This window comes from Perognathus longimembris, chromosome 7, assembly GCF_023159225.1.
Source record: "Perognathus longimembris pacificus isolate PPM17 chromosome 7, ASM2315922v1, whole genome shotgun sequence".
NCBI lineage: Eukaryota > Metazoa > Chordata > Mammalia > Rodentia > Heteromyidae > Perognathus > Perognathus longimembris.
Window position 1 is genome coordinate 57,740,007 of NC_063167.1, and position 72,089 is coordinate 57,812,095.

At 35.3% G+C, this 72,089-nt stretch overlaps 1 protein-coding gene across 1 annotated transcript; it reads left to right on the forward strand.

Annotated features, from left to right (window-relative positions):
• The first annotated feature begins 29,225 nt into the window (after positions 1–29,225).
• Positions 29,226–30,508, forward strand: LOC125354342 (guanine nucleotide-binding protein G(I)/G(S)/G(T) subunit beta-1-like). The gene is given in 2 exon segments (XM_048349947.1): positions 29,226–29,674; positions 29,677–30,508. Coding segments are annotated over 2 exon segments (999 nt in total). The 5' UTR covers positions 29,226–29,346; the 3' UTR covers positions 30,348–30,508.
• Positions 30,509–72,089: the final 41,581 nt, after the last annotated feature.

Here is a 72,089-nt window from a genome sequence, read left to right on the forward strand (position 1 = left end):
CCTAGAAAAGTCTATGAAACTTTTATCTACATTTAATTATCAGAAAACTGGAAGGAGGGCTGGGGATATGGCCTAGTGGCAAGAGTGCTTGTCTGGTATACATGAGGCCCTGGGTTCAATTCCCCAGCACCACATATATAGAAAATGGACAGAAGTGGCACTGTGGCTCAAGTGGCAGAGTGCTAGCCGTGAGCTGGAAGAAGCCAGGGACAGTGCTCAGGCCCTGAGTCCAAGCCGCAGTACTGGACAAAAAAAAAAAAAAAAAGAAAGAAAACTGGAAGGAGTACTGTAGCTCAAAGTGATAGAGTGCTAGCTAGTCTTAGTGAAAATGCTCAGGGATAGCAATAGGCCCTGAGTTCAAGCTCTACAATGAACGAAAGAAAGAAAAGAAAAGAAAAGAAAAAAAGTCTCCATTGGTAGAATCACAGAATTAGTCCAAATTGTCTGTTTTTAGTGCCAAGTCAGCTTTGTTTTTAAAATATGCTCAGTTTAGGGTTAGTAAAATAAAGCAGCTAGATTAGAAATTCAGTTCAAGTAGTAATGTCAGAAAAATGTTTGAAGGAACCAAAAAAAGAACAACAAAAAAAAGCTGATTAAGTAGTTAAGACCCAGAGAGACCCGGGTGATAATAAGGCAGAGGAAGATTATTATTAGTACTAATCACTAAGACTATTAGTACTAATCAATGAAATTTGAAACACCCCTGCATGTCTAGAAAGGGCTAGGTTTTATATTTCCTGAATTAATACCCTGAACAATAAGCCCCACTATCCAAGCATTTGTTTTGTACATAAGAATAGTGTGCTAGTGAAATAATGAAGGTTTCCAGGTTTCGCGATTTAATACTTATAATCTTGAAATCTCTTGCTTCCCTTTTTGTATAATAGTAGTATAGCTAAATCTGAGTCAGAATTATGAGAATTTAATGTGATTTTGCAACTAAATAATGTTAGTTTGTCTTAGCTATTATCCTTATAACTCCTCAAAGATAAACAAGAAAGACAGAAAAAAAGTGAACAAGTAAGTTGACAAAGTAAAAGATTAAGTTAGTTGTCAAATTTTGAAATAAAGAATAAAAAGGGAAAGAGCAAAGAATAGAAGCCTGAATCTCTTCCTTTCAGATCTCAGATACACTGCAAATAGAGGGTTCCCTGTGAAGGACACTTCCAGTATTAATACCCTGAACACCTGACAAACGATGCTCATATTAATATAACAAGTTATCCTTTTACACTGAACAACCTACATTAATTCCATGAAATTCTACTTATTCATTCATTTGCAAATTTTCTGTTTGTAAAGTATATAAGGAACAACTTTAAATGTCAGAAGAAAAAATGAATCTGTCTTATGATGAAGGGGGCATTCTCTGATTGGTCCATGTGCCTGTGGTAACCCTTCAGAACCTAGTGTAGGGTGAGCAAATGTAGAAAACTGCTTGCTTGAAGAGAATACTGACTACTCACATATCATGAATTCACCAGTTTAACTTGCTGCCTCTACTTCACAGCCTTGACTTCACAGGATTGGATGTAAAATGCAAGGTTGATAGGAACTTTTTTTCAACTTCTACATTGGAAAGGGAATTATTAACAGAAGTGACTAATAAACATGAAAGGAAAGACTATCTCTTAAGCAACCCTGATGAATGTTTGTTGGAATTTAGCTTAAAGCTCAATATGTAATTTAGTTTTCCCAGCTAGGCTATGATATATACTACACAGACGTACATACAAGGAGAAAAAAGTCGACTTATAATTACATGCACATGTTTGGTAATTGGGCCCTTTGGGGCTTTCTTCCTAATTATAAGAGGGCATACAAAGAAGAAATATCACTAAAAGCAAGTATGTGTAGACTGAATATGAGTTTAAATGGGTTCTACGGCTATATAAAAGCTGTAAATGTTCATAGAAAAAGAATGCTATTAGTTGCCAAACATCTCCTACACTTTAAAAAAGTCATGCCACAGCAATGTCAGTGAAGATTATTAGTTGTATTATTTATTATTAATTTTAAAAAGAAAACATTCAAGTAACTTGTGATGAAATATAGTCTACATATATGTTACATTTTGTATCTTTTTCAGAAATGCAAGGAAACTGTGAAGTTTATGACATTTGAAATAAAGAAAAAATTTATGACAAATGCAAGATATGTAAGTTTAAAGAAAAAAATCTGAAGGTTGCACAAATACAAGCTTGAAAATCTTCAGGAAATATATTCATTTGTAATATGTAATTATGAGTTTTTAAAATAAAGGCAGAAGTAGATTTTGATCCCTGACATTGGGGAATATGTCATTGCTCTGATAATGATTTGAGTGAAATTTCCAGTTACTTCTCTTCTGTTTTTCCCAGGATTTTAAGTTGATAGTAAAGGTATAAAAGAGTGTACCCACAATAGAGTAAATCATGAAACTTTTACAAGGTTGCATTTCATTTTATTTCACATCAAGTGGTACCCTTTTGACATGTCTATAAAAGTCTGAATGTTTATAGTAGATGTGTATATAATATCACATTACACCTCATAACCAATATAAACTGGAAAGAACTCTAAAGCTCAATAGGAACAAAATTGCCTTTATCTCTTAAAACTGTCATTTTAATTTTCTATACTAGATAGTATTAGAAATGCAAGATGACTTAAGTTCCTGGTGGTTGTTAGACCACAACCTTGTAATGTTTTTATTTTAGTGCCTAATCAAAATGCTTTGCTTTTAGTATTCTTATCTTGATTTATGTGAATTGGTATATATGGTACTTTCCTTAGTATACCCCAAGGAACAGTATATTTTATAGCATTCTAAATGCAAATCCTGTTCCCAGATTTATGTCATGGACAATTCAACCACACCAATAAAAAAATAACTTAAAATGAAACACAGGATAATGAAATGACAATTGTAGGCTCACACGACCTCAGTGGCCAGTCTTGATGCATTGTGACTTCCACAACGGAGCCTCATTGTCTGAGCAGAGCACAAGGCTCAGTCTGTACTTTCAGATTTACTTTCTGGAGTTTGGATTATATGCCCAGTTAATATAAAGGAAAATTTTCCTGGTGCAAAATCTAATCAAATGTAATATGTCTATAACTACAATTTCTATGACTATTATAATTTAAGTTCCTAATATTGAGTTCACTTCATAAAGAGAAAATTGACTTTCACTTGAGTAGCATTTTCAGTCAGAAATGGGAAACATGCATTTAAATATACAAGTTTCAATTCATTATTCTCTTTATTTCAATACCCATTATGGCCCAATTCAACCTTCACATACAGATATTCAACTCCCTATGAAAGCAGGTTGATATACAAATATCAGGCTCAGCATAAGTAGGAAAATGATTTCTAGGAAGAAGAAGTAATAAACTGTACAGTAAAATTGAAAAAGTTTTCTGAAGTAAGACTAAATACACTAAATCCTTAGTTTCTATTACTTTCAACTGGAATGTATAAACATTCCAGTATGGTTTGCTCTACACATGAAAATGCTCTGTTTACATTTAGCTTGGGGCTAGTTGATTTTGAGACAATTTTACTTTGGAAAATAAATTACATTCTATAGAAATCTTTAAAATTCAAAGAATTATTACTTCAAACCAATTTATATTGTGCAATATCAAAATTAACATTTGAAAATTTCCCTTATAGATTTTTATTATTTAAAATCTCAATAAATAGTTTTTACATAAAAGTGCTATGAAGACAAAAAATTGTTGGCCTTCAGGCCAACCTATAAATGCTGATTTAATTTTAATGTTTCAACTATTTTAGGGAAAGCTTGAACACTTAATACTCTGTCAGTATATAAATGATGAATCCCAACCGTCTATGAAACCATGTTTGTCAGCTTGATTGAAACTATGCACTTGGTTGAAGGTTAGTAGAAAAGAAGCCTCGGTAATGAAGAAGCCCTCAATAAAAGTGACATTAATGCAATAGTAAATAACATGGGAAGGACAATAGGTGAATATTCCTTGGATTCTTTGAAAATGTCTGTGAAAATTTAATCAAGAATGGAAGATTATCAGTACTGCTCAGTGAAAAGTATAATAGGGGAAAGTCACACAAAATCATCGCAATATAAAAACTGTTCACTACATTGTAAAACACAGTTAGGGATACAGAACTCTCAAAAGTGAGTATATTCTGTAGAACCCAGATAGGACTGTGTGTGATAATTCTTTCCATTTCTAGAACAGGAAAAAAATATTTGTAGCAGATGAGAAAACCCAATCACAAAGGCATTTCTGGACTTTGAAAAAGTTTTCTCTTTTAATAGCCCCTATACTTACAATTTTTGTATGGCTGAAATGAACCACTTGAATAATCTTGATAAAGTTAAGTAAGAGTCTTTAGAATTTCAGAGTTGTCCCCTCCTCCTCCTCCTCCTCCTCCTCCTCCTCCTCCTCCTCCTCCTCCTCCTCCTCCTCCTCCTCCTCCTCCTCCTCCTCCTCCTCCTCCCCCTCCTCCTCCCCCTCCTCCTCCCCCTCCTCCTCCTCCTCCTCCTCCTCCTTCTCCTCCCCTCCCCTCCCCCTCCCCCTCCTCCTCCCTCTTCCTCCTTCTGTGTTGATTGTGGATCTTGAACTCGTGGCCTGAGTACTATCATTGAGCTTTTGTGCTCAAGGCTAGCACACTATCATTTAGAGCTACAACTCAATTTCTGGCTTTTTGGTCATTAACTGAAAATAAGAATCTCATGGACTTTCCTTCCTAGGATGTATGTGACTTGAGATCCTGAGATAGTGTTCTCCTGAGAACCTCAGAATACTAACAAGCAACTAGCAATGGGCCGAAGAAAAGTTTGAGAGAGTTATTATGAACCATAAAGGAAAATCTATTCCCAATTCATTTATTTCTGTTTCTGTATAGTATATTTTCCAATTTAGTGGATATAAACTGTAATCCCTAACTCCCATTTTCTTCATGGAGAGCAGGGAATGTTTATCTTTTCCTCCTTTAACCTGTTATATTAAAATAAACTATTGCTATGACTTAAAAAAAGGATACAAACTGTAACTAGTTTACCATCATTCACAATTTACAGAACATAAGACTTCATTAAATATTGTTAAATTGATTTACATATGAAAAGATGTTATGCTTGAATTTGTTTTTATCTCAGACTTTAAAAATACAGTCATATTTGTTCATAATGATATGTAAACATGGATGTTCATTGAATACAATCAAGTAAAATGCAGTACTCAGATTTCATGTGTTAGACATTATGTACAATTAGCAACTTGGCAATTTGTGTCTTGAAGATAGAAAACAAAAAAGTGAAAGTAGGGCTGGGGATATGGCCTAGTGGCAAGAGAGCTTGCCTCCTATACATGAGGCCCTGGGTTCGATTCCCCAGCACCACATATACAGAAAATGGCCAGAAGTGGTGCTGTGGCTCAAGTGGCAGAGTGCTAGCTTTGAGCAAAAGGAAGCCAGGGACAGTGCTCAGGCCCTGAGTCCAAGGCCCAGGACTGGCCAAAAAAAAAAAAAAAAAAAAAGTGAAAGTAAGAGCACATGGCTTATTTAAGCAAGGATAACTGGTAAAAGAAAAATGAAGGACTTTATCATTCACATTTAAATTGTATGTCTTCCAGACTTTTCCTGAGGTCTGCAGGTTGCTATTGTTTCTTAGAATTTAGAACATGTCAGGATTATTGCCACTGCCACTGTTACTCAAGGTATTCCAGCTGGTACTATGAGAATTATTCTTATAACTAATCTGAAGTACTTCTGGAAACAGGCCAAAATGTATCTAATGAAGCTCAAGGCACTGCATATGGAAAACAACTGAAGACCCTGAGGACATTTTCCTAGAAAGAGAAAATTGAGAAAAATACCAAATGCATTCTTTATGGATAATCTAGAGAAATCAAAATGAGACCCATTTTATTCTAAACAGGAAAATTTTGAGGATGTTTAGAATCTAGAGAGTTTAGTGTGAGACCAAGGAGAGATACAAATGTCAAAATGTAAAATTAAATAAGTAAATAAATAAAGAGCTAGAGGCTGAGTTAGTTTCATTCATCTATATTATTTATATTAGAGGGAAATATACTTATAAAAATGAGTATACTTCAAAATTATGACATAGTTATTCTACTGAAATATATAAATATGTTAATGAAATGATGCTTTTATATTAGACAGCTAGGAACATATTAATAGATTTTCTTCAACAATTGAAATGCTCCCTGGTGGAAGTAATGGTGGCTACTGAACACTTACTCTGTGATTTCCTAAGATCAGTAACTCTACCTTTCCTCTTTCTCTAAATATTTTCATTTCACCTATGTCTTATCACTGGGATGGCTGGAATCTATAAACAGCTAGTACCTACAAATAGATGTACTTGTCAAGGCATCAGTGTAAATGTGAGTTGAAAAACTTTATTGAGGTACCCTAAAATGTATGTGTGTGTGTGTGTGCATGAGTGTGTGTGTGTGTGTGTGTGTGCGCACGCACGTGTGCTACTCCTGGGTTTTAGCTCAGGGCCTGTTCCTGAGCACTTTTGCTCAAGGCTAGCATTCTACCACCTGAGCCAAAGCTCTACTTGCAGCATTTTGATGGTTAATTGGACATGAGTCTCATTGAATTCCCTGCTTGGGATGGCCAAAAACCATAATTTTTGGATCTCAGCCTCTTGCTTAGCGAGGTTTATAGGCATGAGCCACTGGTGCCCATTGATAACATATAATTTCTATATATAGCTCTTAAATATCTCAACATGCAAAGTAAGACTATTTTAAGATGTATAAGTTTTATATTTTAAATAAATAGTATATTTTATTTATTTGATATTTACAATGCACAATAACAAATTCAATTTGAAGTTCTGTGTGATACACAATTGACCTAACTTTGAATTTAAGGCACCTACACTATAAAACATATTGCTTTAGCTTTCGTTTATTATGAAAAGGTTTCATTCATACTTCAGTCATAAATAAAAGCCTAGTCGGATGAGTAACTTATTTTGGCAGGTTTTTATTTTAAGCAATTGTAGTATATCACTCCATACCTCCTTTGTTTTTAAAATTCTGTTGAGACATCTGCTGTTATTCTGATATTGTTTCTGTTGGTGGTGACTTGGTATATCTTTCATGCAGCATTCAAGAATTTTTCTTCTTGTCTATAAGTTAATGTTTTAACTATAATATGTATGATATGCTAAAGTTATATATGACCATTGAGACAGCACTGCAGAAGATACTTGAAGTCATCCTCTACACAGAAGAAAAATGAAAGGACATATATCGCAAGATAAACAGAAAGCCCACAGATTGGGAGAAGATCTTTACCGGCTGTTCAACGGACAAAGGCCTCATATCTAAAATATATTCGGAACTAAAAAAAATTACCTTCCTCCAAAACAAAACCGCAAAGAAGCAATAACCCCCTCATCAACTAGGCTAGAGACTTAAAAAGAGACTTCTCTGATGAGGAAATGAGAATGGCCAAGAGACATATGAAACAGTGCTCTACATCACTGGCCATAAAAGAAATGCAAATCAAAACAACATTGAGATTCCATCTCACCCCAGTAAGAATGTCCTATATCAAGAAAACTAACAATAAAAAATGTTGGAGGGGATGTGGCCAAAAGGGAACCCTACTCCATTGTTGGTGGGAATGTAAACTGGTTCAGCCACTCTGGCAAGCGATATGGAGATTCCTCAGAAGGCTAAACATAGAACTCCCCTATGACCCAGCAGCCACACTTTTGGGTATCTATCCAAAAGACCACAAACATAATCACACTAAATCCACCAGCACAACAATATTCATCGCAGCACAATTTGTCATAGCTAGAATCTGGAACCACTAAAGCCACCAGCACAACCATGTTCATCACAGGTAAATTTGTCATTGCTAAAATATGGAACCAACCCAGATGCCCCTCAGTAGAAGAATGGATCACAAAAATGTGGTACATATACACAATGGAATTTTATGCCTCTATCAGAAAAAATGGCATTGCCCCATTTGTAAGGAAATGGAAGGAACTGGAAAAAGTTATACTAAGTGAAGTGAGCCAGACCCAAAGGAACATGGACTCTGTGGTCTCCCTTATAGGGAATAATTAGCACAGGTTTAGGCAAGTCACAGCAGAGGATCACAGGAGCCCAATAGCTCTACCCTTACGAACACTTAAAATAATACTAAGTGAAATTAACTCCATGTTATGGAAACGATTGTCGTAACTACTTTCGACGTGCCATATGTAACTGTAGCCTCTATTATTGATGATCTTCTTGTATCATCTTCCTGTGGTTGTACCTACACTTTCTCTGTATCTTATCTGAGTATATTGGAAACCGGGTATACAGGTATTAGAACTAGGAAATTGGAAGGGAATACCAAAATTGAGAGACACAGGGTAAAAAAAAGACAAACAACTACAAAAGCAATACTTGCAAAACTGTTTGGTGTATATGAACTGAACAACTCATGAGTGGGGGGAGAGAAAGGGGGACGGGGGAGGGGGGAATGAGGGACGAGGTAACAAACAGTACAAGAAATGTATCCAATGTCTAATGTATGAAACTGTAACCTCTCTGTAATTCAGTTTGATAATAAAAAAAATATGTATATATAAAATAATTAACTATTATAAATTAACTATTATAAATAAATATTATAAATAAATTAACCAGAAAAAAAGAAAATGGGGGCTGGGGATATGGCCTAGTGGCAAGAGAGCTTGCCTCGTATACATGAGGCCCTGGGTTCGATTCCCCAGCACCACATATACAGAAAACAGCCAGAAGTGGTGCTGTGGCTCAAGAGGCAGAGTGTTAGCCTTGAGCAAAAGGAAGCCAGGGACAGTGCTCAGGCCCTGAGTCCAAGGCCCAGGACTGGCCAAAAAAAAAAAAAAAAAAAAAATGAATATGCCCACAAAATATTGGGAAAAAATAAACTTTACTAGTAGAGTAGAGGCAAAGGAGAGTAGAAAATTATGTCCTTTTCCATTGTCTTTCTTTCCTCTGGTTTTACCCCTGATTTCACGTAACTGATTTTTGTACCCTGAATATTGTATGTATGTGCATTGGAAATAGAGAAGGGAAAGGGAACATGAAAATTGAGAGACAAAGGATAAAAAGACAAACCAATGCAATAGCAATACTTACACAATTATGTGGTATAAACCAACTGCACATCTCATGGGAGGTAGGGAAATGGGGACAGGGGAAGATTGGGGAAAATGAGGCAGGAGGTAACAAGTTGGATAAGAAATGTCCACACTGCCCTACTATGAAACTGTAATCCCTCTGTACATCAGTTTGACAATAAATAAATTAATTAATTAAAAAGAAGAGTAGGAAAGAATCAAATATGACACAAGCAACAAAATGATCAAATGTATGTCATATATTTCAAATTAAAAAATGTTTATAGTCTTTTCTTATCCTACAAAGGATACAGAATAGGAGTCTGAATTTGAAATCAGTCAAACAACAACATCACCATCATTAACAACAAAAACAACAAAGAAAAATACACCCAAGATTGGAAGTGTCGCTCAAAGTAGTGAAGATGTAGGTATGAGGAAAAGAGGTTGAGGGAGAATACAATACTCCACCATCTGTTTGTTGCCTTAAGGAAAACATCTGATTAACAAAATTCAGATATTGGCTTGGAGTTAATAGGGGGAAATTTTTTTCAAAGCAAATGGACCACAAAGGGAGGCAAGGGTAACTATATTTGCACATGATAAAGGCAACTCCAAATGAAATTAATAAGACAAGACAAAGAAAGTCTTAATATTAGTAGAGAATGAAATATATCAATAAGAAATTATAATTAATATCATATATACCAAATGTTTATATAATCAGCCTCATTATCCAAACACTACTGAACTTAAACATGCAGGTAGAACTTCCATACAATTATAATGACAGACATCAATATTTCACTTTTATCAATAGCTAAATTGTCCATAAAAATAGCAACCAATATCCTAATAATTAAATCACAATCATCAAATGGATTTGACAGACAACTACAAAGTTATTTCCCCAGAAGTTATACAACAGATAATCTTTTTTTTTTTTTTTTTTTTTTTTTTTTTTTTTTGTCAGTTGTGGGGCTTGAACTCTGTGCCTGGGAGCTGTCCCTGAGCTCTTCAGCTCAAGACTAGCACTCTACCTCTTGAACCACAGCACCACTTCCAGTTTTCTGGTGAATAATGGAGATAAGAGTCTCACAGACTTTCCTGCTTGGGCTGGATTTGAACTGCAATCCTCAACTCTCAGCCTCTTGATTAGCTACACTTACCGGTGTGAACCATCAGTACCTGGCACAACATACAATCTTTGCAGCACTCAATGTAATTTTCTCCACATGGACCATACTTTTTAAGTAACTATTAAATATTAAATAGTTGTACAAAGGAGTTGCTATTCAACAAAGCAGTTTAGTGACTTGATCAATGTCTTTCAACATTCTCACCCATCCCTCTCAAACCACCTCTTTCCTCACACTTTCAACATTTTCATCCCTCTTCGTCCCATCCTTCTCTTATTTTTCTTAATTTGTGCTAAGTACAATGAATTTATTTTTTTATTTCTTTTTTTTTTTTTTTTTGGACAGTTCTGGGGCTTGGACTCAGGGCCTGAGCACTGTCCCTGGCTTCTTTTTGCTCAAGGCTAGCACTCTGCCACTTGAGCCACAGTGCCATTTCTGGCCATTTTCTGTATATGTGGTGCTGAGGAATCGAACCCAGGGCCTCATGTATACGAGGCAAGCACTCTTGTCACTAGGCCATATTCCCAGCCCTATTTTTTTTATTTCTTTTAAAATATATAATTGTTATCCTAAAGATGATATGCAGAAGGGTTCAGTCACATAGGTCAGGTAGTGAGTTCATTTCTACTGAACAATGTCACCTCTTCACTTGCTCCCTTCAAGTTTTTCCCTTCCACCTCTACCCACAATTTGTGTTGCTCATTTTTGACATAGAATGTATTATCACTACTGTATCACTTTACCCTTTGCCCCACCCTTTCTGTGCCCTCCCCTTAACCTGCCCCAAACAGATAAACTTATAAAGAAGACAAAGGATAAAAAAACAAAAAAAGAAATGAAGAAAAAATCTTGTTTTTATTTCTTGGAGTTCTTTCAATAAATATTATTTTATTATTTCATGTGATCATATGCACATAGCTATGGAGCCTTTGTGATCCTCTCCTAGGAATATCCTACTTTAACAAAAAATTAAACTTGTACATGATAAATAGGACGCTAAACATTCACACAGAAAAACCAAAAGAGAATATTCTTAATAAGGGATCACAAGGGCTCCAGCTCTGTGCATATGATCATATAAAATGATGCTTTCTGAAATGAACTGCAAGTTCAAGAGGCTTTTTATTGTAGTTTTTTATTCTATTTATTTTTGTGTTTTGCCTCTTTGCTTGCTGTTTTTATTTATTTCTGTACCTTTTGTCGTGTATGTGAGTTTATTTGATTTGGAGAGGGAAAGGGGAAGCACAGAACTAGTGGGACAAAAGGTGAATTAAGGAACCCGTGATACTCAGTAGACACTATGTTAAAAATGAATTATACAACTTGGGGGAGGAGCATCAAGAAGAAAAACTCAGGGAGAAAAAGAGAAAAGTTGATATTGTTTAAAAAGAAATCTAGCCCTCAGTAGACGAATGGATCAGGAAAATGTGGTACATTATACACAATGGAATTTTATGCCTCTATCAGTAAAAATGGCATTGCCCCATTCATAAGGAAATGGAAGGACTTGGAAAAAATTATAGGAAGTGAAGTGAGCCAGACCCAAAGAAACATGGACTCTATGGTCTCCCACATAGGGAATAATTAGCACAGGTTTAGGCTAGTCACAGCAGAGGATCACAGAGCCCAATAGCTATAACGTTATGAACACATAAGATGATGCTAAGTGAAATGAACTCCATGTTATGGAAATGACTGTTATATCACTGTAGTAATTACTTTCAACATGCCTTGTGAAACTGTAGCACCTATTATTGATGATCCTCTTGTATCCCCTTCCTGTGGTTGTACCTGCACTATCTCTTTATAATATCTAAATACATTGGAAATCGTGTATACTGGTATTAGAATTAGGAAACTGAAAGGGAATACCAAAATTGAGAGACACATGGTAAAAAGACAAATGACTACAAAAGCAATACTTGCAAAACTGTTTGGTGTAAATCAACTGAACAACTCATGGGGGGAAAGGGAAAGGGAGAGGAGGGAGGGGAGAATGAGGGAGAAGGTCACAAACAGTATAAGAAATGTATACAATGGCTAACATATGAAAATGTATCCTCTCTACATCAGAGTGACAATAAAAATTAAAAAAAATAAATCTACCTAATACATGATTAGGTAATTTTAACCCCTCTGTACATCACCTTTACAGTATATATTTTTAAAGAGAATATAAGACCTCAGTCTCACTGTGTGAATACCTGTATATATCAAATCCTAGTGGATATTTTGTCTTTTACCATCCAGAATATTTATTTTATGAAGGACATCATACAGCCTATGTTTCTTTGGATCTGACTTAGTTAATATTTTTTCAAGTCTTTCCATTATCTTGAATGGTACAATGTCATTCTCTATAATGGAGGAGTAGAATTCCATTGTGTATATTATATACCACAGTTTTTGATACATTCATTCATGGAGGGGTACCACGGTCGTTCCATATCCTGGCTATGGTAAACAACACTGTAATGCATAGCCTCAAACAATGAGCTGCAATTGGATCAAAACTATCAACACATGCAACATTGTAACTACTAAGAGGAACGTGGGGAAACTCTACAAGGCCTAGACAATCATTTGCTGATTAAGAAATGGATTGCTCAAGAAACAAAGCAAGAATTAGCAAATAGAAATTCATCAAATTAAAAATCATGAACATCAGAAATAACAATTAGCAGATTCAAAAGACATTCCATAGAATGTAAGAAAATTTTCACCAGCCCTTAAATAGTAAAATGATTGATATCTCAAATATATAACCAACTCAACAAACAAAACAGCCTATAAACAAAACTTTAATTAACAATTGGCAAACAATTGAACAGACAGTTCTCAGAACAAATATACATGGCTGAGAGATCATGAAGAAATGGTCATAAGCTTTAACCATGAAGGAAATAGAAATAAATTTATATACTAGATTCAGTCTTAGTCAGAACATTAATCATAAGGAGAACAAATATTGACAAATGCTAACAAAGATATGGTAGGAATGGAAGCTTGTTCATTTTGTTGGTGAGACTACAAATTAGTTTTCCACTATGTACAAATATTGCTTAAAATAATTTAATTTCATCCTTTAGGAACATGATTTCTGGCTCTATCACTCTTGGACACATATCCAAGGGAGAATATATTTATACACAATTAACATAACAGCATACACCCACGTTTATCAATTTTTTGTTCACAGTTGACAAACCGTACCATGAACTGACATGCCTCTCAATTTAAGAATGAATAAATTTTTGTGCATATATACCATGAAATATTATTCAACACTAAAGAAAGATTAACTTATTTCATTTGAAGGAAAATATTGAGAACTGGAGATCCCCATTTTGAGCAGTTAAGTGAAGACTTAAAAATCAGGTATAATATATTTTTGCTCATTTGTGGAAAATATACCAAAATATACAGAATATATTAAAATATTACATAATTTTCAAAAGGTTACTGAGTTAGGGGACTCAGTAGAATCACGGAGAGAAAAAAGAAGAGACACTGGAATGTGAAGAGTATTGAAATATCACACACACACACACACACACAGACACACACACACACACACACACACACACACACACACACCACACACACCAGTATAATAACCCAATAAACACAGGTTAAGACATGAGGATGACTTGGATGTTGTTGGCTCACTTCTGTAATCCTAACTACTCAGAATGCTGAGATCTGAGTATCATAGTTCATAGTCAGCCAGGGCAAGAAAGGTCAAGAGACTCGTATCTCCAATAAACTACTCAGAAAGGGCCAAAAGTGGTGCTGTTGCCCAAGTAGTATAGCGCAACCCTTGAGCAAAGAGAAGCTTAGGGACAGAGCCCAGTACCTGAGTTCAAGCCCTAGGAAAGGAAACAAAAGTAATGAGGATGAAAAAGGAAAACATTAGAAAGGAGGGGATGGAAAATATTCGAACTGTATGCATCTATTAAATCATTGCAATGGAATCCGCTAGTGTTATTATGTATTATGCATGGTAATTAAAAATTTTATTTAGGGTCTGTATTGTGATCTTGATTATTTTCCCTGTACAGTACATCTTTTAGGATTTTCTGTAAAGCTGGTTTCTTGGAGATATATTGTTTCAGGTTTTCCTTACTGTGGAAGACTTTTATTTGACCTTTGGTTATGAATGAGAGTTTAGCTGGGTACAGTATTCTTGGTTGGTAGTTATTTTTATTTAGGGTTTGGCATACCTCATTCCAGGATCTCCTTGCTTTCATGGTCTTTGCTGAGAAGTCTGGGGTATTTTTGATTGCTTTTCCTTTATATGTGATTGTTTTTTTTCTCCCTAACAGCTTTAAGGATTCTTTCATTGGACTCTATTGATCCTGTTTTGATCACAAAGTGTTGTTGGGATGTCCTGTTCTGGTCTGGTCAGTTTGGAGTTCTAAAATGCTTCTTGTATCTGTATAGGCCTATCCTTCTGGATATTTGGGAAGTTCTTGGGTAGTATTCTGTTAAATAGGTTGCCTATTCCATTAACTACTTTTTCCAGTTTTTCCTCAATACCTATTAGCCTTAAATTGGGCCTCCTGATTGTGTCTTGGAGCTCCTGGAGTGATCTGATTTGTCGACTGGATTGGCTTTATATTGATTTTTGATCCTTCTCCATAGATTTTAGGGAATCTTCAGCTCCTGAGATTCAATCCTCTGCTTTGGTTAGTCGGGACTGTAGGCTAGCTACTTGATTTCGAATCTCTTTTCCTTCTGACTGGTCTTTCCTGAGCCCAATAGCTATACCCTTATGAACACATAAGATGATGCTAAGTGAAATGAACTCCAGTTTATGGAAATGATTATTATATTACTGTTGTAACTACTTTCAACGTGCTATGTGTAACTGTAGGTTCTATTATTGATGATCTTCTTGTATTCCTCTTCCTGTGGTTGTACCTGCACTATCTCTGTATCTTATCTGAGTACATTGGAAACCATGTATACTGGTATTAGAACTAGGAAACTGAAAGGGAATACAAAAATTGAGACACAAAGGGTAAAAAACACAAACAACTACAAAAGCAATACTTACAAAACTGTTTGGTGTAAATGAACCGAACAACTCTTTGGGGGGAAGGGAAAGGGGGAAGGGGGAGCGGGGAATGAGGGAAGAGGTAACAAACAGTAAAAGAAATGCATCCAATCCCTAACATATGAAACTGTAACCTCTCTGTATATCAGTTTCAAAATAAAAGAAAAGAATTTTAAAGATTAAAAATATATATGGAATATAATTTCCTGAAACAAAACTTTTAATGATATAAACTATATATATATGATGTTATAAATGCATGTATAAATGATAACAATTAATAATTATTGACTCTTCAGCAAATGCCAGCTACCCTACTGATTCATGTAAATACTTTTAATTAACACTAAGTATCTTAGTATTATTTCAAATTTTGAAAAAAAAAAACTTATGAAGTAGGTATTATGATTACTTTTATATTAAAAGAAGTAAAACATGGACCACAAGGCAATATACATTTTTCACCTTACAGTTATTAAATAGTTACTGTTTACTAAAGTCAATATTTGAAATTGTAAATGAGGCAATATTTTCTATCATTTATATTCTACCCATATTAAACTATAATAGGTAAGGTGCTGTTAAATTGCTCTTCTATATTCTTTTTTAAAAAAATTTATTGTCAAACTCATGTACTGAGAGGTTACAGTTTCATACATTAGGCATTGGATATATTTCTTGTACTGTTTGTTGCCTTGTCCCTCATGCCCCCCTCCCTCCCCCCTTTCCCTCCCCCCCAGGTGTTCAGTTCACTTACACCAAACAGTTTTGCAAGTATTGCTTTTGTAGTCATTTGTCTTTTTACCCTGTGTCTCTCGATTTTGGTATTCCCTTTCAGTTTCCTAGTTCTAATACCAGTACACATGGTTTCCAATGTACTCAGATAAGATACAGAGATAGTGCAGGTACAACCACAGGAAGGGGATACAAGAGGCTCATCAATAATAGAAGGTACCATTTCACCTCACATGTTGAAAGTAATTACAACAGTGATATAACAGTCGTTTCCATAACTTAAAGCTACTTGAAAATTCAAAGAATATTATCTAGAACACACATAGATGTTTTATTTATTGTAGCAGTTCTGTGCAGTAAGAAACAGAATGACAATCATAGCATATTGTACCAAATTTAATAACAAACTACGATTACATGGAGAGCTATTACATACACTAACACTGAATGAACATTCTGATTAAGTTCTTTTATCCTCTCCCCCAAGGAATCTTCACTAACAGTATGATTTTGTAAATTATTCTTGCTTTTATCTATGAAGAGTTAACATGTCTCTGTAAGCCATTTTTGCTGTAAAATACATGCCCTACCAATTTTCCCTGTCGTCTTTGCACAGAATGTCCACTGAAACACCAGTATGCCTAAAGGACAGAATGATACCAAGTGAAATTTTGATATTTATGTTTAATCCACAACTTCTGCAAAGATAAGGTTTTAAACCATTCTGGTGATTCAATGACAATAATTATATCAGGAATACTATGTGGCCAATCCAGGTGACAGAATTTTCAAGAATACAATATTATAGAAACAAATTGAGTTTTCAGGAAATGAAAGCGATAAGCATAGTTTGTTTAAGGGAAGCAAGAATAGGAATTATGGAAAGAGGATCGTGGTTTTCGCCTATATTACCAAATAATAGAATTATAGTTCTATGGCTTTTAAATGAGATTTTTAATGTGAAAGCTTGTCTCATGAAGAAACATTTAAAATATTAATGTTTGAGGATGATGTCATTTTAAAATAAGACCATGCCTTTCAAAAGAGGCAAAAAGCAATCTCAGTCAAATGAGACATTAGAATGCCAGAACTTGTATGTCAACTATCAAAAGTGGAAAACAGAACCATGTCTGCAGCTTACCCTATATTTTACCACTATTTTATATTGGGACTATTGTGGTATGATAGCTTATTTTTTCAAAAATATTTGTTATTGTTATTTATTATTGTAATTATCTTCACCATCATTGTTCTCATCATCATTACTATTATTTGTGTCTTGCTTTCTAGGCTCTGCACATGCCAGGCAAACATTCTACCACTGAGTACCAGTACCATGACATATTTATTATGATCCAAAGTTAAGGGAAAGTTTTGTTTCCGTATGTTTTCTTAGCCAAGGATGGATTAAATGTTAGAGGACTAAATTGACAACATTCATATTATAAATGACTCACTTGTTTTACAGATGATAGAAAATAGTATGCAGAATTGTGAAGACATGCTGTCTCTCATATCTGTAGTCCCTGGTAATTCTACCAGTGTTAAGCCAGGTCGACCTTTAGTGGGATGCCTCCTATATCTTTAGAGTCCTAAACTGGTTGATTTTAAGATGTGCAAATTGTTGCATAACTCTAGCCCAACCAAACTCAGTCTCTTTGCTCTTAGTAGAGGAAATCAGAGAGAGAGTGAGTAGATTGGCTATGAAATGAGTTTTCTCTTGCTGAGAAGCCAGGGTTGGTTCACATGTATGGAGAACCAGAGGGCAGTGTCTGAAAGACAAATGTAACATCAACTGAAAGAAATCAAATCACTACCACAGCCCTATGACCAAAAGAACCTGGATTATGCCTGACCTACATGAGCAAGTATCCACAGTCCTCCCAGGAATCTCTAGAATGAGCTGAGTTTGCAGATTAATACAGTCTAAGTAATGAATTCAAATTTAACAGATAACCAAATGTCACTTATAAAAGTAAGACAGTTTCAGTTTCAAGCTACCTTTACAATTTTTCAAAACTCAAATATCTGTATAATTTAGAAGTGCATTTTAATGCCTGAAAAACTGAAGTGTTAGGGAAACACAGAACTTTTATAACTTCAAAATGAATCTTGTTGTAAATCTCCTAAAATTAAATTAAAAGTTCAGTTTTAAAATATTTTATGAAATGAATACATGTATTCAATGAACAGCTTTAAACAGATATATTTAATAAGGATAGATACTTTCTAATGCAATCGAATCATTTTTTTCAAGACTTAATACATATAAAATGTTTTAAAATGCATTGTAAAATGTATCACTGCCAACTTTTACATTGATTTTTTTTTTTTTTTTTTGGCCAGTCCTGGGCCTTGGACTCAGGGCCTGAGCACTGTCCCTGGCTTCTTCCCGCTCAAGGCTAGCACTCTGCCACTTGAGCCACAGCGCCGCTTCTGGCCGTTTTCTGTATATGTGGTGCTGGGGAATCGAACCTAGGGCCTCGTGTATCCGAGGCAGGCACTCTTGCCACTAGGCTATATCCCCAGCCCTTTTACATTGATTTTATTTAATTATCAAGAATATACTAACTGTGTATTTCTTGATATGTCTTTATTCCAAGCCCCATTTTATTAGAATAAGAGCTTAAAATTCTATTAATTAATGAGGGGACTTTGATGATGCATATTTTTATTCTCTTGTAGCATTTTATTAAGATTATTTTAGATACTATCTCAAACTTATAATCTTTCAACATTAAGAATTCAATGTCTCTGGCTGGCCCCTGGTAGCTCACACCTGTAATATTAGCTACTCAGGAGACTAAGATCTGAGGATCATGGTTTGAAGCCAATGTGAGCAGAAAAAGCCATGAATTTTATTGGAGAGATCCAATAAAATACTAAAAAAAAAAAAAAAAAAAAAGCCAAAAGTGGCACTATGGCTCAAATGGTGGAACAGTAGCCTTAAGCACAAAGAGGCACAGAGACAGCGCCCAGGCCGAGTTCAAACGCCAGACTGAAAAATTAAAAAAAAAAAAAAAAAGAAAAGAATTGGATGTCTCCTATCTAAATATGTACTAGGGCTTTTACATTAAAGATAAAATATATAGATTTCATTTTATTCAATAATAATACATCAAAAATAACAAATTATAATTTTGTTAGACAAAATTATGAATAAATACAAATAGAAAATTTGTATTTAGCTCACATATGCTATGTAAGAATACATATTCATGCACAGTGTATTATTTATGTAAGTTTAAAAGTTTCCTCTTATACGTGGAAATGTTTTATTACATAGATGTTCTGCTGAGACATTGTTATTGTAATGTAATATTATCAGCATGGAATTGGGAGCCTGATTGGATAGTGTTGACTCAGAGCACACCTAATTTTGGCTGTGTAGCATTTGGGAACTCTCACACCAGTTAGGTATTAGTTACATTTAAAGTAAGGGGAATAAAGTCCATAAACATTTGCCCTAACAGCTTTGAGTATTTTTTCCTTGCACTCTGCTGAAGCTGTTTTGATCACAATGTGTCGGTGGGACATCCTATTCTGGTCTGGTCGATTTGGAATTTTATGCCTCTATCAGAAAGAATGATATTGCCCCATTTGTAAGGAAATGGAAGGACTTGGAAAAAATTATACTAAGTGAAGTGAGCATGACCCAAAGAAACATGGACTCTATGGTCTCCCTTATTGGGAATAATTAGTACAGGTTTAGGCAATTCATAACAGAGCATCAAAAAGCCCAATAGCTATACCCTTATGAACACATAAGATGATGCTAAGAGAAATGAACTCCATGTTGTGGAAACAATTGTTATATCACAGTTGTAACTACTTTCAACGTACTATGTTTATCTGTAGCTTTTATTATTGATGGTGTTCTTGTATCACCTTCCTGTGGCTGAACTTACACTATCGCTGTAATCTTATCTGAGTATATTGGAAATAGTGTTTATGGGTATTGGAAGTAGGAAATTCCAAGGGAATACCAAATTTGAGAGACACAGGGTAAAAAAAAGAGAAACAACTACAAAAGCAATACATGCAGAACTGTTTGGTGTAAGTGAACTGAACACCTCCGGGGTCGGGGGGAAGAGAAAAGGGGGGAGGGAAGGGGGTATGAGGGACAAGGTAACAAAGAGTACAAGAAATGTATCCAATGCCTAACATATGAAACTGTAACCTCTATGTACATCAGTTTTATAATAAAAACTTAAAAAATAAAAAAAAATAAAGTAAGGGGAAAATCCAGGCCTTAGTTAGGGTGCTTTTGAGAAGTGTAATAATTAATATATACAAAGTTAGAATGATAAGTATCAAAAAACCAAGCACTATATTGGATATTTTAATAAGAAAATAATTCAGCTTCCATGACTTAAGCTATATGCTTAGCCATCCTTCCATTCTATAGAAAGAGGATCTTAGTGTTCTCAGTTCCCAAGGCTGATCTTGGATGTCTTTATTAACCATGAATCATTTTGCTAAAAATTAGGTCTAACTATGTATTACCTATCTATCATTTATCAATGTATTTGTAAATATAAGCATATATGCTCATTCTGTACATACATATATTTCAGTTTGGGGGGCTGAACACTGGCTCATCCAACAATCCAAGCACTAATTTGTACCACTGAACAATGCCTGATTGTTTTATTGAATGATTGACTATTTTTGCTTTTCCCGGGGTTTGAACTCAGAGCCCAGCCTCTGTCTCTGAGTCTCTCTGTGCTCAAGACAAGCGCTATACCCCTTGACCCACAGTGCGAGTTCTGGCTTTTTCCTGAGTAATTTATTGGAGATAAAAGTCTCAAGTACTTTCCTGCCCAGGCTGGCTATAAACTGAGATCTGCAGATCTCAGATCTCAGTAGCTAGAATTATAGTTGTGTGTTGCCAGCACCTGGCATAGTCCCTCATTTGTTTACATAACTGTCAGTATCATCCCAGGCCTTTATCCTCCCTCCCCCATAAATCAATTAGACCTACCTTTGATAACAATGTCTTTCTTAAATAGTTCTTTTTCTCTTTATGATTTCCTTTCATGAGAGTACGCTATCGATATGTTTAAATTAACCTCGATTGCAAACTTGGAATGAAACCAATTTGATCATATGAGATATTTTAAATGTATTATTGAATAACTTCTATAAAAATCCTATAAAAATTATGGTCATGTTTGTTACCAAAACTGTCCTCTAGTTTGTTTTTTCCCTCAGTTTTCAAGTTGTGTCCTGGCTTACTTTTGATATCAGTGTGGAACTGAGTTTAATGAATGAATTTGGAAGCTTTCTTTACCTTTTTATTTTAACAAGTAATTTGAGTATCAGTCTTGTTGAATTCAGCAGTGAATTCCTCTAGTCTTAGGTGCTTTGTTTTTTGTGTTCTTGTTGAGAAATGTTTTATTATTGCTTCAATATCATTGTTGAGTATAGATTACTTAAATTGCTTGTATTTTCTTGGTTCATTTTTTGATTGGTTATATGTACCTAAGAATTTGTCTTTTTATTTCTACATTTTCTAAAGAAATTCTAAAAGCAAAGATTCAGTGATTTCAACTTACTATAAAAGATCATTGGTTGGGTGGTTTAAACAAGAAACATTCATTTGTCACAATTGAAGCCTGGGAAAGGGCAACCTAGTTTTTGATGAAAGTCTATTTCCTGAATTGTAGACAGCCAAATACCTGCTGAGAGAGAAAGAGGTAGACAGAGACAAAGGCAGAGATAGAGATAATCTCTCCTGTTATGTATTATTAATTCACTAATCCCATTCATGAGTAGCCTTATGAGTAATTTATCTCTTAAATTTCTAAACCCAAATATCAACTAGCATGTTTTATAAGAAATATGTTTTTCTTCTACTTTCCAAGGTTTAATTTCAGTCTATAGAAAATAAGTCAACAGTTCAATTTCCATGAGGATAAGCAAATGAAAATACACTATACAGAAACAAAATATATACAAAATGCATGCATATAACTGATTTTATCAAAGATGTCATTATAATTGAGGGACTATAGCAAGAGATAGTGATGGACTAGCTAGTGACTACTGCCATGACAGTCAGGCATACAGAATAAAATAAAACTTTATATTCATTCTAGTAGTAAATAGCCAAAATATAAACAAGGAAAGTTTTACAATGTAAAAATGCAGAGCATATTTACTTCTTCAAAGCAAATAAAAATTCTCAAACAAAACACAAAATAACAAATCAAAGAAGAAATTTTATGAATTTGGGTGTATTAAAGTGAAAACACACAAGACACCAAAATAATTCATAGCCCTTTGACAGATGAGATCTTCTCTAATTATAGGCAAGAATCTTTGTTAGTAGAGCTACCTCACTGGAATTCACCTAATTTCTGCACAGCCTGACATAGAAAACACATGACCAAGTGGAAACACCACAAAAAACGGGTTTGCTTCTCTTCAAAAGTGGAAAATAGAGAATGAAGAGCCCAAGGTCTATGACCTCAGAAATCAGTCAACACCTATTTAAATCAATACACTAACTTATCCATCACAATTTTAAAGAGACACTAATATAAGGTTTTGATGACCCAACTATAGAGTTAACTATGTCAACAGAAACTTGATGCATAAACTGCATTTCTAACAAAATATTACTTGGTCCTGATCCTAGTTATTAAGTATGAACTATTAAATAACTTGTCAATTAAAATGTTAGCTTTATACTACTAAATCAAATCACTAAAGACAATATTATAGAGTAAAACAAGTACAGCTAAGATAGTAATAATTTTTCAGAATCAAATTTGCTGGCTTTTCAAAGAAAATTTTTTCAGCAAGACTAAAATCCAAAGTTATCAATAATTTTAATCTAATTGTAAAGATATATCCAAACAAGTATAAAAACATATGTTATGGTTAATTTTTCCTTTAAAAATATTTCTCTTAATTTTCATGACATGTAAGACATCAATATCAAGGGAGTTACAAAACAAAATATTGCACTTGGAAGCATACAAGATATTTTAAAACTTTGGTATAAAGATGAGTTAAATGCTCAATGTTCAATAAAACAGACATAGGGACAGAAATTTTACAGCCTGATGGTCACTTTTCTATTTATATAATTTTTTATTTAATAAGAAATTAAAATTATTTCTCTTGAACTGTAGTGGAAAGATGAGAGGTGATGGAAAGAAATGTCTACAGAGTCTCAGATTCTTATGATTATCAATTCAGATTCTTTTGATTGTTAGAAAATGCTAGGTAGCAAGCATTCTTCAATAAAATAAAACTTCAATTAACATTAATAATTCAATGACATAAGCAAGACAAACAACAGAGGTATAGCTCAGTGCTTTCCTAATAGGATTGAAATTGAAAGTCTGGATTCAATCCTTAGAAGTATAAACTGGAGAGAAAGAAAGGAAGAACAAAGGAAGAAATGGAGGAAGGGAGGAAGGAAAGGAGGAAGTTAAAAAGGGAGAGAGAAAGGAAAGAAAAGAAACAGAAGGAGTAAGGGAATAATGTTTTATTTTTTTTAAATTATATTTAAGTAGTTTTACAAAGGAGTTGTTCGACAAATCAGTTTAGAAATGCAATGCATCTTGATCAATGTCACCCCTTTCGTCATTTTCACCCACCCCTCACAACCCATACCTTTCCTCACTTTTCTTAATTTTGTAGCATATACACCAAATTATTGACGGCATGCTACCTGCTTCTTCTCTTCATTCATCTTCTCCTCTCCCTTTGACCCCATCAAAGAAAAGTTTCAAAGTCTATTTAAATACACTCACCTAATAAAGGAAATATAAACAGCACTAAGATTAAGAGGAGAGATTTATTGGAAAAGAAATAAGTGAAATATACTTAAAATTGGATTATTATCAGAAATTATTATCAGAAATAATATTATCTATATTCAAGTTTGTGCTCCCCTGACAATTGAATATAATGGAAATAAACAGACTTTGAAGTTAGAGAAATGTGACCTCTGCCTATCTCTCATAATTTACTCTGCAAATTGACTTGGTCTTTCATGTTTGCAGTTTGGTACATTCACTTATAAAATTCACTCTATAAGCTGAACTCTAGTTTCTAGACTGTAAACATGAGCTACTAAATAGGCTGAAATATATGAATGTATGCATATGTGCATATACATATGTATATATACACATATATATCAAATTGGAATTATATACTAGAATATAAAATTCATATCACTTAAATAATGAAGCTACAATCTTTCTAGCTTAATCATCTCTTACCACATTTTTGAATAGGATGCTTCTCAATGTAGATGACAGCAGAAAACAAGCCTGAAACCCAACAGCTGTTTCTTGGTTGTATATATTTGCAGCTTAGGGGAGGAAGACAGAGAAAGCCACCTTAGAACCTTGAGAGGGGTTTTTGCACTTGGAAACTACCAGGGACTGATGGAGGTAGGTTTTCTTGAATCACATCACGTAGATCCTAGGTTCATGTGTGATAATGTGATTGACCAATTTGTATGACATGATAGGCTGGCAAGTAAATGAAAATGAAACCAGCTAATGTAGGATAAGAAGGAACTATACCTGCTCCTATTGGTAAGGAGATTGGCTATGCAATACTATTTGTGGGGTGAAGCAAGCAGAGAGTTAGCAATTAGAGCACAAAGTTCTTCTGAATTTTACCTTGGATGAAAAGAAAACATGACACTATGCTTTTATTTTAGCCCATGATAAAACTGGTTGCAAAAAGAATCATAAATTGGTGCTGGGAATATGGCCTAGAGCAAAAGTGCTTTCCTCCTTTACATGAAGTCCTGGGTTCAATTCCCCAGCACCACATATACAGAAAACAGCCAGAAGTGGCGCTGTGGCTCAAGTGGCAGAATGCTAGCCTTGAGCAAAAAGAAGCCAGGGACAGTGCTCAGGCCTTGAGTCTAGGCCCCTGGACTGGCAAGAAAACAAACAACAAACAAACAAAACATAGAATCATAAACTGAATAACCTACTAAAACATTCTGTAATGTGTAAAACTATTTAATATGAATTCTACATCTCAACTTGCCTTTCTACTTAAGGTAAAGAAAATGATACTTCTTTGAATATAAAGAGTTTTGTATAATAATTGGTATGTTTAATTTTCTAAGTGATGTATTAAATTTTCTAATTAGTTTTGTAATGAATCCTTCATTAGATCATATGTATTGTAAACTTTTATTATTTTACCCCATTACTTCAAAAATGTCATTTAGTTGTAGATCCCAACAGTTTTCCTAGGGATTTCTTTTCCTTAAGGGATTCCTAACTCATTAAATATCTGTATGTAACTTATTATCACTGTCAATAATTTACCTTTATTTTACTGTTTCAAAGACTTCAAACGTTTTTTGTTTTGTTTTGTTTTTTGCCAGTCCTGGGTCTTGGACTCAGGGCCTGAGCACTGTCCCTGGCTTCTTTTTGCTCAAGGCTAGCACTCTGCCACTTGAGCCAAAGTGCCACTTCTGGCCATTTTGTATATATGCAGTGCTGGGGAATCGAACCCTGGGATTCATGTATACGAGGTAAGCACTCTTGCCACTAGGCCATATTCCCAGCCCTCAAACGATTTTTTAATGGGAGCATTATGAAATTTATAAATTCTGCTCTGCTCTTCAATTATATTCCTAAATAAACTGCATCATACCATTCTTGTACTAAAATTGTTATTATTTTTCTTATGATCCAACAACATGTACTTATTTCCTGTTGCACTGACTTAAAATTAATAAATTTGTCCTACCATCATGTTCATCATTGGCTAGATACTGCATATGCCTACATCATTCCTATACATAGAATATTGTTTAATTACATGGAACTTTATGAGAAAACCCTGAGATACCTTCAACTTAAATTTACAATTTTACACATTTGTTACTATGTCTTTATAAGTATATGGTCCATTCTAGAAAGCACAATATAAATAACATTCTTAATGATTCTCTTTTCCTCAATACCAAGATTTTCTTTTTCATAATTTCCATCTTTTTACTTTTCTGTATGGATTCCACAACTATATGATAAACTTAGTCTGCCATTTTATTCATCAGTAAATCATTTGTGAACCAGGTGTTCTATTAAATGCCTGCACCTCCACCTCTCAGAAGGCAGAGGCAGAAGGACTGCAAGTTCAAGGCCAGCCTAGACTGCATAGGAAGACCTATCTCAAAACAGTAACAAAAAGTAAATTATTTCCAAATCTGTTCAATTAAGTCATTAGAATTTCTTCAACAACTAGTTTTCTGCTTTTTAAATTAATTTTTGATATTGAGAAAGAAGTAGTATTTGTTTAAAAGAATTGTCAAGAATTTTCTTTTAAAATTAACAAAATAATGCATTCATACAAAATAAAACTGTCAAATACATTAAAATTATTTAAAATTCAAGAAGGGCATGTTCTTTCCTGTCTATATACAAACTATTCAAAGCCATGTGTGATTATGTTCACATATTTAAAAAGCCAGTTTAGTTTCATCTACTTTCATATTCCCAAATGTTCCTGATTAAACCAAATGTTTAAGTCACTTGTAATATTTATACACTTGTGTAACTTCAAGAAAACCATTTAATGAGGGAAAGTTGCTTTTGTATTCCTTTGAGACTCTTTCTCCAAAGATCTGTCATCCCCCAAAAGATTCATATTTTACTGATCCTCAAACTACAGTTTCGATTATTTATGTAGAATTAAAAAAAAAAAAAAAAAAAGCAGGGCTGGGAATATGGCCTAGTGGCAAGAATGCTTGCCTCGTATACATGAAGCCCTGGGTTGGATTCCCCAGCATCATATATACAGAAAACGGCCAGAAGTGGCGCTGTGGCTCAAGTGGCAGAGTGCTAGCCTTGAGCAAAAATAAGCCAGGGACAGTGCTCAGGCCCTGAGTCCAAGCCCCAGGACTGGCCAAAAAAAAAAAAAAGAAGAAGAAGCCAGGGACAGTGCTCAGGCCCTGATTCCAAGCCCAGGACTGGCAAAAAAAAAAAAAAAAAAAAAAAAGACTTATTTGAAAAAAAAAAAATAATTTCAGGAATTTTGAAAAAATGGTAAAATTTAAAATGAGTGAAGTTTATGCTTCATTATTTCATAAATCTCTGTGCATACTAACACTTTAATATTCTTACGTGTATGAGCAGGTAAATTCATTTAGTTAAAAACTAGGTCATGTCCAGAAACTAGTAGTTCACATCTGTAATCCTAACTACTCAAAAGATCTGAGGATTTTAGTTCAAAGCCATCCAGAGCAGAAAAGTTTGTGAGACTCTTATCTCCATGGTCACATGGTAGAGCAATACCCTTGAACAAAAGTGGTCAGGGATAGTACCCTAGTCCTGAGTCCCAGCCCAGGACAGGCAAAAAAAGGCAAAGCAAAGCAAAACAAAACATTAGGGCTTTTTTTTTTTTTTTGGTGTATTTTTAAAATAAGTTTTACATATACCCTTTGATATATTGATTCACTAAGTTTTCTTTTCTCTAATCACATTTTTTTTCTGTTCACACTCCAATAAGTCCAGTTCCGTCTAGTTTTCTTTCATAATCTCTGTGAATTCTGTTGTCTTGATTAAACCCTCTGCAATATGAAGTACAATCTTTGTACAAACCAACAAGTGCTAAGGTGATAGCATCTCTGTTTCATGTGCCAGTACCATGATGATCCTGACCACCTGACTTCCACCATCAAGGACACTTCAATGGACAATAATTGTCCCTTCTTAAGGGTCATTCTTGTGTAACTCTAAAGAGATTAAATTGAAGCATACCCAAGAAGTTTTTGTTGTTATATATTGCTTTAGTATTGATAATACCAATCTTTAGACTTTGGTGGAATATAAGAACTTTCTGTCTTCTGTGTTTTTATTTGTTCTCTTAAATAAAGATTCTCTTAGACACAAATGACATAACCACAAGAATGAGTATATTTAAGTGAATTACTTCTCATTTTCTTATTAAGAATAGCTAAGGAATACAAATTATTAAAATGTAAATGCATGAATTGTACAAGTCTAATGTATAATTACTGTATTCAGCTTTGCCCAGGACATATTTTAGTTATCAGAAATGTCATGATTATTCAGTCACCTGAAGGAAATTAGTATAATTTTACATCACAGCTATTCTTGTGACTATGAAATATAAAGAACAAGATGTTTGAGATACAAATAAATGAAATAAACATTCATGTTTTCACACTTATTCTGTCTTGACCATACTATTCTGTTTTATGTTAAATTCATAAACACAATTATTCAAGAATGAACAAATAAGAAAGAAAAGAAAAAAAACACAGGCAGAATTTGTAAGGAAACATGAGATCTTTATTTACTCTTAATCCAGCAATACAATATAATGTAAACTTTCAGGCTAGTTTGTGTTAAGATGGTGTTCCAAGTATTAATGGGCTCAGACCAATTAAAACACCTTTTATTCATGTAAAAGGATATAAGCCAACTATAACATAATGTAAAAAAAAAATCTAATTTGCCACATATTTGTACCTGAGGAATACTGGCAACCCTCAGCCATTTTTCTTTCTGATTACATGGTAGAATGGGAGCTATGGCTTCTGCATGAAGAAATATTGTAATGTACACTACTTGCAAGGGAAAAAAGTAAAAATTGAAATGATCAGCATAAGTTCTACTAATAAAGTTTAAACATTAGAAGTTGAACCATTATACATCAGGAACTTTCTGTTTCAAAAATAAACACATTCAGGGGCTGGGAATGTGGTTTAGTGGTAGAGTGCTTGCCTAGCATGCATGAAGCCCTGGGTTCGATTCCTGAGCACCACATAAACAGAAAAAGCCAGAAGTGGCACTGTGGCACAAGAGGTAGAGTGATAGCAAAAAGAAGCCAGGGACACTGCTCAGGCCTTGAGTTCAATCCCCTAGAACTGGCCAAAAATAAAAATAAACACATTCAATAAAAGATTGGGCAGGCGTGGGGTTTCCCGAGGCTGCGGGCAGGGGCAGCCGCGCCCATCCCAATGGCTGGAGGCCTCTGAGGGCGGGGGTGGGGGGGGTGGGGGGGTGGGGGGGGTGGGGGGGTGGGAGACGACGGCGGCGGCGGGCGGCGAGGGCAGCGGGCCAGGACTGGAGCAGCCGCCGCGCGTACCTGACCAGCCTCGCCGGCTCTGCCCTGGGGCCGCGATCGCTAGGACCAGGCGGCAGCGGCGTGGGCCAGTCAGGCTCAGCATAGGTGTGACAAACTCACATGTGCTGGGGACAAGACCAGAAGCAACTCTGAATTAAGATCGTTGGTTCTGAGGAGCCTCTAGAGCAGAGACCTGAAGATGAGTGAGCTCGCTCAGCTGCGGCAGGAGGCCAAGCAACTGAAGAACCAGATTAGAGATGCTCCAAAAGCGTGTGCAGATGCAACTCTCTCGCAGATCACAAACAACATTGACCCAGTGGGAAGAATCCAGATGCGTACCAGGAGGATACTGCGCGGGCACCTGGCCAAGATCTATGCCATGTTTTGGGGCACAGACTCCAGACTTCTTGTCAGCGCCTCCCAGGATGGAAAACTCATCATTTGGGACAGTTACACCACAATCAAGGTCCACGCCATCACTCTGCGCTCCTCCTGGGTCATGACCTATGCCCCTTCTGGGAACTATTTGGCTGCGGAGGCCTGGACAACATTTGCTCCATTTACAACCTGAAAACACGCGAAGGGAATGTCCGTGTGAGTTGTGAGCTGGCAGGACATACAGGTTACCTGTCCTGCTGCCTATTCCTGGATGACAATCAGATCGTCACCAGTTGTGGAGATGCCACATGTGCTCTGTGGGACATAGAGACCACGTTTACTGGACATACTGGAGACGTCATGAGCCTGTCTCTCGCTCCTGACACCAGACTGTTTGTCTCTGGTGCTTGTGACACTTCCTCCAAGCTCTGGCATGTCAGAGAAGGAATGTGCAGACAGACCTTCACAGGCCACGAGTCTGACATCAATGCCATCTGTTTCTTTCCAAATGGCAATGCATTTGCCACTGCCTCAGATGATGCCACATGCAGGCTGTTTGACCTCGGTGCAGACCAAGAGCTCATGACCTATTCCCACGACAACATCATGTGTGGGATAACCTCTGTCTCCTTCTCCAAGAGTGGATGCCTTCTCCTCGCTGGGTACGACGACTTTAACTGCAATGTCTGGGACGCACTCAAAGCCGACAGAGCAGGTGTCTTGGCTGGACACGACAACCGCGTCAGCTGCCTGAGGGTGACTGATGATGGCATGGCTGTGGCAACAGGGTCTTGGGACAGCTTTCTCAAGATCTGGAACTAACGCTACTAGCAGGTGAACGCCAGGGTGACTGGAAGACCATTCCACCCTCGAAGCGAGACAGCGATAGCATATCCTATCCGACCATCCTAACGCGGCACCCACACCTCCCCTCAGAACCTCAAAGGGCAAGATCTCTTCTCCTTTCACTTACTGCTGAAACCAAGAGAAGGATCTCCACGCTGTAAATTAAAACAATTTGTGCATTCCTTCCGGGGCCATTGTCTTTGTTTTCTTTTTTTTGTCTTGGATGAATTTTAAAAGGAAATACTACAATAAAAATGTTAACCAGAAGGTAAACTGGAGTGTAATTGTGAGACAGACACGCCTTTTCAATAGTTCATTTGGACTTTAGATCAGTGATCTTGTTTTGTGGCTTTTTTTATCCTGTAGTTTGTTTTAAGTATCAAGATATGTTTGTAGCAGGATTTTGGAAGCACTCACATTTTCTTTTTACCTATATTCCTTTCTGTTCAATAAGTAAACAGACCAGAGCCTGGGCTGGGTCTTTGACATTGTCAGTGATGCAGTTTAGACCCTGGCTTCTCATTTCTGTCTCCCATCACAGATGACAGTGGCACACACACGGCATAGTGGAAGAGATGAGCTCAGATACAGAACAACCAAGCACTGGCCGTGGTGGTCAGCGGTGCTTGGCCAGAGTCCTTTCCCCTCTCTGACCTGTCCCCCACTGTCCATTTTGGCTTCTGCTCTCACCTTGGGTTTCCTGTGAAGTTGGAGGGAAGTTTGTAATCCCCTAACACTACCCCACCCCTGCTGTCAGGAGCCCGTCCTCCAGAGAGGTGCCTGTCCTGTACTTGGATAATCAGTCGGTTATTTGAGTATGAAACAATGTACAAATCAATGTCTTGAAAATAATGATCTCAGACTTTCTAAGTTAAATTTAAAAAAAAATGATTGTTTTCCATATTGGGTGGGTTTACTCTTAGAATCGCATGCTGTAGAAAGGCTCAAAAGTGCACATAGGACTCAATCCTTAGATGTTCCTTTTCTTTTAAGAAATAACCTCTTAAAGTTGTAACTGTGGCGGCTCTGTCCACTTACTTACTGTTGCTACCCTGCACATACCAAAAGCACCAAGTGCTCTACATGCTTGGCTAGGGGATAAGTCACTGTTTCCTTTACTTTTACAAAAACAAACAGCCCTGTTGTGAATGACTGCTGTTGGAGTCTGAGAGAGAAGAGGAGATGGGAAGCCCCTTCCCCCTCTGCTTGATGCCCTGCCTCTGTGGAGCAGCCTTTTGCATCTGAGGCAGACCATTGTTACACAGTACAGATCTTCCTGGTTTTCATGGGAGCCAGGGTTCCACAGCAGCGGTGGACAGCAGTGTTCTGTGGGCCCTTCCCTCCCCACCCCTTGCCCCCTGCAGCCCCTCATAGCAGCAGTAGTGGCTTCGCCATTCTGTTTTCTGCAACATCCTGTACAAAACTGTGCTGTGACCGTGGAGGTAGGCCTGGACCTGGCAAAGAGAATACAGCAAAGCCCCTTCCCATCATCAACTGTAGAGCTCTGCACCCCTCACCCTTCCACTTTTTGTATTTAATTTAAAAGTCGGTGTACTGCAAGGAGGCTGGATGCAATATTAAACTGTACTTTTATTTAAAATGTAATAAAGCAGTTTGACATGAAAACAAAAAGATTAGGCAGAGCTCAATAGAGAATTAGTGATTTTGCAAGTTGGTCAATACAAAACATCTACAGAAATGTACAAGGAAGTAAAAGGAGCTAGGGAAAGACTGCAAGCATAATAAACAGCAAAATTTTAATTTTTGTGTAATTATAATCTCAGAAATTAGAGAATGAAGAGTCATGAATACACTAAATATGTACATAGTCAGAATTGAATATACTAAAACACAATGCACTTACCGTATTTTATGTAATGTAACATATGTAAAGAAAACATATGAAAAGGTGCCAGTGTTAAATGAAAAGAAAAAAGTGCCAATTTATATTAGCATTAATTTATGTAATTGTAAAAACTGAGCAGTTTCTTTAAAATATTTCTGTGTATGTTCATACTAGGCCTTATATTACATTAAAATAGTTCATGACTGTTTAGCCAGTTAGAATTCAAATTTAAATTGCTTTACAAGGATCATCTCCACTATTTATGAATTAACTGTTTGAGATTCTGAATTGCACTGAATCATCAGTTCCTTCTATAACTCTCTGACATTGTCTACTTTTAAATTTTTTGAGACTATCAATTCAAAAATGATTGAACACTTGTCTAATTGCATTTTTCCCTATATGATCTTAATGATTTTGAATTATAACTCAACAAATTTAGCATTGATGAATGATAATGCTGATAAAATTAGATTGCAAACAAAACAAATTTGTTTTTTCAATTGCTACAGTCATGACTTCTCTGTGAAAAAGCATAGTGGAGGACCATGAAACAAATCAAAAGCTTGAATCTATAGATTGTATGGCAAATGGGATGGAAATTTTATCCATATTAATGTTAGTGATTCAGTATCTAGTGAGGGATGAGGAAGTGGAGGAGAAAGAGAGAGAAAGAGCGAGAGAGAAAGAGAGAGAGAGAAAGAGAGAGAGAGGGAAGGAGAGAACTGATTCTGGGGTGTGAACTCATGTTGTCAGCTTTGTTACTCATGGCTGGTGTTCTACTACTTGCACTGCACCTCCAGTTCTGGATTATTATTGGGGGAAAGAACAGTTCTCGGATTTCAACTAAGGACTTCTTGCTTGCTATGTCAATAATTCATCACTGAGCCACTTTTTGTCTCTGGGATGTTTCTCTACAAGGATCCACAGATCTCAGCTTTCTCAGTAGATAAGATTATAGGCAGGAGCCATTGTTTCATGGCTTAGTAGCAGCATTTTATAATCAACTACAAAAAATGATAGTTATTCTGCTTGGTATTGGAAAAGAACTTCTATAAAACAGCAATTCACCCTATTCTTAAACTATAGTGCATTAGAGAAAAGAAGCTATTAAACAACTAAACATTAAAATAATAATTAAAATGGACTTATTCTTAACTAATATAACAAAAAAAGACATTTTGTGTCATTTTAACTCATAAAGTTTGGGTAGAACTCTGTCATTTCACCAATGATGTTTACTGTAGACATCATACAAATCTGATAGAATATATCAAGTATACATGTAAAAGGAGAAAAATGATAATCTGAATCATAAATCTCAATAGATTTCAGATTTGGTAATAATAAGCTTAACATGATAACTTCTAAAGACAAATTTTGTGTAATATATCTGCTTTGTGATATTTTAAAGTCAAAATCTAATTGTTTCTGCCACAGTAAATGCAAATTACATATTTACTCAGCATGTCCTAACCTGGTTCTTTGCTACATACATGGATTTTTCAAATTTTAATTTGAAATCAAAGTGTTTACACAGTTCTTTTTAAAGGAAGCTTACCACAAAAGTCTTATGCTTGGCATTGCTTTTAAATCTATTTTTCTTTTCTATGATGAATTTTTTGGAAGTTTTCATGTCATGTAAATAGAGTCATTATAATTAACATAAATTATAGAAATGTAAGAAGATACATTCTGGCATTGGAACTACACTTTAGAAAATAAGTCTAACATAATAAATTGCAACCATTAGAAGAAGGAAGACGGCGGAGGAGTGGCTGAGCCCTTGCAGCGCTCCCTCCGATATGATAGCTTTCTCACCTCATAGAAACTCTTTCTCCGAGAAAGACAGCCAAAGTAATTTCTAACAGTACAGGGATTCTGAACAGGAAGGAAAAATCGACTTTGCTGGTCTGAAAACACATAATTCAGCTCCGAGCGGCGTCCCGCCGCCGCGCCGCGCCAGCGCCGGCTCCGGCACAGTGCCGGGCACAGCCCCCCCCGCCCCCGCACTCCGCACAGCTAAAGTGTTAAATACTCCAGACGGCAGCCGAGCACGGAGGACCTCACATCGCAGAGACAGCGTGAGTACCCCCAAAATTTATCATCACTTGTGCCCACAGTCCAGCTTCTGGAAGGCATCCCTGTCCCCACCGCCAGAGCAAAGCGCCATCTTTGACACTGGCATAGGGTCAGACCAGACTGGAACTGAAGCGGGCCTGGGGAAAGTGAGGTCAAAAAAGCCATCTTTGAACAGGGCAGGAGGGGCGGAATCAGTGAGAACCAGCCCAGCCCAGAAGAACGCCCCCTGCCCCCCTGCCCTGGCGGGAGGCGAGTCCGGGGCTTAGCCAGAGATGCCCCGCCCTGCCCGCCGGAACTTCTAAACTTAAAGCAAAAGCTGCGAGCAGCTACCAGGGGCACGGAAACAACAGACGGAGGAACAAACAGTTCCAGGGACAGCTAAACGGTCCCATCACAGAGGAAGCTAATTCCCAGCCCAAAACGGAGCTGTATTCCATAGCTACCTATGCCACAGAGGCCGCCTCCCTCAGGCAAGCAACGCTCAGCGGAGCAAAACAGCCCAGAGGCGCCCCACCCTGCTGTGGTCACAGCGTAGTCAAGACCAGGCATCAAAGGCAGCGGCCCCACAGCAGACAGAGGAGCCACAGTTCCTGAGACTGCTCACGTCCCCATCGACAGAGGACGCCCAAGGCCTGCCTGCAAGCTGTGGGAATCTCAGAGACCCACGATTGCACCAACAGGGGAGAAGGTCAGAACAGAACCACCCCTTGCCAACTGAAATCAAGTCAAACCAGCCAATCAGGAAAATAGACTGCAGTCCATTGCAGGGAAATCAGAGACTGGTTTCTTTTTCTTTTCAAACATTTTTTTTTTATAAACTTTTCTTTTAAACTTTCTTTTTAATTTTTTCACACCTGAAACATCATTGGCTGGTTATTTTTTTTTTTTTTTGGTTTGTTTGTTTTTTGTTTGTTTTCCATTTTTATTGGTTTGTTTTATCAAGTTTTTTTGTGTTTGTTTATTTGTTTGGGTTGTTCTTTTTCTGTTATTTTCCTTTTTATCTACTTATGCTTCCTTTTTAAATAATTTTTCTCTGTTTTGTGTTTCTGTCTTCCAGTATTTTTACTTCATTTCTCTCGATGTGTCCTCTTCCTTTAAAAATTACTTTCCTATAAATAACACCTACACCCTTTTCTGCTAACTCTCCAGTGTCTGTCATTTTATCAATGTTCTTTCTACTGATTCTACTCTTCTCCACATTTCCACGTCACTGAAACTAAACCAAAATCACCCCCCCCCAATACACTTTACTCTATTCTCTTTACTACCTCCAACTTACCCGCCTGACTTACTGCCTGGACCTCCAGGTTCCATTGACTCCTGGTTATTGGATAGAGGGTATCCCAGCTTAATACGAGTGAATCAAAGGGGTTCATAGAGAAAACCAGTCCTAAAAGAACTTAATATAAAAACAAGAATTGCGTATAGGGTTGTAACAGTAAATAAGTAACTACTGAATACAGGGCCCAGGATCGGATGTTATATTGAAATTGTATTCTTTAGGAACACCAAATCTAACTTTATAGACAGGTATACAAGGTATCTGTATATAATTGTGAAATTGTAAGATTTACACAACAGTGCTTGGTAAGGGCTGCTTTGGGTCTTAAACAGTGCTCACAGGTGCTGGTAGACTGGCATTCCCAATTCAAATGGGCAGAAGAAACACAAGAAAGATGGCAAATAATGAAGTCTTATCCCCCACTCAAAACAAGCAGGAAGCAGAGCAGTCAATCAAAAACATAGAAGAAAACCCCCAAAATGCTCTACAAAGTTTACTGATAAACATGATAAATGAAAAGTTTGAATCTCTTCAGTCAATTATGTTAGAGCGTGAGGAGGCAAAGCAAAAATTAATGGAGAATTTCATGGCATCCACAAATAGAAAGATAAGTGAGCTTCAAGAGTCAAATGAAAAGATAGCTACCCAACTTAAAGATTTGAGAGACAACACTCAAAACCAAAGTAATGAAGTTAATGAAGTAAAGAAGTCCATACAGGACCTAAGAAATGACATGGAAATCATCAGGAAAGACCAGTCAGAAGGAAAAGAGATTCGAAATCAAGTTGCTAGCCTACAGTCCCGACTAACTGAAGCAGAGGATCGAATCTCAGGAGCTGAAGATTCCTTAGACTCTATGGAGAAAGATCAAAAATCAATACAAATCCAGTCCAAGCAACAAAACAGATCGCTACAGGAGATTCAAGACACAATCAGGAAGCCCAATTTAAGGATAATAGGTATTGAGGAAAACTTGGAGAAAGAGGTTAATGGGATAGGCAACCTATTTAACAGAATACTAGCTGAGAACTTCCCAAACATCCAGAAGGAAAGGCCTATACAGGTACAAGAAGCATTTAGAACCCCAAATCGACCTGACCAGAATAGGACTTCCCACCGACACATTGTGATCAAAACAGCTTCAGCAGAGTGCAAGGAAAAAATACTCAAAGCTGTTAGGGCAAAGAAAACAATCACATATAAAGGAAAAGCAATCAGAATTACCCCAGACTTCTCAGCAGAGACCATGAAAGCAAGGAGAGCCTGGAATGAAGTATACCAAACTCTAAATAAAAATAACTACCAACCAAGAATTCTGTACCCCGCCAAACTCTCCTTCATAGCCGAAGGTCAAATAAAAGTCTTCCACAATAAGGAAAAACTGAAACAATATATCTCCACCAAACCAGCTTTACACAAAATCCTTAAAGATGTACTCTACAGGGAAAATAATCAAGATCCCAACACAGACAGAGAAATGAACCCTAATTAGTAAACACTAGATCAAGAAATGGGAAGACACACCTTTAAACAAGATAGTGATAATGAAAAAGAACAAACGATCACCTCTCAATCCTAACTGTCAACATTAATGGACTTAATTCTCCAATCAAACGACATAGGCTCATAACTTGGATCAAAAATCAAGATCCATCTTTCTGCTGCCTCCAAGAGACACATCTATCCAGCAAAAGTAAACATCTTCTAAAAGTGAAAGGCTGGAAACAAATCTATCAAGCAAATGGCCCCCATAAGCAGGCTGGACTTGCAATCCTAGTATCAGACAAAATTGACTTCAAATTAAAAAAGGTAAGAAGAGACAAAGAAGGTTACTACATACTAGTAAAAGGATCTCTCCAACAGGAAGAAATAACCATCCTAAATATCTACACACCAAATGCAGGAGCACCCAACTTCATCAAACAAACACTATTGGCTCTAAAAACATTCATAGACCCAAACACAATGATAGTGGGGGACTTTAACACTCCACTATCACCACTGGACAGATCAACACGCCAAAAACTGAACAAAGAAACCACAGAACTAAACAATTGCATAGACCAACTAGACTTAATCGACATCTACAGAATATTCCACCCAGCAAGGACAGAATACACATTCTTTTCGGCAGCACACGGAACATTCTCCAAAATAGATCACATCTTAGGGCACAAAGAAAATCTGTACAAATTCAGAAGTATCAAAATCATTCCCTGCATTCTTTCAGACCACAATGGAATAAAATTAGAGCTCAACTCACTCAGCCACCACAGAAAATCCCACAATTCATGGAGACTAAAGAACACACTGCTGAACCATCAGTGGATCATTGAAGAAATTAAAACAGAAATTCAAATGTTTATGGACTTCAACCAAGTTGAGGACACAAAGTACCAGCTCCTTTGGGACACAGCAAAGGCAGTACTCAGAGGAAAATTTATATCTCTGAGTACATACATCAACAAACTGGAGAAACAGCAACTCAGTAATTTAAGAAAGCACCTTAATTTTCTGGAGAGAGAACAGCAAGCCAAACCCCAAGTCAATAGACGGAAGCAAATAATTAGAATCAAATCAGAATTAAATCAATTAGAGACTAAAAAAACCATCGAAAGAATCAACAAAACAAAGAGTTGGTTCTTTGAAAAAATCAACAAGATAGACAGACCCCTGGCAAACCTGACCAAAGAACGAAGGCAGCACACTCAAATAAACAAGATAAGAGATGAAACAGGTAGCATCACCACAGAAATAACCGAAATTCAGAAAATAATAAGGGACTATTTTGCAAACCTTTATGCCAACAAATTCGAGAACTTGGAAGAAATGGATGATTTCCTAGAAAAAATTGATACCCCCAAACTCAACTATGAAGACTTAAACCTTCTAAACAGACCCATATCCAGTATTGAAATAGAAACAGCAATAAATGATCTCCCATCCAAGAAAAGCCCAGGTCCAGACGGATTCACCGCAGAATTCTACAAGGCCTTCAAAACAGAACTCACTCCAATATTTCTCAAACTCTTCAATGAAATTGAAAGAGAACGTTCACTACCAGACTCATTTTATGAAGCCAGTATAACCCTCATCCCAAAACCAGGCAGAGACTCATCACGGAAAGAGGACTACAGACCAATCTCCCTAATGAACATAGATGCAAAAATTCTCAACAAAATTCTGGCCAATCGACTTCAACAGGTCATCAAAAAAATCATACACCACGATCAAACTGGATTCATCCCAGGGATGCAAAGCTGGTTTAATATACGCAAGTCAATTAATATAATCCACCACATCAACCGGAGCAAGGTAAAGAACCACATGGTTTTATCGCTGGATGCGGAAAAAGCGTTCGATAAAATCCAGCACCCATTTATGCTAAAAGCCCTGGAAAAACTGGGATTCCAGGGAACATTCCTGAATATAATCAAGGCAGTTTATGACAAACCAACAGCAAGCATAACTCTAAATGGTGAAAAACTAAAGCCATTCCCTTTAAAATCAGGAACAAGGCAGGGATGTCCACTCTCTCCCCTGCTCTTCAACATAGTACTAGAATTCCTAGCCAGAGCAATTAGGCAAGAAGAGAATATAAAGGGGATCCAAATAGGAAAAGATGAAGTTAAACTTTCTCTCTTCGCAGATGACATGATCCTATACCTAAAGAATCCCATAGACTCTACCCCCAAGCTACTAGAGCTGATCCAAAACTTTGGCAAAGTTGCAGGTTATAAAATAAACCTTCAAAAATCAACAGCCTTTCTCTATGCTAACAACCCGAAGACCGAGGCTGAAATCAGGAAAGCAACTCCTTTTGCAATAGCCCCCAAAAACATAAAATACCTAGGAATAAACTTAACCAAAGAAGTGAAAGACCTCTTTGAGGAGAACTTTAAAACCTTGAAAAACGAAATTAAGTCAGAACTAAGGAAATGGAAAAACCTCCCATGCTCCTGGATTGGGAGGATTAATATAATCAAAATGGCAATATTGCCAAAGGCTATCTACAAATTCAATGCAATACCCATTAATATCCCAACACCATTCTTTAATGAAATAGAGGAAGCAATCCAGAAATTCATATGGAACAATAAAAGACCTAGAATAGCAAAAACACTCCTAAGCAGAAAGAACAGTGCTGGAGGAATTACAATACCCAACTTCAAGCTGTATTATAAAGCTATAGTAATAAAAACAGCTTGGTATTGGCACCGGAACAGGCCTGAAGACCAATGGAACAGAATTGAAGACCCAGAATTAAACCCACAGAACTACGCCTACTTAATCTTTGATAAAGGAGCTAAAACAATAGTATGGAAGAAAGATAGCCTCTTTAACAAGTGGTGCTGGCAAAACTGGCTCAACACATGCAACAAACTAAAACTAGATCCTTATATATCACCCTGCACCAAAATAAACTCCAAATGGATTAAAGACCTTGAAATCAAAACAGGCACCCTGAAAACACTAAAGGAAGGAGTAGGAGAAACACTCGGGCTCCTTGGCACAGGACAGAACTTCCTTAACAAAGACCCTGAAAGGCTACAAATCAAAGAAAAGTTGGACAAATGGGACCGCATTAAACTGCAGAGCTTCTGCATGGCAAAGGACATAGCTCTCAAGATAAACAGAAAGCCCACAGACTGGGAGAAGATCTTTACCGGACATTCAACAGACAAAGGCCTCATCTCTAAAATATATGCAGAACTAAAAAAATTACCTTCTTCCAAAACAAAACCGCAAAGAACCAATAGCCCCCTCAACAAGTGGGCTAAAGACTTACAAAGAAACTTCTCTGATGAGGAAATGAGAATGGCCAATAGACATATGAAAAAATGCTCTACATCACTGGCCATAAAGGAAATGCAAATCAAAACAACATTGAGATTCCATCTCACCCCAGCAAGAATGTCATATATCAAGAAAACTAATAATAACAATTGTTGGAGGGGATGTGGCCAAAAGGGAACCCTACTTCATTGTTGGTGGGAATGTAAACTGGTTCAGCCACTCTGGCAAGCAGTATGGAGATTCCTCAGAAGGCTCAATATAGAACTCCCCTATGACCCAGCAGCCCCACTGTTGGGTATCTATCCAAAAGCCCACAAACAAAATCACAGTAATGCCACCAGCACAACAATGTTCATCGCAGCACAATTTGTCATAGCGAGAATCTGGAACCAACCCAGATGCCCCTCCATAGATGAATGGATCAGGAAAATGTGGTACATATACACAATGGAATTTTATGCCTCTATCAGAAAGAATGACATTGTTCCATTTGTAAGGAAATGGAAGGACTTGGAAAAAGTTATACTAAGTGAAGTGAGCCAGACCCAAAGAAACATGGACTCTATGGCCTCCCTTATTGGGAATAATTAGTACAGGTTTAGGCAAGCCATAGCAGAGGTTCACAAGGCCCAATAGCTATACCCTTAGGAACACATAAGATGATGCTAAGTGAAATGAACTCCATGTTATGGAAACAATTGATATATCACAGTTGTAACTACTTTCAACGTCCTAGGTGTATGTGTAGTTTCTATTATTGATGATGCTCTTGTATCACCTTCCTATGGTTGTACCTACACTATCTCTGTAATCTTATCTGAGTATATTGGAAACCGTGTTTACTGGTATTGGAAGTAGGAAATTGAAAGGGAATACCAAATTTGAGAGACACAGGGTAAAAAAAGAGAAATAACGACAAAAGCAATACTTGCAAAACTGTCTGGTGTAAATGAACTGAACACTGGGGGGGGGAGGGAAAGGGGGGAGGGAGGGGGGCATGAGGGACAAGGTAACAAACAGTACAAGAAATGTATCCAATGCCCAACGTATGATACTGTAACCTCTCTGTACATCAGTTTGACAATAAAAATTTGAGAAAAAAAAAAAAAAAAAGAAATGTATCCAATGCCTAACGTATGAAACTGTAACCTCTCTGTACATCAGTTTGATAATAAAAATTTGGAAAAAAAAAAAATAAATTGCAACCATTGTTTTAGGATGCCAATACAGAGATTTGAACTCAGGGTGTGGCTTGACTTATTGACTTAAGGTTGGTGCGCTCCCATTTCAACTATACTTTTCTTTTTTTCAAATTTAACTGGTTTATTGGAGATAAGTCTTGCAAACTTTCCTGCACAGAGTTTGCTTTGAACTATAATCCTCAGATCTCAGCTTTCTGAGTAGTTAGGATTTAAGGCATAAGTCATCAGTTACTAAATTGATTTTTTAAATTAAATAAACATTAAAATAAGACATAGTGGGTGACAGACATCACCATCCTATGCAAAACTTCCAACTTTACAAGTTCTGATGAAAATTCACAATACTTTAATGTTACCTGGCAGGAGTGCCACATTCCAAAACATAGCACACGTCATCAAAAGCATTCATTTTGTTGGAGATATTTATTCTAATGAAAAAAACATAGAAGTAATTATTTACTTGGGACTTGAACTCTGGGCCTGGGTGCTTTCTTGAGCTTTTGTGCAGAAAGCAAGTGTTCTATCACTTGTGCCCAAACTCTATTTACGGCTCATTTTGTAGTTTATTGGAGATAAGGGTCTCATCAACTTTCCTACTTGGCCAGGAAATCCTCAAATCTCAGTTTCCCAAGTAGCTAGAATTACTTGTGTGCACAACCAGCTCCCAGCTAACAAGATGAATTTTAAAGAGAAGATGGGCCTATGACCGTGCATGAGTGATGGCAGGAATTCAAGAATATTTTTACATGGGAAAAGAAGAGCCAATGAGCATACTTCACTGTTGTACTCTCCTAAGCCTTTTCATTTCATATTGCCTCATACTGGGACCAAAATTATTTTAGATCTGTAAAGAAGAAAGGAATCTGGAAAGACTTCTTATGCAATTATCTGGTCTTTAGGATTTTTCCTACTTAGAAAATAAAAACTACAGTGGTAAGTGGATACTGTGAGAATCAGCAGTCATCAGCCTCTGCCACTGACACAAAGACAGCTTTCTCCACAAACACTTGATCAACAACATATTTGAGTGGTGAACACTTGGGTTGCTGAGCTGGGACCAGGGTTCTCTGTCTGTTAAGGATGTATATTGCTTCTACAGATTTTGTCAGAAGCATCCTGAAAAACAATGTGGCGGGGGGGGGGGGGGGGAGAGAAGAAAGGGAAATTCAACAGTGGTAATTCCCAGGGGGTGAAAATGCACACATCAGTAAGTGGAGGTGATGCAGTGTGACTGTCTGCACCATCAGAAAAAATGTAAGTGCTACTTTGGATTGTAAGAAGCAGCATGGGGTGAACTCCACAAAGAGGGAAAAATAACACAAATTGCCTTCCTGTGATAAACTACTCACGATCCTGGAGTCTGGGTTTCAGAACATCCTCACTGCTTCTTCCTTCCGGTCAACTGAATGCTTTTTCAGGGGGTGATTCAGTGTATGGGCTATATTTAGAGTAATTGAGTGTTTGAGGATAAAAATGTTTGGAAATATATAATGTCTACATTATTTACAGCGAGTGAGCACTCAGCTGAGAAAAGTGAAAAAATAGTAGAAAGAAAACTGTGTACCTTTAAACACACATATAGTGTATTTTACTCTTCTTGACCTTTAAAACAGGACAAAACATTTGGGGCAAATAAAACAACTTTTTCACAGAATCTGATATGAGGTGACATTTTGAAAGGTTGACATTCATCCCAAAGAGTTTTACAACAAATCACAATAAAATTCAACCCCTTGCTTTGTTTTTATATCCTGGTATCAGGCACTGTTTTCTAAAGTCAGTATGCTCTTGAGTATTACTGACATAATTATCTCCTTACAAGACAAAAATAGAAGTAAAGAATTCAAAGGTGGCATTCTGCCTCTCTAACGAATAGAAACTTGGGGATATTTAGTCTAGGTTCGCTTTAGAATAAGCCCTAGCAAACAGGATATACAGTTCCTTTTTCTTTCTTTTGTTTTTTAAAGCATGATCTTCATTATTCATGTACTCATTTAGCTCATAGTATTATGGATTTTGGTATTCTGTGTTTTGCATGCCTCTAATACAAAAATCAAGTAAAATGTCATTAAAATTTTAAAAATGTATTATGAAACCTATCAACCACCTGACATTTAATTTAAATCAGACCTGCCATTCATTTTTAATAACATTTACGAATCTCTGAGGTGGAAGAAATCAATACACATTTTTAGAAAAACAAAATCAGCATGAAATAGAGGACCCTCAGTCATACTTTGATTTTCCTCTGGAAAAGCAGCAAACAACGGTGACATCCCTGTTATCTAAGTGCTCCTGAATTCCCCTAGTTATACAGCCGTGTGTTGTTAGAGAAACATTTTTACTAAAAAGCTAAAGCCTTCAAAGTGATTGTTGGCTGTGATCCCTTCACGTCTCTTCCTTCCACTCCATCTTTTCTTTTGTGCCTTTGATTGCTTAAAAAAGACAAACAAACCATGTATGAAACAAACACTATGCTTTTTGTTTTTCCGAGACTAGCAGAAACCAAGGAAATACCATTCCACATAGTGCAGGGATTATGAGATAGAGGGAAAGGAGAACTGCTAAAAAATACAGCCTGAAATAATGAGGAGGAAGGAATGCATTGAATGGAGAAAGCAATTTGAAAATACATTCTTAGGCCTGATAAGGACTGGACTTTTGTCTTCAATGATGATGAGGCTGATTTCAATGACTAAAGAAAACAGATGTCTGGGGAACAGGTGGAATTTTCCTGACTAAAGTGACATCACTCTAAAGAAAGTTGATAGAAGACTATTAGTATATCAATTATCAAATGATAAATGTCTTGTAACACCCAGGAATAAATTGAGTAGGGTTCCACATGACCATTAACACACAGCATTTTCATAATTAATGAACTTGATCATAAGTAGATTCCACCCCAAATTGTATGTGTAGGGTTCATCACTTGATTTACCAATTGGTCATATTCTCTAGCCCAGAGATCTTAAGTGCAGTAGTACTGGTATATCACAGCAGTTAACTCTTGGGAGGGATTACTCTACATGGAGGGGGGGTGGTATGTAATGCACGCCTGGATTCTACACACTAAATGCCAGGACCACTCCATTGCTGTGATGATAGTAAAATAACTTCAGATATTGTCAGACATTCACTGGTGGAAGGTAATTTGAGAATTACTACTTCAATACAGTAAATCTGTTAATCTCTTCTGAACTAATGAATCATTTCCTTATTTTAATTTATTGAAATATATGGTGTTTTCTTACGCTGCACTCCATCCATTTCGTTGTCTATACATTCCTATCTGCCTTTAGTATACCAGTTATTCTTCATGCCCAAGTCATGTGTATTGCTTTGTGAAATTTATTTTAACAAAAAATGACAAAGAAGTAAAGATTCAAGTTGGGAACAGTAGTTCATGTCTATAATCCCAGAATCTTAGGTTTCCTAGTGGAAATTTAGAGAGAATCCTAATTAAAAGCCAACCTAGGCAAAAAGTCTTTGAGATTATATTTTGACACTCTGAATATGGTGGGGCATATCTGTAATCCCAGACACATGGGATACATAAATAAGATGATTAGAAGCTGTCCTTGGAAAAAGCATGAAATCCTTTAATGAATAAATGAATATATGAATGAAGAAAGAAAAAAAGAAGGAAGGAAGGAAGGAAGGAAGGAAGGAAGGAAGGAAGGAAGGAAGGGAGAAAAAGGCTGATGATATAGATCAGGTTGTAGCAAGCCTAAAGCTTTGAGTTAAAAGTCAAGTACCAGAGTGTGGAGTCAAGATGTCACATTAGTAATATCACCCAGCATGCTCCCTTCATACACACATCATTTTGAGCAGTTGTTCTCAAACTCCTGCAGAATTACTAAGAAAAATTGAGCTGCTGCCACAGAAGAATTGTCTCCCTCAACATCCCACAACCTCATAGCCACAGGCAAACATGAATCCACAGACCTCATAGCAAATTTCTATGCACAGATTTTAAGGCAGTGGACAAAGAGCTGGTAAGAAAAATCATAGGTAGTGGATCTGCTCAAATTAACATACAGCTGCATCACAGAACCCCTCCCACTCGGTGAGAAACACAGAGGTTTGAGAATAGCCGAGCACGGCTACCAGTAATGACTACATCCAGGAAATCTTAGCTTTATGGACACAGGCTGAGTCCACAGAAGATCTGATGTCATGTCCAGCAAATCAAGAACATAACACTACACTTTCTGAACTGGGAAATGTACTACGTTATTGCATAAAACAACAGATTTTGAGTTGACAGAACATAGGACGTGGAAGATTCCACAAACTGTGGGGAGGATGTAAGCCTTGGAATTACACTGGAAATGGTAATCACATCTCCAAATCCTCTTGCAACTATTTTTGAAAGCCAGGCCAAGGCTATTAATGGTCCATCCCCATTCAGTAATATTTCATTTTTTATTTATTTATACTGTTCAGGTGATATACAGAGGGGTTACAGTTACATGTGTAAGGTAGTAAGTATATTTCCTGTCAAACTTGTTACCTCCTCCCTCATTTTTCTCCCAACTTCCCTCCTAATCAAGCCCTACCCATCCCCAAATTCTACAATTCATTCACAACATATTTTCTTGTATGTATTGCTATTGTATTGGTTTTCCCTTTGTCCATTGTCTCACCGTTTTGATGTTCCTCTCCCTGTCCCTGAATCAGATAAACATATATACAATGCCCAGAGTATTTCTAACTAGGCTGCAAACTGCCCAAACAACTGATCTGGAAAACAATGGAAAATACTCACTTTTTGTTTAGCAAACTTTTGTTTGGACAGATTTCTCATTTTTAAATTATATTTGTCATGATTTGTTTGGGCCACTTTGTTCTCTCTCTCACTTTGTTTTTTCTTCCTCTTTTTCATTGTAGTCATTCTATGTATATGAGCTATATATCCACTTTACAATATTTGATCTTAAATCATATCTTCTCTCCTTTTAATCACATCTCCCATTTATTCCTTAGCTTCAACTCCAGTTAGAATTGTGCTCTCACTTGTATTTCTCTCTACCTCCCTGATCCTGAATTATTTTTCTTTGCCTATATTTTCAGCAGATGATTCTGATTTGCCAGATATGGTTTTGCTTATTTGCTTTTCTTCTTTTCTTTCCCCTTTCTTCCTTAATATAACAGTACTAGAGTTTTCTATCTATCTTAATCTACTTTCTTATTACTTTCTACTCTTATTAACCTTCACTCTTAACACATTGCAATATCATAAGCCTTGTATGATTTATTAACTTTATCCCTACTATATTCTTCCCATTATTATGATTACTGTGTTATTAAGTTCTGCCATGTTCAGTAAGTTTTATATTTGCTTCTTCATTCCTCTAAAGATGCTGAAACTTGCTCAATGATCAGTATTTATTAGACACTTTTAGAATCTCGTGATGAGTTTATATCAGATCATAGATGGTTTCAAAAACCAAAGAAAAGTATGAGTACTCCACCAAAGACATTCTCACGCCTGCTCATAGGACAGCATTTGAAAGGTAGCCCTTCCCCAAACAGCAGGGAAAAATGCCATCTTGATTATGGCACAGACCTTGCCAGAGCAGCTAGCATTTAACTTGGCCCTGAGAAGTAGCATCAACAGGCCAAATTTTTAAAAGAGCAAAGGAATCAGAGCAGTGAAAGTCAGCTGCACCTAGGGGAAGGTTGCCTCGCCCAGGTATGTGAATTCCTGCCTGGACAGTACTGCTTTCTTCCTCAGGTAAACACAGATAAAGGCAACCCCCCATCCCTTCTGCAGATCTGCAGTTTAGCAAGCTGGAGAAGTTTAAAAAGAAAAACTGTTTGTTACCTTGTCCAGAAATGTATCGAATGCCTAACGTATGAAACTGTAACCTCTCTGTACATCAGTTTGATAATAAAAATTTGAAGAAAAAAAAAAAAACTAACTAACTAACTAGGCCATAAAAGTGGAGAGTTGGCTGGGCAGAAAGAATATCTCAGTAGCTAGTTCCTCTGGCAAAAGCCACTTTTTACAGAGAGACAACAACCCATCTACACTCAAGTTCCCTGGAAGAGACTCCAAGCTACAGAAAATAACCACCTCCCTTGTGTATGACACATAAAGTTGACCGCCCTACAAATAAAATCTGGAAGGAGGGTCACAAAGGCCCCACGTCTGTAACACACATTTTTTTGTTGTTGTTGTGGTTAAAACAAACTGATTTAAGAAACTAACAGAAAAACTGACCACTGAGAGGAAATCAGAGGCTCCATCAAGAGACTGGATAGTGAACACAGGGGAGGAACAAGATCACCAAAATAAATTATTATCTTTCTAATTATATTTTTACTTTTTTTCTTTATTTTTTCTCAATTTTTTTCAATGTCATCCATAGATACATTGCCAAAAGTGTTTATTAGGCCTTCTCCTTCAATGTGTACATATATAATTCAGACTGATTACTGAAATCTCTATTTATCAAGCTTTTTTTTTGTATTTTTCTTTTATAGAATTTTTCAAAATATTCTATTTCCTTTTTTATTTCATTTTTTCCTTCTTCCTTTCTCCAAATTTGGTTCTCTATTATGAATCTTCTGCTCTTTTTATTCCCTTCATTCCTCTACTCTTACTTTTTCCTCCTACTTTTCCTTACACCTCCAAATTTCTAGTCTTCCACTCCTGCTTGGAACTTAGTCCATCGATCCCTATTTGTTGCTTGTTGACCTAGACTGTTTCTGTATTCACTTTGATTGCGTTAGAGGGGCTCATTGAGTAAGCCTTCAGCTGAGATTGATTTAAACAAAATGACATACTTTTTTTACTGGTGACAAATACATAATATCTGACTCCTGAATCACAATACCCCTTCCCTAACAAAGGAAAGCAAAGATAGATAGGGGAATATCTACCTAATATTTTGTCTAATATCAGTGCAATTGCAGGGCTCAGGGTTGGAATTTTTTTTAAAACTTTGTTCTGTGGTGGTATTGGACCTGATTTTTACACAAATCAGGTCACTAGAGCAAGAATTGTAAAAGCACAGCCCTTAAAAACATAGATTTAATGACAGGAACTAACAAAAACCTCTCAGTCCTAACTTTCAATATCAATGGACTAAACTCACCAATTCACATCATAGACAAGTCGGATAAAAAATCAAGAACCATCTTTCTTCTCTCTTCAAGAGACACATCATGTTGACAAATGCAAACAAACATATACTGAAAGTGAAAGGCTGGAATAAAATCTATCAAGCAAACAGTCCCTATAAACAGGCTGGAGTTGCAACCTTAGTATCTGATAAAATTGACTTCAACTTAAAAGTACTGAGAAGAGACAAAGAAGGTTACTACATACTAAAAAGTGATCTCACTTACAAGAGGATATAATCATCCTAAATATCTACACATCAAATGCCGGAGCATCCAACTTCATCAAACAAACCCATCTGATTCCTAAAGCACACATAGACCCAAACACATTGCTTGTTGGAGAGTTTAGCATACCACTTTCGCCTCTGGATCAACATGGCAAAAAACTCAACAGACAAACCTCAGAACTAAACAATTGGAGAGATCAACTGGACTTAACTTTCATCTATAGAATATTCTACCTAGCAACACCAGATGGTATGTTCTTCTCATCAGCACATGGAATATTCTCAAAAATAGACCACATATTAGGGCACAAAGCAAATCTGTACAAACTCAGAGTTATTGAAATTATTCCCTGCATTCTCTCAGAACACAATGGAATAAAGTTAGAGCTTAATACTAAAACCACCATAGAAAACCTGCAACTCATGGAGACTGAACAACACATTGTTGAACTGCAAGTGCATCATTGAAGAAACAAAAAATAGAAATTCAAATGTTCATGGTACTTAAGCAAAATGAGAACACCAAATACCAGCTCCTCTGGGATAGCTCTGAGCACCTACATCAACAAATTGGAGAAATTACAATGCAACAATTTAATGATGTATCTTAAGCTCCTTGAAAAAGAGCAACAAACCAAACCCCAAGCCAATAGACATAAATTAAAATTAAATCAGAATTAAAGGAATTAGAGTCCAAGAAAACCATAGAAAGAATCAACAAAGAGTTGGTTCTTAAAAAATTATAATAAAATGGACAATCCCTTAGCAAATCTTACCGGAAAAAAGAGAACACACTCAAATAAACATAATTAGAGATGAGAGTGGAAACATCATGACAGAAACAACCAAGATTCAGAATATTATAAGAGAATACGCAAACATTTATGCTGACAAATTTGAGAGTCTAGAAGAAATGGATGAATGTCTAGCAAATACTGATATTCCCAAACTAAACAAAGAAGACTTAAGCCAACTAAATAAACCCATATCAAATAATGAAATAGAAATGGCAGAAAGGGATCTCACTTCCTAGAAAAGTCCAAAGACCAGATAGATTCACAGATGAATTCTATAAGGCCTTCAATGAAGAACTCACACCAATACTCCTCAAATTCTTCAATAAAATTGAAACAAACTGTGTTACCAAACTCATTCTATAAAGCCAACATAACTGTCCTCCCCAAAACAGACAGGGACTCATCAAAGAGAACTATAGACCCATTTCTTTGATGAACATTGATGTAAAAATTCTCAATAAAATTCTGGCCAATCGACTTCAAAAACTCATCAAAAAACCCATACACTATGATCAAACAGGATCCATTCCAGGGATGGAAATCAGTCTCAATCTTTCCTAAGATGGGGAAAAAGCATTTGACAGGATCCAACACCTATTTATGATGAAAGCTCTGGAGAAAGTTGGAATCTATGAAACATTCCTCAATATAATAAAAGCTGTGGATGACAAACCTACAGCTAGAATTTTATTTAATGGAAGAAAGTTAAAGACATTTCCTTTAAAATCAGTAATGAGACAAAGATGTCCACTATCTCCACTCCTCTTCAGTACAGTACTTGAACTCCTAAAGCATCAAGATGAAAACATAAAAGGGAGCCGAAGGAAAGATGAAGTAAATCCTCTTTTTGAAGATGACATGATCCTGTATTTAAAGACACTCACCAACTTGAATCCCAAGTTACTTGAGCTGATCCAAAACTTTGGCAAAGTAGCAAGGTATAAAATTAATCCTCAAAAAATCAATCCCTTTTATGCATGGCAACAATGAGGAGAGTAAGGCTGAAAGCAGGAAAGCAACTCCTTTTCTAAAAGTCTCAAAGAAACACTGAGAAATAAACCTCATCAAAGAAGAGAAAGTCCTCTATGATGAAAACTTAAAAAAAAAAAAAACCTGAGAAAGAAATTAAAGCAGAACCAAGGAAATGGAGAAACCTCCCATATTCCTGAATTAGGAGGATTAACATCATGAAAATGGCAATACTGCCAAAGACTATCTACAAGTTCAATGTAGTACTCATCAATATCCCAATACCATTCTTTACTGAAATCGAGGAAGCAATGCAAAAATTCATATGGAAAAATAAAAGATCCTGAATAGCAGATGTAATCCTTAGCAGGAAGAACAGTGGTTGGGAATAACAATTTCAAACTCTATTATAAAGCTATAATGATAAAAACATCTTGGTATTGGAACAAGAACAGGCTTGAGGACCAATGGAATAGAACTGAAGACTCAGAAATGAACCTACAGCCCTATGACCACCTAATCTTTGATAAGAGAACCAAAAAAAGCCGGGGGTGGGGTGAGGATGGAAGAAAGACAGTTTCTTCAACAAATGGTGCTGACAAAATTGGTTACACACTTAAAAAAAAAACTAAAGTTAGATCCTAAGATATCACCCTGTACCAGAATCGATTCCAAATACATCAAAGACCGGAAGATAAAAGCTGAAAACATTGGAGGGAGGAATAGCAAAAACTCTAAGGCTACTTGGCACAAGCAGCAACTTTCTTAATAAAGGCCCAAGAACAGAACAAATAAAAAATAGGTTGGATAAATGGGATTGCATGAAATTGCAGTTTCTGCATGGCAAAACAGAAAACAAACAGATTTGGAGATCTTCACTAACCATATAACAGACAAGGGACTAATTTTTAAAATATGCTTAGAACTCAAAAAATTAAGTTCCCCAAAACAAATCATCAAGTAAATAACTACCCCCTTAATAAATGGGCTAAAGACTTAAAGTGAGACTTTTGTGAAGAGGAAATGAGAATGTCCAAGAGGCACAGCAAGAAGTGCTTAACATCACTGGTCATAAAAGAAATGCAAATCAAAACAGCATTGAGATTCCACCTCACCCCAGTACAAATGGTCATTATCAGGAAAATTAATAGTAGCAGGTGCTGGCTGGGACTTGGCCCAGAGGGAAAGCTACTGCACTGTTGATGGGAGTGTTAAGCTTGTTCAGCTACTCTGGGAAGCAGTATGGAGATTCCTCAAAAGGCTAAACATAGAGCTCCCCATGACCTAGCAATAGCACTCTTGGGCATTTACCAGGGATCACAAACAAGGCCATATTACAGCTACCAGCACACCCATGTTCATTGAAGCACAATTTACCATTGAGAAAATATGGAACCAACCCAGATGCACCTCAGTAGATGAATGGATCAAGAATATCCAGTGTATATACACAATGGAATTTATGCTTCTATCACAAACCTTGCTCCAGTCATAAGGAAATGAAAATACTTCACAAAAATCATACTAAGTGAAGACAGCCAGATGCCAAAAACATAGACTCTGTGTTTTCTCTCATTGGTAATAATTAGTATATATCTAGCATAGTCCTAGCAGAAGATCACATTAGCTCAATGACTATGTACATATGGTTCTATAAGATGATGATAAGTGGGCTGGGAATGTGGCTTAGTGGTGGAGTGCTTGCTCAACCTGAATGAAGCCCTGTGTTTGATTCCTTAGCACCACATACATAGAAAAATCTGGAAATGGTGCTGTGTCTCAGGAGGTAGAGTGTTAGCCCTGAGCAAAAAGAAGCATGGGAAAGTCCTCAGGCCCTGAGTCCCAAGCCCCAGCACTGGCCAAAAAACAAAAAATGTGCTGAGTGAAATGAACTCTAAGATATTTAAACAAGTGTTTTGTTACTGTTGTTATTATTCTTAATGTAGTATGTGAAATTATTTTAGTTCCCTATGTTTTAGCCCCTGTTGTCATTGTTTTTTATTGTGGTACCCTGGGTATTGTATATACACGTTTCTGAATTAGAGCAGTAATGGCGAACATCAAAATGATGAGACAACAGGGATGAACCAGTGCAACAGGGATAGTTACAAGACAATAAGTTGTAAACTAACTGTACAACTTGTGGAGGGAATTGTGGAGGAGGGAAGGTGGAAGAAAAATGAAGGATGGGTTAATAAATTTCACAGGAAATGTACTCACTACGTTACACATGTAAATTTAACCCCTCTGTACATCACCTTAACAATAAAACTAAATTTAAAAAATCCAAACATAAAATATTTCAGTTACATAGAAAATTGATATCTAAAATAAGCATAATAACCATGATTAAGAGCTTAAGAGGACATGAGTATAAAAAGGGTTATTGTGAGGAAGCAGTGTGAATGAGGCAGTAGGAGAAGAGAATCTATCTATCTATCTATCTATCTATCTATCTATCTATCTATCTATGATGCATTTCTATATGAAGACAGCCCTCCAAATACTACTTAGAAATGAGGTTTGAGGGGTTAATAATAAAACAGAAGGAATGGGTTTGTTTAATCTGTATTATATACAATTATAGAATCTTCTCAACAAAACCTCCTGATAATACTGACTACTAATTGAAAGAAATAAAGCCCAGTACTACAAAAAAATAAGATTATGCACTGACTTTGAGAAAAATTGTGAAAACAAACCATATTTATAGTAATGACTACTTTCATCAAACACAAATGAAGCAAACAAGATACTTTTAATCTTTTGTTTAAAATCTTGTTTGTTTGTTTTTTGTTTTGTTTTGTTTTGTTTTGTTTTTAGTCATAGGGCTTGAAATCTGGGTCTGGGCGCTATCCCTTAGCTCTTCAGGTAACACCTATTTTTGTTCAAAAATTTTTGTACCTGTGTGTGAAATAAAACTGTGACTTTCTTATATCTCTATAAACAGTTTATTTCCACAGTAAAATAGAAAGGAACCCAAGTATAACTCCTAAATCACTTATTTCTTTGTATGTCTGCCTGAAATAACAAAATCTGTAATAAAATAAATTGGAAGATATTTTTAAATAAAAAAGACCTAGTAATGTTTTACAGGTGCAATTAGAAATTCATTAAGATTCTTACGTTCTTTAAAGATCACCTCTACAGATAATTTCAGTAAGAGAAGCACAAAGCTCTCAGGACATGTTCATATCTGTTTATGTATAACCTTTAAATCCTCAGTAGTTTGCACATATTAATAAATGGTTGTGACTTTCAAACTGTGTTCATCCCTTAAGTAAGCTTGTTTGCCAATAACATGATGTATGAGAATCAATGGATTCATAAGTGTTGAGTACATTTAGGAGTTCCTGGCAGACATGGAGAAATATAAAAATTAAATTTTTCTGTGTTCATTTGAGAATAAGCACTGAAATGGACAAAATGGAGTGAAACAATGATATAGCATTGTTTTGACTGCATACACACTTTCTGATTCCTGCTAATAGGTAACTACTTCCTTAATATACTATGTTTAATCCCTTACATAGCTATTACATACAAAATAATTCTTTGTGAACAACATTACTCTTTTTAGTAAGTTTGTATTGGCTCCTGGAATAGAAAATTTCTCTTAAATAGGTAGATTAACCAATTGTTGTTGTTATTTTCTTTATCTATTTGCTTATTTAGGACATTTACTTATTTTAGAACATGGGTCTTAGTTATTCCAGGCAGCATGACCATGCTAGGAGAGTCTCCTAAATAGTTGTTTACTAACAAAGGATTTTTCATATTATAGTTTCTCATCGTCTAAATCAATAATTTTCCACTGTATTTCATTAATGGAAGGATAAACATAAAGAGGATCACATTAGTAGGTTTCTGAGGGCCATGTCTCTAAGTTGACCTCCTCACAATGTCATACAGATAATCTACATTTCAAAATTCCATCACAAAACAAAACCAAGTTGTAAGAAGACCTGGGAAATGTCATTTAGTTCGGAGACTGGAAGGAGAGACAAAAAGAAAGCATGGTAAATACCTACCACTATCACCTACAAGTATTATGATGCTTAGTAACAAGTTATTAACTTTTTGACAAATGTATCATATACAAATATATTTTTACATACATGAAATTAAGTACCTAAAGATACATTTTCTGATTTATTTTTCAGTATGACCCCTAGTCTTTTTTGATAATAATACTTGTCAATGTACTTCCTGTGGTGTGTTCTTTGTGTTGGTCTTTGCTTCCCCTCTTCTGAGTCTTATGTCTCTCCATTTTCTGATTGTCCTTTTAAGTGGTACTTTACATAACACCTTTGTTAATCAAGTACTATTTTACTTCACGCTTCACATTTGAAAAGAGATGTGCTGAACATCAGGCTCCAAGAGACATCAGTCACTAACTAAACTTGAAAAAGGCAAAGATATAGCCTGGCTCCTAGTATGAATGGAATCTGGTTACAGACATTCCAGAAGAGAAGATCTAAAACATGATCAAGGCAAATATTTAGCCTTCTTTTTTTCAGAGCTCAAGGTGACATAGATTGCATTGGTGGAAAGTATGGTTAGTACTTGTCATGAACCATGTCCAGTAATATGGGAGGAGGGGACTGTTAAAAGAACCAGTTCTGGCTGGGGTTATAGCCTAGTGGCAAGAGTGCCTGCCTCGGATACACGAGGCCCTAGGTTCGATTCCCCAGCACCACATATACAGAAAACGGCCAGAATCGGCGCTGTGGCTCAAGTGGCAGAGTGCTAGCCTTGAGCGGGAAGAAGCCAGGGACAGTGCTCAGGCCCTGAGTCCAAGGCCCACGACTGGCCAAAAAAAAAAAAAAAAAAAAAAGAACCAGTTCTATCAAGGTGCGGCAATCTGTAGCATATCAAATAGAACCAATGTAGTATGGGCAACTACACAGTTGTACCTCTCCTTCAGCTGAAATTAACTATATAAATCTCTCACATTGAAATTTTAAAGGTAAATACTAAGTCAGTGTAACACTATTTCCTATAGAACATCTTGTATAGTACGACAAATATTACCTTGCTTTTAAATACATTATAAAAGCATGCCCCATTGAAGTTTTTACTATTTGTTTTCTAAGATAAATTTGAATTCATGTACCTTAAACTCAATACAATTGTAACAAATATGTTAGAAGAATTTAAGTTGCAAACATTCTGACAATTAGTATACTCTAAATCAGTTTAATGTGATCTGATTCCATTTTATTTCTTCTTAGTTTTCTAAGTACTCATGGAAATTAATTTATCCAAATTGTGAAAGAATTTTAAGTAATCTTACCAATTTATATTCATTATCAGTATATTTCACTATTGGAGGCATTTTATACTTATAAATAAAATTAAAAAAAATATTACTCTTTGTGTGCGCGTGAATTAATGTGCAGTCCTGAGGCTTGCGCTCAGGACCTGGGACCTGTCCCTGCACTTTTTTCCTTGCTCAGAGCTTCATGCAATCCCTTGCTCCACAGCTCCACTTTTAGCATTTTTTGATTGTTAATTGGAGATTATTGGAATATTATGGGCTTTCTTGCCCAGGCTACCTGGAAACTATGATCCTCAGATGCCAAGTCTCCTGAATAGCTAGGACTACAGGTGTGTGCCACCAATTCCAGACAAAAATATTAATTTTGTTTTTGCAAGCTGCTTAATATTTATCTGATTCTGACAGTTTAGTAATGGCCAATTGTCAATTAGTAGCCAAAATAAAACGTTTAATTGAAACAGGTCATAATTTTGTCTACTCATCCTGGTGTGAGTCACTTATTCATTCTTTCTGTTATCAAACTTGCATGAGTCACTTGACCACATAACAGGTCCAAGGGGTACATACACTTATCTCCAAGTCTTCCTTGATCTTACAGTGATATTGAGATTGAGCACCCAAGATGAGAGAATTTCCATGGCCTTTGTACTCTACCACATCTCCAGCTCCATCCACTACACATAGTAAACACTTGCAATACGCAATCTGGAATGAATAAAGCAAAAAAAGCTTTATAGCAATTTTGTGTTCATTTGTGTATTTCTTATCCATGACATAATACAAAGAAAAAAGCCTCAGGAACTATCTAGAATTTGAATATTTCTTTTGTTTCCCCAATCCCCATAAACATAGTTTTCATGTGATTTCTTCTAAAGTAACATTTTCTCAAATAAAAGCTTAAATAAACATTAAATGTGTTACATAGATGCTATTTTTCCTAGTAGGTTTAAAATTTGAGGTGAATTATGAATTAAAACAGCAGTTCTAATATTAGATACAAATTCCTTGGTGGTACCAGCCATCTCAATTCACATAAATAATTCCATAGAATCACTGTTGGAAATATGCTGAGGTGAACCCCACATGCTCAAAAACACTCAGTTTCTTTGGCAAAATTAAAATAGAAACTCCTCACTCTGGCACTTGAACTGACTTCAGGTGGCATGAAGCCTCTCAGAGACTAATGAGAAAACAAAAGTGATAATACAACTTTGAGATTTTATTTCATTATCCATCCCAACTCTCTGCAGAGGCTTCACAAACATTAAATAGTGCTCAGAAACTTCCCTGGAAAGTTATTTATCATTGATGTCTTTGTCATATACCACAGAAATTGAGGTATAAGGAATGATGAAATTATTTAGGTAAATTCATCTAGAATATATCAACCATTAAAAAATAAAATCATAGTTTCCAAAATTCTGTATCACAGAATCTTTACTGAAACACTTCGTATATACAGAAGAAAACGAAACAGTCCTGAAATTATTTTGGGGGGAAACGGGATCAGAGTTGCTTAAAAAAATTATTTATTGTCAAAGTAACGTACAGAGGAGTTACAATTTTATAGTTAGGCAGTGAGTACATTTCTTGTCAAGCTTGTTACCTTCTTCGTTTGGCTCTCACCTTTCCTCCTCCCCGATTCCCTCCCCATCCTCCTTAGACTTGTGCAGTTGATTCACAGCATATTGTCTTGTAAGTATAACTGTTTCATTGCTTTTCCGTTTACCCTTTGTCTCTCCATTTTGATGTTCTCCTTCCCTAGTTCTAAGAAACATACATATAATACCCAGTGTACCAAAGTCAGTTACAGTGACTTCAGGGGTAAACCCATGGGGAAGAAAGACAAAAGAAAAAGCCAAAATTCCATATGGTATGTTGAAAATAACAGCAAATAATTTTCAGACTTTGACATATTATGCCAAGGAAAAAATTTTTAAAGTATTTTGAAAATCTTTCTTAGGTGAAAGTAGTCTTTTTACAATGGCAATTGTTGCCGTTGTAAAAAAAAATTATAAAATATTGGACTGCTCTTTAATTCATTCTTCAATATTTTATCATGTTATAAAATAATATTAAAACAAAGTTTTCACAAAACAATATATTCCACAAAATGACTATATTATGATCCATACAACTATTCATTTTTGTTGGGTATTTAGATATTTTAAATATTAAAATTGTCAGTACTTTAAGATCTAAATTTATCTTCATTTCCAGTGACTTTATAGTTGAGTTCTAGAGTAGAATCGAAAAACTGTTAATATTGTCATGACATTTCTACCTTCTTTCCTTTAAAGGAAATATCAGTTCACTCTTACATTAACAGTATCATAAAGCCTATCTTAAATAATCATCCTAAATCTTGAGTATAAATATTTGGAAACAAATATGTAAGTAATTAAAATTTAAACATTCATTCACCCCCAATTAATGCTTTAACCATCATTAAATACCTCTTATTATTTTACTTTTAAATAACTACTTCAAACCAAGCCTAAAGCAAAACTAATAATTATAGTAATACACCCAATAAAGTTTTTACATTCAAAAAGGGGTCACATATAATTGAGGTTTGAGTTCACATAGCAATAAAAGCAAATGATGGGTTTCTCATATCATATCTCAATCTCTTAAAGAAGTAGACACTATGCTTCTAGCAAAAGTAAAAGATTACTGTGAAATATATGGATAATTATTAATATCCTCTTGGTGGGCCTGGGGATGTAATACCATGATAGAATTCTTCCCTTGAATATGTCAAGCTGAAACACTGAAAAAAAAATTGTAAATCACAATATTTACTAAAATATGAGGTATATGTAAAAATGTGTTATATTGGAACATCTATGAGATATGTTGATGTTTAGAGTGGACAATACAGTTTTGTTACTTAACAGGATCCCCTGGCATATGTAATAGTCATAGAAAAACAGCCACTTGGAAATCCAATGCATCTGCCTATGAGTTCTAGGTGAGTAATTTAGTATATTTTCAGAATTTAATCTCATGGGTTTAGGTATTTATCATGTTTGCCAGGGAAATGTATGCTGTAATAAGTGTGCAGTGATATAAGAAGTACATATTTCAGGAAGAGCTTGTCTTAATCTACTAAAGGTAAGTGAATTTAAGTTATGATTTCTTTTTCACTTACTTTCTAAAATATAATCTTTATCAAAAAAGGACTACAGAAGTTTTTTGAGAAAGTGAGTCAGTTTAAATAAGGTAAATTTTAAATGTAACATTAAGATTTTTACCTTATAACAAATATATAGCTTTATTCTAAAAGTGTTTATCTGATTTTTTTCCTAAATAGATAATGTGGCATTCTTTTGTGTCTTAAGATACAACTATCTCAACTGATTAGTTAGAATTTCAGTTCAATTCAGTTTAGACTTTCTGAAAATACATTCTTTACTTTGAATGTTACTGAGTACCTGAAATCCTGTCAGTAATTCTATTTTTAACTCCATATTGTGATACTGTACTTCTGAAGTACCTTTATGAAAAAACTCATAGATTATCTACAACCAAATAGAGGTTACTGAATAAGAAAACCTGGGTCAGTACTTATTGTATGTGCTACAGTCTACACTGAGTTTTTACAAATGTTTTCTAATAATAAAACTACATAAAGTACAAATGTGTTATTATTCAACAATTAATTAAAAGAAAAGATTCAAAGCCTTGCCTAAAGTCATATAGCTAGTAGATAGCAAACTCAGGTTCAGGATTTAAAGAGTTTATGACCCACATCTTTCAGAGTTTTCTCTGTTCTTTAAAAAGCAACCAGCTTCCATACTGTAAGTTTAATTTCAGTTGACTTTGAAATTATTCCTAAATATGAATTTTTTAATATATTCTAGGCTTTTGAATTATCAATGTGGCTCTTCCTCTCCTTTATAGACGCCCATATTGTATTCATATGTAGTTTAAACCTTCTAATATTAACTGATATACATAATCCAAAATGAATAATTCATTCATTCAACAAAAATATTGTAGTCCCTTAGCAATATCATGACTAGCTGGCACTATGGATAAAACCAGTCAATAAAACTGTATATCTACCTTACTGATTATCTTTGTTATTTGTGCTTTATATGAAGTATAAGTATTAATAAAATATCTTCTTTTCATTTATGCTTAATATCACCTCAAAAATAACTAACTCATGAAGCTCCAAAAAAATGTAGAGAAAACCTATCTACCTTAGTCAATTTGCATCCATATTCTCATACTACCCTCCTACACATATACACTGAAGCCTCAATATACTGTAGTTAACTATTGAGGTTTAAATTGTGAAAAAGTATATAGCATTGAGAAAATGTTAGATTGAGAAAAAAAGATGTTGAAATATTCATTACAAAATAGACTTAATATCTCAAGTATGACACTTTAAAAGTTAACTTTTTCATCTAAATAAGAGTTTACTTAAAGACTTCAAATATCTTTAACTCAGAGTGTTTTATATGACCATATATAAACACTAAGCTTGTATTCCTTGAAATTTGATATTTTCTTTGTGTGGGTAAAATTAATTCACTTTGCCTCTCAGCTGTAAAGGAGTGAGTGTCACTGGAGAAATGACTCCAATTCTCATAATTCCTAAGAGGAGATATTATAAAAGATATTAGATAAAACGCATTTCTAAAGGACCAATACCCTTTAACCAGACAGAGTTGTATAGCCTAATGAATTTTGAGATCCCCTGTGCAATTAAAGTCTTGAGTGTGGTTTCTGTTGTTTTCTTACCGCTTATATTCATTCTGTTAGAATTATTTTGTTTTGTATTTAAATAGAGTAAACCACTAGAGCTTCCACTCTTCATTATATTCATAAAATATTCCAATTTTAAGGAGTCATTTGAGAATTATAGCAGCAATTTATTTTGTGGGATGCAAACTTTACAAATACCAGTGACTGTCCAACAATGTGAGTCAAAAATTTCATTCCTTTCTGTGCATTGAAAGCCAACAAATTCAGAAAAAAAATTTCATTGCTTCTTTAGCTCACAAATATATCTTGTTCTTTCTGGTAAATACAATAGACACTTTAAAAGTAGTGATAGATATGTTAAATATACTTATCTATTGTATTAGGAAAATAGGCAACTTTCCCAGATATTTTAAACATACATTTCTTAGGTTAAAATGCTTGTTATTTTACCCTTCTAAGATCAATATTAGTCTTATTGTGTTATTACTGATAAGAAGATGCAGGTAGACAGGACTCAGATGACATATACATTATATCCAAGGAAATTCATGACAATCCTGAGAACAGACTCAGGATCTCCTGGCTTACTTGCCAAAAGTTTGCATATTTGTTCAGAATAAAAAGTAAAATCCAGTGATTTATTTGTAAAAATATATTTTTATATTGGCACCAATCCTTTTCTTTAACTAAAAGTAACTTGGGGGAGGAGGGGAATTTACAACATTAGTATTGCATATTCTTCTTGATCTCAAAAACATACAACAAAAATACTCTATTCTACTTATGTATAAAACGTAGGTAGACAACTTTCCAAGTATGTAGCAACTCAGAGATAACTCAACATCACAGGGTATATTTCTCTTAAAGTTTCAAAAGAATTTGAGACTTGGATTGGTCTATGGAAAAATTCTCTAATAACCCATCTTGTCATAAATGTTTTATGTGGTGCTTTTCTTTATGTTTTCTTCCATAATGAAGTGTATACTTTAAAGATTTTTGATACATTTTGATGTGAGTAGAATTGTGCATTTTTCTTTTGAAAGGGCAAAATGAACTTAGTTGTCTACCTAGAATAAGATAATTTAGCTATCTAAATAACCATGTACTCCATTTTTATAAGCATAGTCAATTCTATTCACTTTAAATATACTGTTCATTCATAAGGCAGTAAACTATGAAAGTTAGTACCTCACACTTTCCAGTGTTCATAAATTAAATTTGCCTTTCACTGAACTGAGTGGGATAGAAATAATTCTACCCAATCAGAGAAAATTGCAGATGAGCTTCCAGAGATAACTTCAGCCCAATAATTTAAAGAATCATTTCCCCCACTTTAACTTACACAAACACACAGAGGGAAAAAAAAAGGTGCTACATTGAATGCTAGTCCATATATTTAAATTATAGGCTATTGTTGCAGGATAGACTTTATGTATAATGTGTCTTCCAAATTGGGACAATTTAAATTAAGTGATACATACAAATGAACAGATGTTTCTAATGGGGGCAGGTTGAGCCTGGAGTGGTAAAGTATGGGACAAAATAGAAAACAAAATAACAGAATTGAAACAGTATTCTTCAATTACAATTGTGCCCTCACAATGTTGGTGCTGACAGAAAAAAAGTTGGGAAGGTGGAAAGATCATAAGAAAAGGAAAAGTGAAAAAGGAAGATGAATAAAAGTTAATATTCAGTGAAATGCTACAGAATAATTTGAAGTTCCCAGAAGTCCATGCTCTATGTCAGCTCTCACCTGTCATTTAGTTGCATTAAGTTATCTATGTGGAACTAGAGTTATTCCTTAAGCAGCATTTGCCTTAGAGCAGAGCTCAGCATGTGAACCATTGCAGTCAACAGATTTTATTTTTTAAGGGCAAATCACTGCAACTCACCCTACACTTATCACGAAGAACCAGGTACACAGTTCTGGTAAATATATGGTGTGTATTTCTGTGTATGTTTGATATTTGTTTGTCTCAAGTGATGATTTTCTTTGAATAAGCTAGAAAAGTATCCTGATGATGGATAGATTGAGAGTGTATGTTTGCAAAAATATTTTATCAGCATATAAGAAGGGCTTGCACTATTTTTTATTATGACATCTGTCCATATATACAATATACCTGAATCAAACTCATCCCCTCTGTTTTTCTCCCTCTTCATCTTTCCCCAATTCTTCAAATCCTTTTTTAACAGTTTTCATTGTTCTATTTTGGGGCATGGATGCAAATACTTCAACCATATTCACCCTCATTCACCATCTCGACCAATCACCTTCTCTTCTTCACAGTGGTACTATCCCCTCCTCATAGCATTGTCTGTTATTCATTTTTTTCCTTATTCTTTTTGGGGTGAAGTGGTGCAAGACAAAGTTTACTTCTGCATAAGGATATGCCATCAGCCAAAAAAATGAACACAAACAGTCAAGCAGGTTGCTGCTCCCTTTTCTCCTGTCTTGCATCTGGCCCTGCTCCTCTGCTGGAACTGACTGAATTCTGATTTACCTAACTGCTCTTCCTAGGCTAGTTTGAAAAGGGGAAGATGTTTCTACATATATTGGACATTAGAAAACTTTGAGATAAGATTAATTGTCTTAATTTCTTGGACCCTACTCTACTTTTTCTTTCTTTCTTTTTTTTTTCCTTTTTTCTTTGTGCTGGTGATGGGCTTGAACTCAGGGCCTGAGCACTGTCCCTGGCTTCTTTTGCTCAAAGGTAGCACTCTACCTCTTGAGTCACAGCACCATTTCCAGCCATTTTTATGTGGTGCTGAGGAATCGAACCCAGGGCTTTGTGCTAGGCAAGCACTCTACAGCTACGCCACATTCTCAGCCCCTACACTACCTTTTAGAATACCTAATCTGAAGGGCACATATCTTATTCTGGTTTTGGAACTACCATTTTAGACAAAGCTTATATTTCAAAAATCCTATTCTTCCTTATCCCAAATCCTTTCCTCTTTCACTTGCTGTACTTGCAGATATTGTCTTAACAAAATAATAAACAAGAACCTAGCCCCTTAGCCAAAGTAGGAAATTTTAAGCAACCCCTTTTGGCAGAAAAGACCGATTTTGTCACAACCACCCCTACTTAAAAATCTTTTCATCATTTTTTTACCCTTTTTAACATTATTTGGGTCTCCACCTCAGCTATACTGAACAAATTGATAAACCTCTGTTGATTATGGTATACATAATTGCATTGTTTTCTTATTAATAGTGGCCATCCAGAATAGTGCTGATCAAAATTCAGTGTCTATTTTTTCAATTTTTAGTAGACATTAATTGTGCAAATTGGTTTCACCATAGTAATTTACATATGTATCTATTATACTTTCAGTAAATTAACCTCATCTATTACCCTTTCTTCCATCCTCTGCTCTCCATTGATCAATAGCATTGAGTAAATTTCCTTATGGCTAACTTGATGCATAGACTCTGTATTTTGGACTGTAATACCATCATCAATTTTACCTCTCTCCAGTATTAGTATTAAAATATTTATTTGGGCAATTTTCAAAGAATATTTGCTCACAGTAACATTATAACTGTCTATCAGTGGGCCATGAGTTGATCCAGCCCTAATAATAGCTTTATCCAAATTGTTTTTGGCAGTCAATACAGGAAAAATAAAATAGAAAAGGATCATTTATCTGTCATACATTCTGTACACAGTGTTAGACTCACTTAGTAAAATATTCATAAAGTTTCTTTGATATTCAGAATAAAAAAATGTCCAATTGAAAATGCACATGTTTAGGGTACACCTCTCATAAAAGGCCAATCTAATGTAGCTTAAAAATGAAGCTAAACTATTCTATAATTATTATTACATAATATCAAAGACCAAGAAGTATCTTTGCTAATTACACTATTAAACTATTCCACATGTGCACATGTTTTGTTATAAAATATTTCTTTACATTACGGATCTTCTTTTCATTTTTCTTATCAAGCAATTAAATGCAGGTTCTGTCTTTTGGCAAGGTGAATAAAAATTAAATATTAATTTAAATAACCTCCATGCTTGTGTTCAACAAATTACATAGAAAATATTATTAATATGTTAAATTATTCAACATAAATCATAGGACAAAACTTTTAGCTTGCAAAAGTCACCAAGACAAGTCATAGAAATTTCAGTGTCATTTAGTATTTTATCATGTAATTGATTTAAAAAAAAGTTTTATAGAGTTAATTCACAGAAAAATGGTTATCCATGAGTAGGTAATTAGTTAATTATTTGAACCCAAAATAATAAACTCTATTAATTTACCACAATCAAAACCATTTTTCTAGAAACACTGTTAAGTCTGTAGCTTTCAAGTTCTTTTTACTGCTTCTTATCTTTCTTAAAATTTAACTATTCAGTCATTAGGCTTATTCCTTTTGTGTTTTAGCATGTGTGAATACATTCACTTACTTACAAAGAATAAAGCAAATGTATTGAGCATAATAAAAATAAAAGAAATGACAAAGAATCTGACCATGGTTTTTTATTCACAATAACTCAAGTAATTTAATAGCTTAAATATTTGCTATCTAAATACTAATTTTTATTTATTATAAACTTCAGAGATGTTCATCAAAGTTATGCTTTAATAATTATGACAATTACAAAGAATTAAAAGTTTCATTGAGTAATAAAATATGCCCTAAGACCCATTTGTGAGTTTATGGACTTATACCCAAAATCTGCTCCCTGGAAAGTGAACATGAACTTTTCTGCAATATCTAACTCAAACTGTGGCACTTAAATAAATGATCACATTTGAAAATGTAAATGCACTCCTCTCAAGGAAAGATCAAACAGAACTCTTGTTTAATTCATCTTATGAATATACTCTTAGTTCAAATATTCTTTCAAGATGTTTTTCTGGTAAAATTCATATATCACATATGCATAAACATATAGGGAGTGAGCATGAAAACTGTTTGGAGAAGTTTTACATTTTGCAAATCTGTTAATGAGTCAGAAAATACAATCAGAAAATTCTTAAGCCTGTGAGAATTGAGAGTCCTTTTAGTGAAAATCTCTCTCACACACCTCATTTCTATTATTATACTGAGAAGCTTAAATTTCTCATCTGTCACTTAGGTTTACTGAAATGCATCCTGGACCATAAATAGCCGGTCTGCTTTTCTCTCTCTCAAGAGTGCAGAATTTCTGTTCTGCAGACCATTGATTGGGATAAGAAAGAAAACCTACCACGTGTGCTTTATGCAGCACTAATTGCCAGTGTCCTCCAAAGTTTTGGTGACATCTTTCTGAATGGATGTGAGAAATGATAGAAGTTGTGAAGGAAAATTCCTTCAGTCATGTTACCTTTTGTCAAAGCTTAAAAAAATCATCCACTCATCTGGGGGTTGGTGGCTCAACGTCTGTAATCTTAGCTACCCAGGAGGCTGAGATCTAAGGATCGCTGTTAAAAGCCAGCCCTGACAGGAAAGTCCGTGAGAATCTTATCTCCAGTTAACCACTCAGAAAAACAGAAGTGGTCCTGTGTCTCAACAGATAGAGCACTAGCTTTGAGCTGAAGAGGTCAAGGACAGCGCCCAGGCACAGAGTTCAAGCCCCAGGAACACACACATACACACATAGACACACTCATTTTCTTATAGAGAAGAGCAGTAGCTTCTCTTTAGCTTGCATTTTGTTGATTAATTGGGTATGAAAAAAACAGTAGATAGGCAACTGTTATGCTTTTAGTGTAAATTCATTGGAACAAAGCTTTTAAATTCAGCATAAAATACACTAAGCTTTTAAGTGTGCTGAGAAAAAGGACAACACTTCGGTAGATCAAAATGTGAAAAATACAATTACTTATTTGTAGCTTCTCAAGCATATTTGTAAAACACATTTTATTACCTTTTTCTATAACTTCAGGAACAGCTTGAATCATGGCCATTATTTTATCACAGACTATGTTGGAGTCTTAAAATAGGATTTGCCTTTTTTGCATTTTAAGATTTAAAGAATTTCCAGACACACAAAGGTTTGTTTTGGATGATGAGATAAAACTTTGCTGAAGTATTCCAAGATATGGTAATTCATTACTTCTATAAAATGTATTCTTTGATAATGACAATTCATATTGGTTATTATTTCTAACTTCAAGCTGGCTAGTATATTTTCATCTGTAACAAACAAATGTTTATGTAAATATAAATCACTACTAATAATGTGTTGTGAGAAGACTTATTGTATAGTAATAATTCTATGTGTTTGCAGCTACTAATGGTTCTTATACTAATGGTAGCTTTCTACATCACTTCCCCCAAACAAGGTCATATAGAAGTTATTCTAAATATATGAACTCTCAGAATGTCCTTGCTTGAATTTCTGCCTTAGCTGATTTCTTTTATACAAAACATTTCATTATGGAAAGATTATGTCAATTACATCACTACTGAGAAAGGCATGCCATTTAAGATTTTTTTTTATTTATATATTTGTGGAATTTCTCATTTGATATTTGCAGACATGGCAAACTTCTGGTAAATGAAGCCAAAGGGGGGAAACATTTCAGTTATGAGATTGGAACCTTCTACCATTATTACATCTAATTATTGGCAGATTCACTTACATCTTTCTAAGGAAAATGAGCAGATTTGCTTCCTTTGCTTGCATCATTAGTCAGGCATGCAGTTGTGAGGTGGTTGAAAGCAATAAATAAGCTTAGCACTCTTCAATTTTTTTCCATATTCTCTTATGGAAAAGTATTGATCACATAGCACATTAAAAATTCCAAAGATCTCTTTGTATTTAGATTAGCAAAGCAGTACCACTACATTTCTGAGCTTTTTCTGTATTCATTGGCATGTAATAGTTTCCCTAAGGACTCTCATATTGTTGAATATCATTTAGTGTAAAATTAATGGATTACTTTTATTATGGTGTAATTAGAATGCCAAATATGCAAGAAGAAAGAAAATAAAACTGCTGTTGCATATCAAATCATTTAACTAGAGTATGTAATATTGTTTGTTTTTTTATAGTATTGAGAATCGAACTTGGGGCCTTTGGCACACCAGGGAAGCAGTTAGCTTTACCACATTTGCAATTTTAGAAAATCAAATGCTATCTATCTAGGAAAACATACTTTTTTGAAAGTACAAAGTAAAATATTAAGAGAATTTCTGTTCTTGAGTATACAACAATAAATGCTTAATGGAAGTTGTAAAACTGTCATCAAGTTGGTATGGTTTGCATAATCTAATTAAATATTCTATTAGAAGTTCTTGGTCTATTTGTTTGATGTGAATCATGTATTCCTTCGTTACTGATGCAAAATGTAGCTAATGAATTTTCTGACATATTCTGTATCTTATGATTACAACATTGATATATTAAGGTAAACAAAATCAATACTTTGGTTTCTACCAATAAAATAACAAGAATTTAAAAGAGAAATGAGTATATATTCTATTTTAAATAAAAAATGAAAATATTATGATTTAACAAAATCAAATATGTAAAATATTAATATCTCTATAAATACATATAAATTTTGGAATACTGATATTTTTAATATCAACTAGCATGATATAGAAGTCTTCACAACTTATCATTGGCATTATAGCCATTCCTACTATACAATAGAAAAAAAATTCTTCATTTACTTAGTCAAGATGCATTTAGTACACTTTATTAGCGAAGCAGAGACATGAAAGCCAAACCTTTTGGCTGATTCATATTGTTTTTATATCACTAGGCCAGTGATGCAATTTCAAGACATTTCTGTTGATATAGAAAGTCTTCCATTTGATTAGAATTGATATGGCCTTTGAATCTTAAACCGGTAAGAAATATTAACTCTACTTATGTTGATTTTATTTTAAATCTTACAAGGTATGTGCTTCTGAGGAGTACTTAGGTTCTTCTTTTGTTTTAAAGTTTATATCAAGCTTTATTTATTTATTTTTATTTTTTTTCAAATTTTTATTATCAAACTGATGTACAGAGAGGTTTACAGTTTCATATGTTAGGCATTGGATACATTACTTGTACTGTTTGTTACGTCGTCCCTCATACCTGCCTCCCTCCTCCCCCTCTCCCTTTCCCCCCATGAGGTGTTCAGTTCACTTAGACCAAACAGTTTTGCAAGTATTGCTTTTGTAGTTGTTTTTCTTTTTTTACCCTGTGCCTCTCAATTTTGGTATTCCCTTTCAATTTCCTAGTTCTAATACCAGTATACATGGTTTCCAATATACTCAGATAAGATTACAGAGATAGTGTGGATACAACCACAGGAAGGTGATACAAGAACATCATCAATAATAGAAGCTAGTAATGTTTTAACAAGGTAGAACTGTAGAATAATGAAAACATCTTAAAGAAGATTTAGAATATTCATTTATGCTTCACTTTGTATAATGTATAAATATAGTGTATGTAATATAAATATATATCAAATATGCATCATATATATAACAGAAACTTTAAAAGTATAAGAATTCTGTGATTTACTTTTCTATAGTTGTTTTACAAAACAAAACTGTTTGCGAATGTAAGAGATATTAAAATTTTTTCCTTGAAATAGAGTGCGAATCACACATTTTCATAAAACAGTTCTTCAGCTAAAGATAAATGTTATAATAATTAAAAACTTACTTCAGAGAATGTAAAGCAGATAGACTACTTTAAAGTAAATTTCCTTCTTTCAATAACTATTCTCCTATTGCTCTTAATAATTTATTATTTTCTTATTTGATAGAACCTGCTTCCAGCCTCCAATCATTTATTTATATTTCAATAAAATGTAAATTAAATATGCATTTTCTGTGACGTTTTTATATTATATCTCAATTATCTGTCAAAAATATAAAGCAACATATATACACATGAAAATTGTCAAGGGTCCTCGTTTTCCTCCCCCTTTTAACATAATGGGCTTTGTATAGATTTCTCTATTCTTATTTTTGTAACATAAGAGAATTTGTACTTCTTCCAGAAACTATGTTTGAAGAATTATTTTCCCTCAAAATTATTCAACCTAAGGTACATATCTACCCAGAACTATCTAAAAGTTAGTTTTTAACTGAAAGTGAGGAGACATTTTTAACAAGTTTGTTTAAAAAAAATTTGCAGCCATGGAGAAAGATCATCAACACTGCTACAAACATGTGAAAATGAGGAAAACCAAATTCTTGTTAATAGAACTTTCCAATGACATGTTGATTTTATGTTACTGAAACTGATTTTAATTTCCTACTGAAAATTCTGTATGATCATTATGAAATGTTCACATACATAAATGGATGTTAGCATGCTCCTTCCTTACAATTATATAAACTCATGTTCACAAATAAAAAATATTTTAGTTGGAATGTGTCTGTGGGGAAAAAATATTCTGCATAATTTAAGTTGTTCCTTTGATGGATTACTTTTCATAGTCCCTACAACTTATAAATAGGAGCATTTTCCTATGTAAATATTGATTTGAGCTCAAAGATGATCAGTCCATTTTTATTAAAATTTGCTGGGATAGTGATTTGAAATTGATCTCCCACATGTTTTTTGTTGTTGTTGTTTGTCTTACTAAAGTTCTAAATTTAGAGGAGTTACACTTAAGAGACGTTAAATAATTTCTACATGGAAAGAATAAAACATGAACTAAGATTGAGTTATTAAAATTTCTCTTCATTGGGGCTGGGGATATAGCCTAGTGGCAAGAGTGCCTGCCTCGGATACACGAGGCCCTAGGTTCGATTTCCCAGCACCACATATACAGAAAACGGCCAGAAGCGGCGCTGTGGCTCAAGTGGCAGAGTGCTAGCCTTGAGCGGGAAGAAACCAGGGACAGTGCTCAGGCCCTGAGTCCAAGGCCCAGGACTGGACAAAAAAAAAAATTTCTCTTCATTGAAGTGCAAAATTACTTTTTTAAAAGCCTATATATCATCACAAAACTAGTAAACAGCAAACTACTACTCAGAAAAAAAAAAAAAAAAACTATAGCCTTTCTATAGCTGAGAAGAAACCCTGTGACTCATCACAGATATTTTGTTCTCTTACCAAAAGTTAGCCAGTGTTCATAACATGATGGTGATTATATAAAACAGTTTGGATCTTCATTATAGCTTATTCATTTCAATATTGATATCACTTGGGGAACATTCAGCTATGGGATATTATACTTTCATGTGTATATTTATTGACTGGAGTCATTTCATAATGACTCCAGTTGAATAATATACATACCTATATTTTAATGGATATCAATTAATAATTATGATGATTAGATTATTCACTTCAGTACATCCTACTATTTTTAAATAGTATCATTTATATGATCACCTACAGAATGATAATTTTATAGAGACACTACAATCCATACTGTCAGTTTAAAGTTGTGGAATTTGTTATATCCTATGCCTTCTTAATATATATATGTGTGTGTATATATATATGCATATGTATATATAATTTTGTCTAGCAAGGATTTATTTTAATATAGAGAAATAGCAAGAAAGAATACCAAGAAGGAAATGGGAACAAGGACACTTACAGTTTGTATCAACTATAATGCACAAATAATTAAAATTACAATGTAGATAAAGTAATGTATCAAGTATGAGATTTTTCTGGTTGTACTAAGATTTAAACTGGTCACCTCACCATTGCTAGGCAGGTGCTCTACCACTTAAACCATGCCCATAGCCCATTTTGTTCCTTAGTGTGTTTTTTTCCCCACTTAGAAGTCTTCCACATTTGCTTAGGCTGACTTCATACCATAAACCTCCAAATCTCTTCCTAAGAATTTAGAATGAAAGGCCTGCACCACCATTCTAAACCTGCTGTATTTTTCTATATAATCCACCAAATAATCAAGGAAATGTATTGAATATTTTGTATGTAAAATGAATATAGCACCATCATTAGACCCTTATTTTTTTTAGTAATGCCCCTGACATTGAGGTGTACTTTATCTGATATTACACAGCGACAACACCTTTTTGTAATTTTTATTGAAGAAAGTATTTCTCCATTCTTTTAAATTGTAACCAATTTTCTGTAATATTCCTAATTTGTCCTCAAGTTCTTTCTGTCTGTCTGTAGGCTGTCATCAAGTCCTTTCTCATGTAATTGTATAGAATATTGAAGATAGTGGGGTTTATTATTCTTTCTTTTGAATCTGAGCTAGTCCTGTGAATCACCAAAAACAAGAAGCAGAAATGACACTAGTATCAGGAAACATATCATCTAGTATTAAGCTAGACCAAACTAGACCCAATACACTCTGATGTCTATTTCCTTTATCTCTTGGAGAAACTGATTTTAGAATGTTCCTTCTCAGATAGCCATGGTTTATATTAAGAGGAATCCAAGTACTTGCAGGTCCCATATGCAAGTCTGTACACAAAGTCCTACTTGGACTTAA